The 72,089-nt window shown below is 37.2% G+C and overlaps 5 protein-coding genes across 5 annotated transcripts in view; 3 read left to right on the top strand and 2 right to left on the bottom strand.

Annotated features, from left to right (window-relative positions):
• The window catches only part of LOC115967487 (nicastrin-like), an 8,550-nt gene extending 2,832 nt beyond the window's left edge, over window positions 1-5,718 (top strand). Inside the window, exons 4-7 of the mRNA XM_031086595.1 lie at window positions 1,311-1,451; window positions 2,466-2,550; window positions 2,670-3,108; window positions 5,233-5,718. Coding sequence (XP_030942455.1) covers window positions 1,311-1,451; window positions 2,466-2,550; window positions 2,670-3,108; window positions 5,233-5,497 — 930 coding nt within the window. The 3' untranslated portion in view covers window positions 5,498-5,718. The remainder of the gene's footprint in view (window positions 1-1,310; window positions 1,452-2,465; window positions 2,551-2,669; window positions 3,109-5,232) is intronic.
• A 5,990-nt stretch (window positions 5,719-11,708) lies between these two features.
• Window positions 11,709-15,914, top strand: LOC115975990 (CDT1-like protein a, chloroplastic). The gene is made up of 7 exons (XM_031097052.1): window positions 11,709-12,167; window positions 12,258-12,377; window positions 12,891-13,125; window positions 13,846-14,739; window positions 15,085-15,286; window positions 15,364-15,454; window positions 15,610-15,914. Exons 1-7 carry the CDS (start codon window positions 11,872-11,874, stop codon window positions 15,665-15,667), a joined length of 1,896 nt encoding a protein of 631 aa, XP_030952912.1. The 5' UTR covers window positions 11,709-11,871; the 3' UTR covers window positions 15,668-15,914.
• Window positions 15,915-18,370: 2,456 nt separating this feature from the next.
• Window positions 18,371-19,394, bottom strand: LOC115967481 (aspartic proteinase CDR1-like). The gene is made up of 2 exons (XM_031086583.1): window positions 19,165-19,394; window positions 18,371-19,061 (listed from the first exon to the last, which is right to left on the bottom strand). The coding sequence occupies exons 1-2, from the start codon at window positions 19,392-19,394 to the stop codon at window positions 18,371-18,373; spliced, it is 921 nt and encodes a 306-aa protein (XP_030942443.1).
• Window positions 19,395-34,797: 15,403 nt separating this feature from the next.
• Window positions 34,798-42,378, top strand: LOC115975989 (NADH dehydrogenase [ubiquinone] iron-sulfur protein 1, mitochondrial). Its single transcript, XM_031097051.1, has 5 exons — window positions 34,798-35,379; window positions 36,004-36,250; window positions 39,091-39,385; window positions 40,500-40,874; window positions 41,199-42,378. Exons 1-5 carry the CDS (start codon window positions 34,959-34,961, stop codon window positions 42,096-42,098), a joined length of 2,238 nt encoding a protein of 745 aa, XP_030952911.1. The 5' UTR covers window positions 34,798-34,958; the 3' UTR covers window positions 42,099-42,378.
• Window positions 42,379-45,964: 3,586 nt separating this feature from the next.
• Window positions 45,965-47,203, bottom strand: LOC115967470. The gene is made up of 2 exons (XM_031086571.1): window positions 46,681-47,203; window positions 45,965-46,461 (listed from the first exon to the last, which is right to left on the bottom strand). Exons 1-2 carry the CDS (start codon window positions 47,201-47,203, stop codon window positions 45,965-45,967), a joined length of 1,020 nt encoding a protein of 339 aa, XP_030942431.1.
• Window positions 47,204-72,089: the final 24,886 nt, after the last annotated feature.

Genomic DNA, 72,089 nt, shown 5'->3' with positions numbered 1-72,089 from the left:
ATAGTTCATTTGGATACTAGAAGTTCTTATTATGTACATTCACAAATATCAATGCCAACATATCATGCACAGTTGGTCATTTTTATATGGAAGTATGTTGAATAGGTGTAGTTTACGGTAGAGGTAATGGGGGTTGTGGCAGTGGTGGGTATAGTGTTGACTTTTAATTATTCGTCCCAAGGTTAGGTTAGCAGTCGGTTTGCCAGGCATTTTTATGGGGAAGTGGTGATGTTGTGGCAGTGGTGCAGTTGCAGTTCAGTTGGGATGTCAGGACTAAGGTGAAGGTTGTGCACAATAATGTTTTCTAGTTATTTGAGATTACTAATCAGGTCTGTTGATGTCCGCCAATAATGTATCTGTCAATTTACTAATATTGCAGAAGGATGGGAAAATTGTTAATTTTGGTAAAATTGGTAAGAGTACTCTTTGTTAATACATGCTCTAGCCCCAATGCTTTTTTATGGTACAAATGGTAGCATGTGTGTGGGGTTTTTGATATCCATTATGGTAGAATGACATTGGCAAAAACCTTGAAACTAGTCATTGGAGTAACAATTAAGGTTAGGTTTGAAGGTGAATATCAGGTTTGAGATGAATTTGAAACACCACTATTTGGGATGCTAGTCTGCTTTACTAAAAAAAAAAAGTGATGCATATGGCGTGAGAGGAACACCCATATGTTTGTAAAGGTGGAGCTTCCTTCATAGTTGAACTTCTTGTTTCTGTGGTCTTGCTTTGGTTGGATATTGTCTTTGAAATGCTTTTTTTTGGGGGGGGGGGTTCTTGGATGTTGAGAGGAACTCCCACGTGATTGTAAAAGTGGAGCTTCCTTCATGGTTGAACTTCTTGTTTCTGTGGTCATGCTTTGGTTGGATATTGTCTTTGAAATGCTTATTTTGGAGGGTTCTTAGATGTTCTAGATATATGCAAAACTTTCAATAAACAATTCTGATATTTGTAGAAAAAATAATTTCACTCGTTAAACTGGGCATTGGTTTGGAAGCCCACATCTGGGACCATCTTATTGTTTTGCACTTTCATTTTGATGCTCCTAATTTTTCTTGAGAATTTTCATAAATATTTCTATATTTAGGATAACTGAGTCCAAATTACTTGATGGCTCCCTTTGAAATATGGGGGAATAAGGATTTTTCACATTCAGGGGCCTTTAAAATACAATGAAGTTTAGCAACCAAGCAGCAACCAAGCTACAGGGATTCCTTTGCCTGCTCTCCCGCATATTGTACATATTATACATGCAAGTTACATTATTTCTTTGATTCCAAGATCAGCCTTGGTGATTCTTGTAGGCTTCATCTGCCACAAATGAGACATTGGATGCCCTAGAGCAAGCGCAAGATTCACTGAAATCTGAACACATAATCTGCTCAGTAGCAAATGCTTCAAATCCCGGAATACCTCCATCGTCATTGATGACATTCCTGCAAAAGGTTTTGGACAGTACACTTGAAATCCTTGTTTTTCTTTTTCCATCCACAGCTTTACTGTTTTTCTTTTTCTCTCTCTCTCTCTTTTTGGGTTGTGGGGGTGGGGATACAAGCACATATATGGTACAGAGTCTCTGTTTTGATTTTTTTGGAAACAAAGACCTCACATTATATCAACAAAGAATTTATTTTCAGCGTTGCCATCTGGTTCCTTGATTTTGTCGTTAATGGTTTGTTTAATTAATTTCTATGTTGATGATGATAAGGGTGATGGTGACATTAATAGAAGCGACAATGAAACTTGATCATAGTCACCATTATATCATATTTTATGGGGAAAAAAGGCATGTGAGTTTTGTACAATATTTTGGTTGGACTGTTCTTCCAAAATAATGCATATAATAAATGCTTCAAATACAATGCATCATTCAGTTCATGCACAACACCCCTTAGATTTTAATATGTGGATCAGGTTTTGAAATTGTCTTCATCTGCAGAGAAACTTCTTGTTTTATAAATGGAGATGTAGAATGTCACACATCTCTAAGGGAATTTTCATTTTCTTGAATACAACAAACTCTTTTAACTTAGGAGACTTCAAAAATTAAGGAATTCGATTGGTAGTTTCACCTAAATCAAATTTTCTTTATAATTTATCTTTCTTTTAATGGTTCTGTTCAGAGGTCTCTCCAAAATTTTTCTTCTTTTTGTAAATGGGAAAAAAAAAATTCTGGACACAAATTAGGAAGAGTGAAGAATTTATATATAGTAATGAACTAATGATGAGAAAGAGAAAGATCAGTGTATCTGAGGGTTTTTATTTATTTATTTATAAGAAAAGAAATCTTTCTACATGTCTCTTGTGCACTTCCCTTGTACTAGGGCTGCGTTCTCTTTTCTTTTCTTTTTTTTAATAGAATTTTATTACTTATGAAAAAAGTTGTAACAAATAGTTAGTTTCATGTAACTCTAATGGTTTGGCTGCTTCCTCCACCCCCTTGCCCTTTTCATTAACAGAATTCTCATACTTCCGGGGTTGTTTTGGAAGATTTTAATAGTGTCTTCAGCAACAAGTTCTACCATAGCCACCTTGATGATACATGTAAGTTGGTTTTTTTTTTTTTTCTTCCCTTGAATGCTTCTGTATTCCATGATTAATTAATCTGTGTTACACTGCTATACCAGATCTCTAGTTATTTCTCGTTTGTGTTTTTGGTGCAGTGAATATAAACTCTTCAGCAGTAGTGGCTGCAGCTTCCCTTGTTGCCCGTACCCTTTACATACTAGCAAGTGACAATAATACTTTAAGCAGTTCAGCTTTAACTGCTATCAATGTAAATGTCTCACTCGTTGAAGAACTTATGGGTTGCCTATTGGGCTGTGATCCGGGTCTTTCTTGCAATCTGGTGAAGAACTATATATCACCCACTAATACCTGTCCAAGCCATTATGTTGGTGTTATCCCTGATGAGCCTTCCTCCACACCTTATCTTGGATATGTAGATGATGTCTCCAGATTCTTGTGGAATTTTTTGGCTGACAGAACATCTATTCCCAGGGAGAATTCTAGCTCTACTTGTTCAAAAGGTTGCAACAATGGTGAGGTTTGTGTGAGAGCTGAAACAGAAGGAAAGGGAGTGTGTGTTATCTCCACAACCAGGTATCTCACTTGCATGTAAATATTAATTTATAATGGATGTTGCAGAGCCTGCATAAGTATGATTGATTAAAATTTAGGTCCATTCTAATAACCTACCAAGGCTCATGACCCTATAGGGATGAGATTCATGCATAAATAATGGGAGCATCGAGTGGTTAGTGTAAATACTCAAACAAAGTGACCCAAAGTCAAGACAAGGAAATGACCCTTATATGGGTAGCTGGGTAAGGTAACCCTTCTTCACCAAAATGGTGCTACTGGCATTCGGTAATGCTTGGTAGACAAGAATGTTAATTAACAAGCTTAATATTAATTAGAGATGTGAACTAGTTCGTTTAGCTCATTAACAAGGTTGATATTAAGACATGTACACACACAAGATCATCGTTAATGGAATAAACTATTATGGATATTGCCTATAAATTCCTCACTTAGTTTTGGTATATAGTGGTTAGTCTATAAACAATAGAAGAAGACATCTTCTAAATTTTGTTCAAATTGGTGGCTAATATTTATTTCTTTACTTGAATTTTGAAAGGTTGATATGGTTAAGAATTGATTTACTTGTCAGAAAAAAGGTAAAAATTGAGCATCTCTCTTTCTTATAGAAAAAAAAGGTGCTCAATTCATATTTTTCACTTTGTATCTTTTGTATAATAATCCTTTATCTATTGAATATCCTGTTGTTACCAAATAACCTTATATAGTTTTTTTTATTTATAAAATAATAATAATTTACCATGAATTTTGAGAGGAGTTTGTGGTGTGCCTTTGTGTTACAAGTTAAAACCCCATCCCCTCTCCCCTATGTGTGTGTGAGTTTGTTACTTAAAAAAAAAAAAAAAATAAATGTTCTTTTTAACTTTTTTGAGTTCTCATTCTCAGTAGTAGTGTCCTACCTTCTTTTTCTGGTTTGTTTGGTCAAACTTTGGCTTTAAAGAGGCCTTCTGATTTTTCAAAGTTGACATTTAGGCATGCTATGACAGTGGTCTTTGACCTTTTCAGTTATTATGGTGATGCTTTTTTATGTTTAAGTGGTTATCATGCCTGATTTTTAAAAAAATTTGGGTTCGTCAAGTAGCTCATTAGCTCATCAAACCCTATGTTGAACCATGTTCAAGTTTTAAATCTTGAGATGAATTTGAAATGAGCTCATCTATTTTTTAACAAGCCAAGCTTGAACATGACAAATCTTGGATTGGCCCAGCTCATTGGCAGTAGCCTTATTAGAGCATTCACATCATTTCGTGCAAATATTTCTGTTTATTTTAGCATAAGAACCTACTGTTTCTTTTTTACATAACCACTTTTCAAAAACATTTACATCAAAATCATCTATTTTACACTACATTTCATTAAAATATTATTTTATTCTCTCTCTCTCTCTCTCTCTCTCTCTCTCTCTCTCTCTCTCTCTCTCTCTATATATATATATATATATATATATGAGTAAAGAAAGTATCAAAAAATAGATTTGATGTGAACAGTAACCGTGTATATTTACACGGTTATTGTAACAACAATCTAAATTTACAGAACTCTAGCTTAATTGATGTGGGTGATTTTTGGCGTTGGATTTGCAAAATTTACCCCTTATCCTATTATACATTGACTGATGTGAGTGCCCTTACATTCTTCTCTTTAGCTGATCTGTTTATGTTGAAACAGAAAACCTGATGGTACCTTAAATCAAGACTGTGCTGGACATAACTTTAGTGCAATATGTCAATTCATAGCTGTCTCTATGCCTCCGATTATATTTTCAATCTTATCTAGTGAATTTGGATGATCAATGATAATTGTTACTTTAATTACCTTAAGATGCAAATCATCTGTAGATTTAGCTAATTGGGTCTCCTAGATCAAACTGAAATTTTGTCATCTCTTGATGACATCATAAACACATTCTGCCTGCCTAAAATGCTCTCTGGGCTTTATTGTCCTCATAGCCAGTGTAGTGGGCAGCATGCCTTGATTGAAGCTTTCTGTTTTGTCAATGGCTCAACTTGATGATTTGATAAATGATGTACAGTATAGATCCATGTTTAACACAATTATGTGTTGCTAAAGACTCTGGAAGAATTATTTTCTTCAAGTTTTAAGGCATATGGTCTATCGTTACAGGTATGTTCCAGCATATTCAACAAGGTTAAAGTTTGATTCTGAAGCTTGGATTGTCTTGCCCCCAAATTCCTCTGACCCAATGGGAATGGTGGACCCTGTTTGGACGGAGAGCAACTGGAATGCAATTGGGCTCCGGGTCTACACAGTCCAGAATGGTGCTTATGACAATCTTGTTTTGCTTGGTGGTATGGCCATCACAGTCTTGGCATACCTTGCAATAGTAATTACGCGAGCATTCATTACAAAATCCTTGAAGCGAGACTGACAAGGTTTAAATCAACATAAATTTTGAAGCGTACATGTGTGGAAATGTGATGGTAAAATACAGGATTTGATCCATTGATTAACTTGTTATAGTGTTTAGATAGTTGAGGGGATGTTGCATTATTTGAGCTTCATCCTTGTGCCATATGAACTTCACTGAAATTAGATCAAACCTTGTATTGTTATCTTACTAGTGTTAGAAATGTAAATGGGGTTGCCTAATTGGAAATGGAGCACATTTATCCACTCGGAACAGGTGATAAACTTATGCAGCTTTAAACGTAGCAAATTATCTAGACTGGTTCTTATTTCCTTCATGCCAGTTAGTCTGTATGTCTGTTTGGGATTTGTGCCCATATTACTTGGATTAGAAAAAATCTATAGTGCATAGGCGCCCTTGGCACAATTGGCTAGGGCATCCCGGATGGCAAGGTTCTTTGCAAAGGGTTTTGATTACTAAAAAAAATGTGAGAAGTATGTTATTTTATGCTTGCTCTCCACGACACAACACCAGATGATTAAACTCATGAATGCGTGATGCTCATGGGGTCTACACTAGTCCATTGTGACACTTATGATACCATATAGGCAAATTAAGAAATTTCAAACAGCCCATCAGATTCTTCTCTCACTAAGCAACCCAAAGACACCTATATTAAAAAGCCATATTATCATAAATAAAAGACAAAATACAGTAGGTTAAAGGAAAATTCAAACTACACAAATTTAGGACATATTTTTAGTTAAATTGTAACTAAACTCACATTCCACACCTTGTGTGGCACCCCAAATCCCCTTGGTTTTTAGTTTGAAAAAAGCAACTTTAACTCACTTGGTGGAACCCACTAGTTAGAGCGGCTACTATCCATTCTCGTAAAAACCCATGTAAAACAAATTGTTGTGTCTTTCTCCCCATTAAAACCAAACCCCACAAGAACCGAAGAAGGTGAGACCTAGTAAACAATCTGTTGTATGTCTTTCTCCCAGTGAAAATGGCCAAATACCAACTTTTCATAAAATTTGTAGCAAAAAAACACTGTTTCGGAACTAAATGGGGATTTACCACTTTTTCTAGTACTCGAGCTCACTAAACTCGAGTTTCCTATTTTCTATTCCACCTTGGCATGTCTGACATGGCATCTAGGTATTTAAAAATTCTACTTGGTACTCGAGTTTCATAGGCTCGAGTACTGTATGTGTGGTACCTGAGTCCACTAAACTCGGGTATTAATCTGTATTGGACCCAATTTTTGAGTGCAAAATGCCCTTTGATACTTGAGTCCATGAAACTCGAGTACTGTGGTTAGCAATACCTGAGTCCATTAAACTCGGGTATCAATCTGTATTGACCCCAGGAATTATGCCCATTGATACTCGAATCCATGAAACTTGAGTACTGTGTTAGCAGTACTCGAGTGCATTAAACTCGAGTATCAATCTGTATGTGCCCTAATTTTTGGAGTGTAAAAATCATGCACTTAAAATCTTTACGTCCATTTGCATGAAGTTGCTTATTGCTGTACTCTTAAAATCTTTATGTCCATTTGATTTTTTAGTGAAATTTTTTTTTTTTTTGTTTGATAAGTTGATTTTGGTGAATGAAGCCAAAACTTCATACAAATGGGTTGAATCTGCTTGATGGACAAGAGTCACAAGACACTGCCAAAACCCATGAAACAATGCACAAGGTTTCCTCCATAACTAAAGATGGCTTATATTGAAACAATCAAAGCGTCCACCATTTTAACAATTGCAGATTTGCAACAAACAATTTCAAAGTTGGTACAACTAACTTCAAATTAATACTAAAAGATATAAAAGTCATTTGTAGCAAAATTCTTTAATCCATCGATTGAACTTGGCATGATACAATTATTTGTGAACAACATTATCAATTTGCAGTCAATCCTTACAATCTAGTAGTCAACAATGTGGAAAATAACTCATCATTGAGCATTAAAAACTAAAAGAAGTAAAGGAAACGAAGCAAATATATTTTCTTTTTCTATTACGTTAATTAAATTTTATTGACGTTTTAAATAAAAATATAATTTCATCTCAATAAATTTCGGGATTTGATCATTTTATTTACTTTTGGGAGGAACGAACAAACATAGGGAAAATGCGAAATAGAATGGGGATTCCATTCCTTCTCACAAAACTCTCAAATGAAATATTCTTTATAAATCCATTTTATTCCATTCCTCCCTACCAAACAAGTTGTAAACATTTCAGGCACGTATCAATCATGGCATTTCAAATTTTATTTATTTATTTATTATTATTTTTTTTATATAAAGGCTGATTTTACATTTTAAACACAGGCTATGCTTCATTCTCCATACAATGATAATGTCGCCAAGCGAAGCGATTGACATTAGCACAAAGAATGTGAATATCTTATGTGAATCAAAGAATGTGATTCTCATTCAAACTTGGATGTGGTGGGGTTGAGTGAAATAGGCATTGTTGTTAGTGATGGCCTTAGGACAAGGTACAACGCCGGACCTAAAAATGGTACCGCTGATAAGGGAAGAAGCCAAGAACCTTTATCAAACCTGTGATTAGCATATGAATGTTATGCTACATAAACTCTTCCAAAAGAGGATTTCAAAGCTTGAAATGAGAAAGAAGCACTAAAGAGTTTCCAAAAGCTCACCATTTCCTGGCAGTCATATCGTTGTAGACCCAAAATGGAGCAAATGCAGATAGTAGAGTGAAGGTCATCTCACTGTGTAGTGTGATGGTCATCTTGTAGCATGATGGTCATCTCACCGTGAGGCAAGTGGAATGAGTGTGTCTCCGGCCGCAATCTCTCCACCAACGCCGTGATTAATGCATGGTCAAGGTCCATATGTGGGACCCGAAGTAGCCCATCTAACCCTGCATCTGTGATATAAGCGGCAATCCGTGGATCTAACTCATCTAACCCACCTTCAACCAGACATTTCTCTCGGTGACGACAAGTTAGTACACCTGACACTTCCTGCAAATAGAGCTTAGTATTAATAATAATCAGAGTAGCACGTAATAATTACGCTTCAAACTTAAATGCCAAAAATCTTTCTACTACATATATTGACTACGATTTTGGACAAGTGCATACCTCGCCTTCCAAAGGAGCATCCCAAAGCAAACTTGAACGATGCACAGCCGGCCTCGCCAAGACAGTCTGTATAGAAGGTCCCGCTCGATGTGGGTCCATATCTGGCATTTGGTGACAACAGCAATAAGGGGAAAATTCACTTCAAATACATAAACTTTCTTCTTCTGCTTCTTCTTATTTATTTATTTTTAATTATAAAAATATTTGACTGAAAATGGCAATAATATATATCTAATGCAGCGATCACTGATTTCATAAAAAAAATGAATTAAACTTTAGAATGTTAAGTAGATTACAGCATATTCAGCTAATAGAAACAAAATACATCAGCATACAAGATAAAACATTTTCACCCAAATAAATAAATGAGAAAGCCACAAGTTTCAGATGGAAGAAATTTCTAAAATGAAAGTCTCTCTACATTATTAAAATAAACCCTCACTTTAATAGTCCAAGCATCCTACTCATTATTCAACAACATCAATCCCCAAAAAAATTTAGGCTTGGCTATGGATCCTCTATATATTATAAGCAATCTACTCAGTCTCACAAATCAAATATGGCCTCAATGAGAACACTAACTGTGTCCTACAATGACTGATTGCTCTAATAATACATGAAAATGTTCATTAAAAAAAAAAAAAAATTACACCACAAATACCCACAAATACCCAATATTCAAACAAATATTGAGATAAGGAGACATACCTTGTGATTCCAAATTGAAGATGCAAGCCGAGAGTGAGAGTAGAGAGTGTGAGCAAGAGGGAGAGTACAGAGCGAGACCGAGAGCGAGAGGGAGAAGGAGATTGAGAATGAGAGTGAGAGCGAGACTAAGAGGGAGATTTAGAGCGAGACTAAGAGCGAGACTAAGAGGGTAACAGGGGCCATACTCGGGTTTAATGGATGTGGGTAGTAGGCTAGAACAGTACTCGAGTCCAAGAAACTTGAGTACCAAGTGGAATTTTTAAATATCCAAGTGCCATGTCAGATGTGCCATGGTGGAACAGAAAATAGGGAACTTGAGTTTAGTGAGCTCGAGTACTAGAAAAAGTGGTAAATCTCCATTTAGTTCTAAAGCAGTGTTTTTTTACTACAAATTTTATGAAAGGGTGGTATTTGGCCATTTTCACCTCTTTCTCCTTATAGAAACCAAACCCCACAAGAACCGAAGAAGTTAAGACCTAGTAAAACCCACATGACGCTCACGTGAGTCTTCTACACCAAACCCACATATCAATTACCGTTTCTTTCTTCCCAGAAAACGACCATTTCTCTCTCCCTATAGTGTGGATTTTCTCAAATCAGTACTCTTTCTCTCTCATTTAAGGGTTTGGTGGGTTTCTTGCTTTTGGGTTATGTGTGTGTTGGGAGAAGATTGCATTGTTGTGGTCTTGTATTTGGAGAAAAGATTTGTGGATTTTGGGAGGATAAAATGGTTGTGGTTTCGATTAGAGTGTATGTGTTTGTAGATTTCTTTTTCTTGCATTTGGTAGTTCTATGCTTACTTAGCTATCAGCACACACACCATCTGAAAACTAAGAAATGAAAGTAAGATCGACAAACTTGAGTTGAGATTAACGTGAATTTGTTGGACCAAGAAAGATGATAGACCTAAAGGCTGGGAGGAATGACAAACCGATAGAGATGAAGAATGAGGCAAGTGTGTGTGTGTGTGTGTTATTGCTTCTAGACTAGTGTGTTAGTAAATGAGTTTCTAGTGAAGGACTAAAGAGTTGTCGGATCTCATTATTGCTTTTTTGACTTGAGTGAGAGAAGTCTTCTTTGTGAGCCCTATTAGTAGGGCTGTAAACGAGCCAAGTTTTGTTGAGTAGTGCATGTTCAAGCTTGGCTCGGTAGGAAAAATTAAAAGCTTGAGCTTGGCTTGAGGTTGTGACAAGCCTAAAAATAGTGTTTGAGCTTGAGCTCGTGGGAAAGCCAAAAATCTTAAGCTTGGCTTGGCTTGGCTTGATTAATTAGTCAAGCCAAACTCAAGCTTAATATCAAGCTCAAACTCGAGCTCAGGACAAATTTTTGAGCTTGAGATCTAAAAAAATTATATTATTAAATGTTTAAATCTCTAAAATTAAGAAAAAAGAAAAAGAAAATAGTATACTCATTGAGCAAGACTTAGGTACTGTACTTAGGTGCTGTTCTTTAGGTTCCCTTTTTAAGATTCTGCCATGTGGATTTTTTCTCATGAGAAGGAACTCAAGGAAGTGTATTTTTTAATTAAGTAGTCACATAACAGAATTTTTAGAGGGGAACCTAAGGAACAATACCTAAGGTACTATACCTAAGTTTTATCCATACTCATTTTATCATGTATCTAGTCTTACTTATAATTAGCCATTATTCAAATTAATAATTTACATAATTAAATTCATTCATTCATCATTCCTTGTCTACAACTTCAGCAATTTTTCAAAATACAATTTTTACATTCACGTTAGATGGTGAAGGACTAGAAAAATAGCTGTTTGTAACTATTATGAATAAGAAAATACAAACGTGTTTATAACTTTACTTTAGATGATTGATAGTGAAGAATCATATGTAGCCTACTTAATTAATTAATTATTTTTAAATGTAACTATAGTTTAAAGTGGTTCTTGATCAGTTTAAAGGGAAGGAAAAAATTAAGGTAATATAGGTAATGGTCTCATGTTGGTCATGTCATTATTAAAATATGTGTAATGAGTATATTTAGCTAACACATATAAACTTATAAATGAGTCTATACTTGAATTGTTGTGTATCAAGCCTAATAGCTCATAAGTTTGTTCGTGAACAAAATTTTTTGCTTGGGCTCGGCTTGTTTATTAAAAGAGCCTAAAACTAAGGTTTAAACTTGGTTTATTTATAATCAAACAAACATGAACAAGCTTTTTATCAAGTCGAGCCCGATTTGTTCATGATCGGCTTGGTTCATTTTCAGCCCTACCCATTAGGTGTGTTTTATTACAATTTTGCCACTTAACTCATCAACTTAAAACCAAAGAGGTTTCCATTCATTTCCCTGGCAGCGGACAAGACTACTCAAGTTCAACTGCCTGACTCACTAGACCTACTTCCCAAACAGACCCGAAAGAAATTGCGGGAAGCAACGGGTCATTTAGGCGGGAATCCAACCAAGCACGCCTTGCTCCAGCACAGCTTTCCCTCCAAAGAAAAACCCTACAATACATATACTCTCTCTCTCTCTGTCTCTCCTTCAATCCACACCACATTTCCTCTCTCACAAATCGCTCTGTTTCGCTGTGATACCAATGGAGCTTTCATCTTCATCAAAATCTAAATCCAAGAAACCCCATTCAAAACACTTCAACGCACCCGACCAGCTGAGCTCCAAAACTCCAGAAAAACAGCCCACACAGCTCCCCCGCAACCGCTTGCGCAACCGCGGCGTCGCCCTCTCCGTCAACGAAGTCAGAAAAGTCGCCGAAACTCTCCGCCCCAACTCCTCCGCCAGAAGGCAGATCCAATCCTGGCCAACTTCCCCAGAAATCCCCGAGCCCCATAAGTCCAAGAAACCGCTTCCCCAGCCCACTAAGCTACCCGAAAAGTATGAACTTTTTTTGTTTATACGGTGATTTGATTAGTTTATTTGTTTTAGCTTTTAATTAATGTTTCTGGGTATTTGTTCTATGTGCAGGTATGAGATTCTTGCTCAGTTTTTTGATAGCTTGGATAGTTCTATAAGGTTGTTGCGGTTGAAGGGTTCCTCATCCTCTTTTACCAATATTTGCCCCAAAATTGAGTGTTTAACTGATAGGTAAATTTTTAATTAATTTTTTTTTTTTTTTTTTGGGTTTTGTTTGGTTTCTAAGAAAGTAAAATTTTGGTTGGGAAATGATTGCATTCTGTGTCTTATAGCGATGATGATTGGTATGAAGTTATGAAATTTTTTGGTTTTGGTGGTGAATTTGGAGCCTTGTTATTAATTTTGATGGATAAGATGTTTCAAATTTGTTTTCCCTCTTTTTGGTTGCTTAGAAAATAGAACCTTAAACGTCTGTTTGGATTTGGGAAAAGCGTGTTTTTAAAATGTAATTCCAGCACTTGAAAACAAAATAGAAACCCATTGCCAAAAAAGTTTTAAGAGGGAAAATGTATTCTTAAAACATAGATTTTTCAGTTTTTTTAGATCAGTTTTAAAAAATTACTACCACACTGCATATTTGATATTTCTTAAGCAACTCACCTGATACATTTACTACACTTACCTATATGAGATTAATGAATCTTATGATTGCTTTGTATGTTTTTAAAAAAAATATGTTTTTAGGAGGTTTACACACAGGCACTTGGCTCAATTGAAGTTTATTTTGCGCGATGCAATTGAGATAAAGAGGGTACTTGTGTTCGATGAGCGGACGAGCTGTATGAAGCCGGATCTCCATGTTTCCATCAACGTTGATGCAGTGGAAAATGATAGGAAGTTGAAATCTGAAAGCGGGAATATGCATTTGAGGAAGGTGTTACGATCGCGGCTTGCGGATTTTTCAAAATCCTTTCCTGAGGTACTCGTGTTCTGTACTTTCTGTATATTACATGGGATATATCCTTAAATTTTTGTTAGTTCTGTATTCATGATCACATCTAGAACAACATTAGTTGCCAATCATTTACATTTTTTATACGTATATATAGGTTACTTTGATTCTCTGGTTATAATGCCTTCCTGGCCAATTGAAAAGGGGAGTGTGCTTTGGAATATTATGCACAAAAACTGTTGGGCATATATTCTCTCTTTTCTTAGGACATTCTTGCAGTGAGATGCCTCTGTTTCAACTGTTCCCTCCATTCCTATCTATATATAGTTGTTTTACACTTTATGTATAAACTTTATTACAAGATTCCATCTGCCACTTGTGGCCACCTAATGAGACTGGGTTAAGATAATACCATAATCTAATATAATTTTGATTAGGGTCATATTCTATGGTTTCCATTATAGAAGTGTTCCTTTTTCATACAATTGAAAATCAACTTTATGCTCTAGCTGCTTTTGACGTCTCTTTCACTACAAATGTTAACCATAAAGGTGGCTGTCAGCGATTCACTACCGCTTAAAATTGTAACTAACAATATTGATTTGAGATGAAAAAAATTGTAATTAACAATATGGATTTGATATGAAAAATTATTGTCAGTTTACTCATATATATTCGATATGAAGATTTCTGGTAGTTTTAAGCAATTCTCTAGACTGCACCTTAAGATTTTTCTTCTGCATGCAGGTGGATGAAATTCCAGAGGAACTGTTGCCTGAACCATTCAATCGTAAAGAGCTAGACGTCCATTCGAACATGAAAACACCCACCTCATCATTTCCTATTAAGACATCAACTGTTGCACTAACAGCTCTGCAATCAGCAGTATCAGAAACCTGCATTCGGGATGATGAAATTGCAGAAGGAACAGAACAAGATCTGAATTCAAACATAAACAATTCTCCCAACATGTCATTTTCCCTCGGGACATCAATCGAAGCACATAGAAAACAGCAACCAGTGGTAGCATCACATCTCTCTCGATCTTTCCACAAGCACTTTTCACAGAAAGTCATTAGCCATGAAGTACAGAACTATCCTCTAAACTTATCAAAGACGGATCTCCAATCTTCAGTTCTTCCAGTTCCAGAGTCACCATTTAACAAAAGTTCCTCCAAAGAGAAAAGTAGTTCTGCTGCTGGTACTCCATCCCCATCAAAACTGTTGTTTGAATCAACCAGCAATGAAAAATGTCTAGCAGTTCATGCTTCCCCTGCTCATTTGCCACAATCTTGCCCACCAGCAACCCCAAGCAAAGAGATAGATGCCATGAAAAATGAGAGTGGTTCTCCTGCAGAAATTGCTAATATCCATTCAACTCCTGCAAAACATGTTCTCACTCCAGCTGGGCTGATGAATGTCACGCCAACATTGTATCCACCAAAGAGATGTTATATGAGCCCAGAGGATGATTCCACTAGCTCACCAAACAAGTTAATAAGGCGTCCACCCCTTTTAAGATCGTTAAAATTTGACACTCCCATAAAGAATGGAAACATTGGTGATGAAATGGATGACACTGGAGGTGTTTCAGTTGATAATGATGTTTTTGATATTCTTCCTGAGAATATTTTGCAATCGGTAAGCCCCATTGTGAATTCCTTATGCTTTCATCCTTACCAAGCATGTTTCTATGTTCTATGTTCTATTTAAAACAATATGCAAGCTATCATTTTTTTTTTCTTCTAGTGTTATTTGACTGCAATAACCAACATATAAATTTCATTTTGCTTCAAACGGAAATTAAATCAAGGATAGGATATCAGTTTATAGTCATTATGTTTGTATTTATCCTAGCCTTATTAGTTTACAACATGAACATACCTAAATATTTGTTTGGAGGTGAACATATTGAACCTGGACAGAGACATAAAAGTTTGTTCTGATTGCATCATTAAAATTTATAACTATGTTTTCTTGCTGCAGATAATGGAGAAAGAGAGGAAGGCAGTAGAAGAGAGAAATCCAGTGATCTCACGGGCAAAACGGAGGCGACAAATGATTGCTAGCCTGCCTAAGCTCTTCAACATGATTCACTTCTTATTTCAGTCTATTAAGCGGTCTGTTATCACAAAAGAGGAGCTTATACACAAGATAATTGCAAGCCATTGTGATATTGTTGACAGAAGTAAGCATTTGTACCACACGGATATAATTCCCTTTTCTCTGGGAGCTTTTGGTGATCCTCTTCATTTGTGTTTGCAGGAGAAGTTGAAGAGCAGCTAAACCTCTTAATAGAATTAGTTCCGGAATGGATTTCAGAAAAGTTGGCATCTGGAGGGGATTTGCTCTTCTGGTGAGCCTTGTTAATATGTGATATGATTGTGGATGGATCCATTTTAATTGTTGTAGAGAACAAATGGATATTTGTCTTTAGAAGATCATAAATTATTCTTCAAGCAACAAAACTTATTCAAATTGTTTGATGTCATTATCTGTTCTTTTTTGCAGTATAAATAAAACGTCAAGTCCTGAGTCATTACGCGCACGGCTTGAAGAAGCAAAGTGAGGAGAAGCATGAAATAGATTTTTGGAAATTACTGTAAGAAGCATGTGGAGGAATGGTTTAAAATTGTCTTTGTAAATGTTAATTCTTTGTTGTTAGCTGATGATCGTAGAGTAGATTTTGGAAGTAGACTCAGGAGCTTAAGATGAAGTCTCTGTGAAATATGTTAATTACATGGCAAGATTATTGGAAAGCGTGCTTTTTGTATGATCAACTTATTGTCTTAAAGTTAATATATAAAAGTTCCTATTTAAGCAGCATCAACAAGCATTCTAAAAGTCCATGGGAAGTTTTCCCTTGCGTCAATGTCTTAGTATTTTGTGTTTTTATTGATTGGGACCAGTGTACGCTAGATGATCCCCTAAAACCTGAGTAAATGCTTATAAGCTGACAAATGTTGTGTATGGCTATGTGAATTGTGATGTGTCTAGGTATGTTAGGAGACTAGCATTATATATGAAAGGGGCACTATACACTGCTCTCCCACTGAAGTCCCCGCACAATTTGAGCACCAGCTTTTTTTTTTTTTTTGGTTAAACGGTTGGATAGATAAATAAAATAAGCAGTCACAACAATTACAATCTGCCCACTGCAGCTAAAGTATTGGCAATAAGCCTATGATAATACAGCCCATTTTTATCTACTTCAATCGGTACATTCAGATCAGCAGAGGGGGAAAAATCAAAAACAACAAAATTTTCTGTCATGGAGCAGCTCCTTTTAGCCAAAAATTGATTCGCCTCTCCAAACACATGCCCCACCTGGACCTGCACAAGCCTTGCTATGAGAGACCTGCAGTCATTCAACAAAGGAGAGTAGATTCGGTTAGGATTTTCAATACCATTGAGCATCTTTACAATCACCTTAGCATCAAGTTCCACATCTAAATGAGTTATGCCCAATTGAATGGCCAAGATCAGCCCATCTCGCAATGCCCACCACTCAGCCAACACACTAGTGGCATATCCAATTGCTCTTGAGTACCCCTTAACCCAATCTCCATGACAGTCTCTAATTACTCCTCCACCACCCGTCTTGCTAGGATTTCCAATAAAGTACCATCAGTATTTAATTTGAGCACCAGCTTTGGAATGGCTATTGTAGTACCATCAATTTATGTCTCAGCAAAGGTTGATTTTTTTTTTACTCATTTGGTACACTTTTTCATAACATTAAAACTTCATTGAATGAGAATAATCAACTACAAACTTTCTCCCTCCATCTGATCCATCAAATTGGCAATTTCTCACAAACTCCATTTTCTTTTTCTAATTTTTATTTCATGTGGTAGTGGACGTGTAATTTGATTTGAAGTGGCATAAAAATAATTTTTATATTTGATAGTCAGCCAAATAAGCATTTTCCATCGACCATTTAATTAATGACAAATACCATTTTGATTCAATAACAAAAAGTTAGAAACTAAATTGACACATTTGAAAGGTCGAGTACCAAATCGACACACAATGTAAAAGATTAAAAACCAAATATGTAATTTACTCAAGTTTCAAATCATCTCAACATTACTTTTAAAAGAGTCACTAGTGAACAAGCACAAGCAGAACTACTAATTATTTGTCTATTTTGTATCATTTCGGTAAGAAGCATTCACCTTTATGGAATTCATATATACATACGTTATAGAAAACACCCGCTCATTACTCACATTCACCTAGCATTTATTAAGAGAAAATGGAGTATCATCTCATCATTTAGCAAATAGAAGAGTTAAAATAGAGAGATTTAAGAGGGCCTTACAGAGAGAATAATAGAAAGAGAGGTCGTGCCTCCACATGTGCACACATACATCGAGAGAGAGAGAGAGAGAGAGCTTGTTGCTCTACTCAGATCTGGTGACTGGAGCCTAGAACGATATTGTGCAACTTACCTCTAATAGGTCTCACTGCCTAAGTTGGTTATTCAGTCCTCCTCGTAGGCCGCAAGTGTCTCTACTCAATCTCTTGGTTAGTTTTTTTTTTTTTTTTTGGGGGGGGGGGGGTGTGTGGGGATGAATGTATAACGGAATGGTTTTGGAAATCTGCTAGAAATGTGATTAGATTGTAATGAAAATAAAGATTTCTTTTTTTTTTTTTTGGTTAAAAAAAGAAGAAGATAATTAAGCTATATTTATAAAGTATGAATAGGTATATATCTTTCATTGATCGTATATGTTACATGAAAGTGCCAAACACTACAGTTTAGTGCAATCCGTCGGCTTGAAGGAGACCATCCTTGTTTCCAAGTCAAACCCAATCAACAAGTTTGCTTGAACATAGTTGCCATATAATCCTTGGTCACCCAAATCTGCCAGTGCAGTATTAGTAATTACAAAGCAGTAAATATGTTATGACCCATGGACACGTGGAGTTGGAAGGAGTTGCTGAGTCAGACAGTGGCTAAGTTATTTGGATCAAGATATTGCCTCACATAGTAGCTATCATTAATTTAGTTGTGTTAGGATAATGTGTATTTGAATTTGATTGATAATTGAATTAAGTTGTTGTTAGGATGGAGTCTATCTTGTGATAGAACTCTAGCTGATAAGATTAGGAGTTATCTTGTTAATTTGAATTCCAGTTCAGTGTATTTAAGCATCAAGATGAATAAAATGAGGCAAGCAGAATTTAACCCAAATATTCTTTTCTCCCTTTATCTCTAGGAGGGCAGTCGCCTCGAATACGACTAATTCATCTAATCAACTGCAGTTCATTGCAAAATATCATATGCATGAACCGGTTGATTGAAAGTTAGTATAGGCTTTAACTCCACATCTGCACCTTCAAAATGGACAGTCAATTTTGGTCCAATGTCATTAGTAATTTTGGTTCTATAGCAAAGCCGTGTCCCTGTTAGAGTTTCATTTTTAATGGGATCAATTGAAATCTGCTTCTTCACTTCCACCTCTAAGCAATTATAAAAATCCGGTGGCAAAGTCAATGGTGGTGATCCTGAATCGATACAAACGTTGCCCTTAGAAACCTTACCTGAAGAGTTAAGGGGCACATATGTGTCTCCAACACTAATTCCTTCGAGTGTCACGTAATATTGATCTCCCATAGCTACAAATGGTGTTGAAACCATACCATCACCCACAACTTCACTGCCATTGCCAAAACTTATCTTGCCTGTAATACTAGGATCAGTATATTCAGTACCATACGGCAACAAGCAATAACAAAACCTCTTGCTACCAATTTGTGAAGGAAAGGACAAAGGCCCTAATCCTAACGCAATGAGTCTCGTTGTGTGGTCATTGTAATTGATGGTATTGTTGTGTGCACATGCAAAAGCAATATCAAAGGAAACTGCTTGCCCAGAGGTAGAAGTGATGGTGACTTTTTCTTTGGCCAAAACACCTTTGGATAAACCACTTGCATATCCACTGACGTAATTGCAACTATTTTGAGGAGAACAATGGACTTGGTCCCATACTTGACATTTTTTTGAATGACAAGAAATTTCACTGTATGTGCTGGACTTTTTAGTTTTTAGGATCGAACTTGGGATGAATCTGATTAAAGCAGACATCACAAGGTACACATTGTGTCCACACAAGGTCACTAGCTATATCGATAATGCCTACTGGTGGAGTGCCAATTGAGACCTTCATGAGATGTTGACCGTAGTATGGTATTAATTGTGCTTGGGGGACATTATGAGCAGTAACCAAAAGGCCTATAAGATAATATGAGAGAAGGAAGCATTGATGAAATTTGACACCGCTTGCCATTGAATTTAGAGAAATGAAATTGTACTGGTTATACTAAATACTTTTATATTCTCGATTAAACCGAACTTTCCATGTTTGGCCTAACGATTACTTGATTGCACCATTAATTTGACCTAATAGAAGGGGAAGGAAAAAAAAAAAAAAAAGAAAAAAAAAAAAAAAAAAAGAAAATTCTCCATCCGTGAATGGCATCGAATGTACTATTAAAAACTGGAAATTTTAGTAAGCACCAAAATTTGCTTCTTTTAACAATATTTAAAACAGAGATTGTAATGAATGCAATAATGCCAATATATCATAACAAATCTCTCATTCATGCCTGAAAATTTCAGTTGAAATTTCTCCCCAATTCTGAAAACCAAACCCTATAACTATTCTCCCCAACTCTGAAAATCAAAAACTCAAAACACATCTCTTCTCTACTTTTTTCCTTCCCCCATATCGCAAAATCTCCTCTCCCCATCCTCCCACTTTGAGACCAGACAAGCTTATATGGTTACCGAACCTCAATGGAAAATTCTCCGTTAAATCTGCCTACCATCTTGCAACCCATCTCATTGATACGCCAACCACAAATTGATGTTAGCTGGAAAAAGCTTTGGGAGCTCAAATACCCTAAAAGGATTAAGAGAATTACCTCCTTAGCTGCTTCGCTTATACCGAAGAGGTATAACTCTGTAAATTTCTACCTCTGTGCGTGAGTTAGAGTTTTGTTTGGTTTGGGTTTTTGAATTTTTTCACCATATTTGTTGAGGTTAGAACTCCGATTTGCTCTTCAATTGAAAATCTATTTGCCCAGTTATTACTTCCTATATACCGTTCTCTCTCTCCCCACTTCAATTGTTCATGGATTTTTTTTTTTTGGTTGTGGGTGATTTGCTTTGGTGTTTTGGGTTGCTGTGGCTAAATGGTTGGCCTTTGGTTTGCTTGCATTAAAAGGGTTTTTTTTTTTCTTTTAGGTTCTGGTGATTTAAGGTGGAAAATTTACTTTTCCATCTCGGTTTTGAACCAAAATTGGGGTTTGAATAGTTTCGGTTGTTGTCTTTGACTCAATTAAAGAAGTAGCTACTGTTGTATGGGAAGTTAGGTATTTAGGTTCCTTTCTACTTTGAAGGCCTTGATTTTGGGATTTTGAATTTGATCTTATTATTGATGATAAATTGATAATGTGTGGTCTGTGATAAAAATACACACACACACACACATTAGTACCTGATGAATGTCAACTTTGGTGTCAGTTTGCATCTTGGTTCTTTTACAAAAAGGCCATCAATTTTGATTTGTTTACTTTTGTTTACTTCCTACTGCTTAGAATGGTCCTCAGCCACATAGTAAGGTTGTTTTTGCTCACTTGGTAGGGACTTAAACCTATTTGCTGCTTTACGTATAGAAGGTGTTTGAGAAAAAGCCAAGCCCAAAGTAGTAGTAGAAGTAGGCGAATTGTTAGTACATCTACTGAAGTACCAATTCCTCCCTTTTATCCAGAACACTACATACAATCCTTCTCTCATGCTTCCCTTTTGTCTTCATTGAATATCAAGTATGCATATGTGATAAAAACTTTTACATCCCTACAGGCTTCCTCATTATGTGATTTAAAAAAAGAAAAAGAAAAAAATTACATAAATGTCTGCTTCAGTACTAATAACTAGTAACTTATGGAAAATGACATAACTTATGGGAGCATCCAATGCAATTATTTTTCTAACTTTTGAGCAGGTAAGATATTAGAGTTATGTTCATGCAAAAAATCAACAAACAAATTGATATGGTTAGGTCAATTGACAATAGAGGAATTTCTTTCTCAACATGACATTCTTCCTAGACTTAAAGTTATATAATTAATTGAAAACCCTTTTGTACATGGTCAAGTTAGCAAGTTTCCCAATTCAAAGAGATACAAACATGCCAAAATGCTCAAGTTTTTTAATGTCAGAGCTCAAGCTCTAGGTATGTAGTTTTACTATGTTTTCATCACCATAGAGTAGCCAAGGTGTGGCAATCCATGTCATTATGTGATGAGGGAGACACAAGAAAATTATTATTTAGTATTATTTATGTTTGCAAGTCAATTGTGTTTTTTTGTTTTAGGTTTTATTAGTTTATTGGGCTATTAGTATTTTAATTTGGGAAGCAAAGTTATTTTTGTAATAAGGCAATTAGGGTTTCCTAGCCAATTAGAACTAGGGTTTAGCAATCCTTTATAAGCAACCTATTGTACTCCTTGAGGAGATAGATGATATTTTGGTGAATGAAAAAAAATGGCCATTTAGTCCATCTTTGGTCTGGTGCTGACTCCAAGCAAGGTCTAGGTGCTGACTCCTAGGTCATATATTTTATTTTTCCATTATTTCAGTTTTGTTCTAGTTGTCCTACTTCAGTTTTGGTATCAGAGCAAACATCGATCTGTTGAAGCATCACCGCAGGAAAGAGCCAGAAAATATCACCCAAAAGAGAAAAAAAAAATCCCTCACCATTGTGTTTTTCTCCACCAGAGGGTTGTCTCTGTCATTTTTTCTACTTGGTGCAAGAAAGTTGTCATACAGTTGTTTTTCCCATTTATAAAAAAAATTAAAAATAAAATTAAAAAGACCTAGATTTTGAAGCCAACCATAAATCTCTAGTCCAAAACCCACAATCAATTCTCCAAGTCCCTTGCAACTACAAAGAGAGAAGAGAGATACGAGCCCATCGCTGTTGTCACACCACACCACCACCAACAAACACCCACAGTCAGATTTGGTTGAATCCTTTCACAACAGTTGCTACGCATGCCACCACCACCACCGCCGTGAGCCGCCACTTCGACTGATCCTTACCATCACCTTTGTTCCACACCGCCATGATTTCAGTTTTGCCCATTGTCACGCCACCATAATCTCATCAGTCTCCATCGATCCGATCTCATGAGGTAACCCACTAGCTTGGTCTAAACACATTCTCAAAAAAAAAAAAAAAAAAAAAAAAAAAACCATCAAGCTTGCCCGACCCACCTTTTATAACCCAGACCATTTCCAAATTGAAACCCATTAAACTACCTAGTCAAAACAACAAACTCCTTGTACACAGTCACTCAAGCCCTTGCCCGACCCATTTGTTAACAAGCCCAAAGCCCACATTTTACAACACTAGTTTTCATTAAAAAAAAAAAAAAAAAAAAGACCCAGCCCACGAAATCCAAACCTGTCAACCAGCCTAGTCCCAGCAACTATTTGAGAGAATAGTCTTAGAAGCCTATTCCAACAATCTGTTCAAAGAACATCACAGCAACCCAGATTCTTGTTCCAACTCCTAACTATTTGTTGAAGCACTATTTTAGAGAATCATGGTAATATTAGAAACACCTTATTTTAATGGTTGTGAAACTTATCCACGAGATTTTTTCAACTGGATGAATGGGATGGAGCAATTCTTTGAGCAAGCAAATTTCACAAATAACAAAAAGGTTAGGTATGCCAAGTTGAAGTTAAGAGGTAAAGCACAAAGGTTTTGGGAGAATCTTGAATATTTCCGCTATATGAATTATGAACCTGTCATTAGTGTGTGGGAAGATATGAAAGAAAAGCTTTGTGACGAGTATTTGTCACCATACTATTGAGCTAAGTATCTACCCCAATCTCAGTGTGGTACTTTTCAAGTTGAAGCAAATATGATGAATCCTCATCCTCATCCTCATCCCATTTTATGTTCTCAACGCACTTTTGAACAATCTATCAAGGAATTATCTACCAATGAATTAAAGGAATTATCTGTAAAGCTCATGAAAGATGTTCAAGACAGGATTGCTCAGATGAAACAAAAGAAGACTCAAACCAATTCAATTAGGAAACCAAGGATACTTGATCACAGTGAACTTATTGCTGCCCTAATAGAAGATAATATTGATGATGATATCTTGGTCGTGGAGAATCCTCTAGCACCACCAAAGCCTAATGTTGACACAGACGTACATGCATCGACAAGTGTTGCTTTAACATGCGTGCAAGGAAATGAATCTATTGAAGGGCAGTAAGGTGAAGAGATGGTGTCTAAAGAGAGTATTATGTTAGAGGGGCACATGATGTGATATTGGAAGCTAATGAATCTACTTTTAATCAGCCTTCCATGGGGCATGAAGACAAACAGTTTGCTAAAGTGGAGAAAGTGGATAACATAGTGCTTCCAATGGTTCAAGATAAGATTATGTTGATTCCACACATTGATTTTGTTATTCCAAAAGAGTTTGACATGGTGGAATTCAAGATTTTTCTTTTCTCTATGCTCCCTAAGGTGATTCCAGACTTGAAGCAAGTATTACTTGTCAGCATCCTAATCCTTCAACGCTTTCGAACTCGAGGTCGAGTTTTCTCCAACTAGAGGAGAATGACGAGGGAGACATAAGAAAATTATTATTTAGTATTATTTATGTTTGCAAGTCAATTGTATTTTTATGTTTTAGGTTTTATTAGTTTATTAGGCTATTAGTATTTTAATTTGGGAAGCAAGTATATTTTTGTAATAAGGCAATTAGGGTTTCCTAGCCAATTAGAACTAGGGTTTAGCAATCCTTTATAAGCAACCTATTGTACTTCTTGAGGAGATAATTGATATTTTGATGAATGAAAAAAATGGCCGTTTGGTCCTTCTTTGGTCTGGTACTGACTCCAGGTCTAAAAGTTCAATTAGTGTATAAAACACCTTGAACGTTTAGACCCCCAATTTACAAATTATCAATTCAAGTTTATAATCAAACAATTAATGTGCGGAATATGAACATAAGCATATAATAGAATTGATAAACAATCTTAAACCAAATAAAATCACATTCACAGCAGAAATTAAATGGTAAAGATTAAGGGAAGAGAGATGCAAATACAAGGACAACACATGATGTATTATCGAAGAGGAAATTGAAGCCCTCGGCGTAAAACCTCTCCGCCGCTCTCCAAGCGGTAAATAATCCACTAAAGAATGTAGTTGGGATATATGAACAGTAGAAGACCCTCCAAGTCTAATTTACCTAGTGTACCTAAGCCCTCCAAGCTCCTACTCCAACGAGGTTACGCCGAACCTATTTCTTCTTTAACTTACTGGATTCCGCTATAAATCATAGCATCAACCAATATGAAATTGGTCCCTTCTTAACTACTTCCCAAAGCACCAAATGACCTTCTCACAGATGTGGGTATGGTGAAAAAATGTTTCAGTAATGAACCTCTCAAGGATGTAACAATGGAGAGGGTGAGAGTAGAGGAATTTGAAGAGTCTCTATGTGAAGATTGTGGATGAGTCAATCTTGTTTATCTCTAGAGTTTCTCTCCCAAAATTCTCTCTGGAAGCTATCTACATTTTGTGGGTATAAAGGGTATATATACTAGGGTGAGAGAGGAATAAGAAAAGTCAGTTATTTCAAAACAGAGCTGGCTAGTGGCTTGGCCTCGCAACTTGATTGAGCCGTGAGTTCCAGCCGCAAGGTAACTGAACGGCTAGTCTGTACTTTTTGTCCTGTAGTGCTCTAGCTGGCATGATGCTTCAACTTCTGGCATGCTTGGAACGTGTGCAACTTCTGGCGGCTTGCAAGCCGCGAGCCACCCACGAGATCCAGTCGCGAGTCTCTACTTCTTTGCACAATCTTGAGCATTTTTTCACACTTTCTCACACACTACCCTTACATGATTCCCACCTAAATACAGGGTTACTAATTGCTAAAATACAAGCAAATTTGGCACGAAATAAAACCAACAAGATGGTTGATAAAATTCAACCTTACAAGGTTTACCCTAGGTGCTGACTCCTAGTGGTTTCCCTGCTTGGTGCTGACTCCAAGCAAGGCCTAGGTGCTGACTCCTAGGTCATATCTTTTATTTTTCCATTATTTCAGTTTTGTTCTGGTTGTCCTGCGTCATTATGTGTTATGTGGAACATGTGTTGTGAAGGAAATAAGAGAAGTGGCATCCCTTTGTTGTCTTTTATTGAGTTTTTCCAACTCTATTTCCCTTTGAATTAGACCAAAAAAAAAAAAAAAAACTCTATTTCACTTTGATTTGTATTCTTTGAAATGGGAGTGTATACATCTTTTAGTTTTTCCTCTCTTTTCATTTTCTAATAAAATTATTTACTTAAAAAAAACACTAACTTATAATTTGATACAAAAAATTATTTGCTAAGATGTAGAAGAATGGTAATGATTTGAAATACTTTAGGGGGAGTCTCAAACTTGACCATAGGGTAGGGTGTTTCTAAATAATGTCAATGGAAGAACCATTGAACTTGCTATTTAAGTGAGTCTCTATTTTAATTTGTTTTAATAGTTGGGAGTTACATTCAGTTTCAATTTATTATTTGATTGAAAAGGCAAAAATTGTATTACTATCAAAGAGAAAGTATGAAAAGTATAACATGGGAAATATCCAACGCAGTGGCTTAGGTTCCAGGAAAAAAAAAAAATATAGGGAAATAGATAGTATGAGCATTAGAGATTCAACCACTAAGCCCCAAAAGCCCACAGTGTTAAATTAAAATACCCACAAAAAGCCTCTGGTAGTCGTCTAAGAGTGTTGATTGTTTATTAATGGACTGCCTACAATGTGTTTGATTATAGTTGTCAACAACTCTCACACTACTCTATTTCAAAACAAATCCTCTTGAAGCAACCAAAGTGTAGAAGATGGGACTTCTATTGCAAGGAATTGGTGGACAAAGGTACTGCTATTGATAATGCTTCTTTCTACATTTAGATTGATGTTCCATTCCTCGATATATTTGTCTCTTTCAATATATGTTGTCAATGTTGATCTCAAGGTTAGCATCTGTGGTTTTTGGAATAAAATAACTCTAAAAAACCTTTATCTTGTATATGTAATTGTAGGCCATCTTGACATTGGTATAATACTTAGATTAAAGGAATTTTTAATGTCTATATTACTATATATGCATTGTTGTTGTTGTGCAGCCCTATCATGGTTTATGAGAGAAATAATGATTGGTTGGCACCCAGTAAAGGCTGATGGGGATCATTTGTTTTTATGTACCTTGGTAAAATTATTGATTAAGCTAATTAGACACTCCCACCCCCCCCCCCCCAAAAATTAACACCTAAAGAAGAGGAATCATTACTTTTTCATAGAAACCTTTTGAACTAGCTCTCAATCAGCTTGATTTTCTTTGTAGGTAGAACAAAAATGCAGGTCCAATAAACATGAATAGCAAAAAGAAATACAACATTTACGAGAAGTTTGGATTAGTTGAAGTCTCCCATCAAATGACAAAATATTTGTTGTCCATGAATTGATTCTTACCAAAAACTTATCGATTATAGGGCTGCATTCTTATCGCCTATAGATTCAAACAATTTGATAAACTGGATTTGGTTTGTTATCTATTTATGCTTTTAATAATATTTGATTTATGAAAATTGTGGCTATTTAAGAATTGTAATTTGCTTTTTATAATTTAACAAAAAAGCCCAATTTGAAAATTTTAATGCTTCTGTTCTCATGCTGATTTTGATTGTTTGAGATAATTGTAGTGATTGTAAACACCTTCAGGTAAGTAATTATTTGATGAGTTTATCATCAGATCTTTAGTAAACCCCAAGGGATACAACAGTCTGTTGGGAACCCTCTTGAAGTGAGGTTACAAGTTTGAATCTTCCCTTTCCCTTGGGTCTAAACCTTACTAATAATTTAAAAAAGAAAAAAAAATTGTAACTAAAAAACCCAGTGGAACCTCATTATGTTTGAAGAATTTGCCTTTTCTATGTAATCTTTACATCTATGAATTCATACTACAATTATGATTAAGGCTTATTTGAGTTGACTAATGGTTGCTTTGTTATTTTAGGTGTTGAATTTTTTTATGCATGTTGAGGTTGTTTTGTTTTGTTAGACATCTCCAGTCAAGAGGCTTTACGCTTTACTTGAGGACTTGTGTTGTGTTGGTTATCTTTTTTTTTTTTTGTTCTGTGTGTTTGTTTAAATTTCTCAGTGAATAAAATTTGTTCTGCACTATTTTTCCTGCATAAAATCTGTGTTTTACATCTAAAATTTGCAGTTTTTTAAAACCAAAATCTGCATTATACTTCACTGTTTCAAACCTTTTGCACTGTACTATTTCTCTTCTATTAATGTTATTAACGTTTCTTAAATGTTGGTTGGAAATTGGATTCTTATTGTTTTGCAAATAAGGATTTGGCATTTTGTTATCTAGGTTATTTGAAACTGTGGATCTTTATTTGTGTAGGACACTTAATACTACTGCAAGATGAGAACAGTCAAGTATTTACCAGTCTTTTCCTTTATTCAATACTGTTTCTTGCATATTTATTCGTAATATGTTTCTAGAAAGAATTTGAAATTGGAATGTGATTGCATATTTAAGTTTCTTGGTTATCTCAAACTTGGTTTTATGTACAAATTTGATATTTAATTTGTTTATATTGTAACAACAACTTATCAAGTGAACAAGGTGGTGATTCTACAAAGTTTCAAAAAGTTGATGTTGAAAGCAATGTACAGCTGACACCAACATCTGTAATCAAGGAAAACAAAAGGAGTTGTTCAATGACTTCTACGAAGCAACAAGGAAGAAGATACAAAGATTAATTTAAAATTGTTTTTCAATTTATTTGAAACATTTATTAATTAGTTTTAAAAATTTTTGTTTCATACAATTAATGGATAATTGATGAAGGTTTGTTTGTTTGCGCTTTCTTTTTTTTTTTTTTTTTTTTTTTTTTTTTTTTTTTTGAGGATGAACATAACTTATATTATTAAGTAAAACCAGCTATGTTGGCCAATACAACAGGAAATAAAAGTGGTGGAACATCCTCTATCCACAGTGCAAAATCCGAAACACAAATAGCATGACGAGCTAACTTGTGAGCAACAATATTACCTTCTCTCTTTACATGAGAGTAGTGTAATTCATTAAAAAAATTAGCCTTATTTCTAATCTCATCCAATACTAAGCCCACGACTGATAGGAACTATTTATCATCAAGCAAAGCCTTCACTAGCACAAGCAAGTCAGTCTCAAGGATGGCATGTTGGAATCCCAAGTCTGAAGTGAACTGCATTGCTGTTGTGATAGCCATTGCCTCGATTTCCAGAGGGCTATATGCTTGGGGAATTTTTTTAGACAGTGATCCCAATACCATGCCTTTACTATCATGAATGACCACCCTAATCCCTACTTTGTTCTCCTTTGTGAACCTGGCTCTGTTGCAATTAATTTTTACCATCCTGTGAGTTGGTGGTTTCCACTTCTATGCCGAGGAAGGGACAGTCTGAAGAGATGGAGGGTGCGGATTAACTGCTTGGAATTCTTGAAGTTGTTCCTTTGCCAATGGGGTGATTGAGTGCAGACTGCAGTTGGGTTTATTTAGTCGAACCTGGTTTCGTTGTGTCCAAATAGACCATGCTGTGACCGAGAAAAGCTCCAGGTGGTGCTGGAGTTTGATTAGCCATGACAGCAGCTCTTTGAAGGTAATGAAGCTGATTGTATTTCAACAACTCCACAAGGTCAAGTCCTCCCAAACTACATCCAATTCACCACACGACCACAATGCATGGAGGGTTGATTCGCTGGCGCAGGAACAACGATCATAGAGTGGATTCTCAATAATGGTTCGACGCACCAAATTTTCCTTCGTGGGCAGAGAGTTTCGGCAAGCCCTCCATATGAAATTTTTTATTTTGTTTGGTACCTGCAAAGACCAAATACCTCACCATAACTCCCTATCCTCCATCAACCAAGCTGAAACTTCAATAGTTTCTTCCTCCGACTTCAAGAATCAGTACCCCGACTTGCTTGTATATGACTCGGTTTGAGTGAAGGGCCAAAAAAGTTTGTCCTCCACCCCTTGTTGTGGCAGCGGGATGGACTTGATCAGTTTTGCCTCCTCAGGAATGAAAAATACCATCAATGACTGAATGGTTCCAGCGGTGTGTCGCTTCATCTATCAATATTTCAACCTTGCATCTGCCATGGAATCAATGATGGGAGAAGTAACCTTGGTTGGGTGTTTCCATGGCAGCCATGTACTTTGTCAAATGTGCACAGACCTCCCATTTCCCACCCTCCACCTACACCCTCTAAGTAGCACATCTCGCCCATGTAAAATACTCCTCCAAGCATAGGACCCTATGGATAAATTTTTTGCCTCCATTATAGAACAATTTGGGAAGAATCGGGCTTTAAAGAATTTGTAGAAGAGTGAATCTGAATTTTGCAAGAGCCTTCAAGAATGTTTTGCCAACAAAGAGTCATTTAACATTGCTAGGTCCTTAAAACCCATACCCTCCTCCATCTTTGATTTCGTCATTTCCTCCCATTTCAACCAGTGAATTTTTCTTCTATCTCCTCTTTAACCCCACCAAAATTTTCTGACCATTGGCTCAATCTCAGGGTAAAGTCCCAACGGAATTTTAAAGCACCCCATTGCATATGTAGGAATTGCTTGAATGATCGCCTTTATCAAGATCTCCTGCCCCGCTTGGGATAAAAGCTTTCCTTCCCATCCTTGTAATTTCCGCCAAACTTTTTCCTTGATAAAATTGAAACTCTCCTTTTTCCTTCCCACTAGAGATGGCAGTCCAAGGTATTTATCATAATGTACAATCTCTTGTAAGCCCAAAGCCTCCTTGCTCTCAAACTTAGTACCTTCTAGAGTGGATTTACTAAAGAAGATGGTTGTTTTGTTTTCATTCACCTTTTGGCTTGACCCCTCCTCATAAATCTCCAAAATCTCCATAATTTTTTTGCACTCCTCAATGGTTGCCCTGCAAAAAAGAAGACTATCGTCTGCAAATAATAAATGTGTCAGTTGAGGGCCATTCCAACTAATGGATAGCCCTTTTAACTCCCCCACTCTTACAAATTGTTGTATAAGTCTATGTAATCCTTTCGTGTACAACAAAAAGAGAAAGAGAGAAAGTGGATCCCCTACCTGATCCCTCTGGTAGGTTGGATGAGACCTTGGGGTTCACCATTGACTAGTCACTGTTTTTATGCACACCTAATTTTAATTTTAATTTAAGTTTGATTTCTATTTTTCATTATGTAATTTAATTTTGCATATCAAGGATAGGAAGCTTTGAGACTGAAATCTTAATGTACAATTAAAAATGAAGAGACAAAATTATTTACATCTTCATACACAATAGATTTCCCATGCATTGCATGGGTTAGCAACTAGTTTCCTATAATTTGAAAACTCTCAACTCTTGTTCCCATAACTTATAAGTCACTCTCACTTTCTTGAGTGATGAGTTATGAAAGTTGAGAAGAAAAAAAAAAAAATCAAACCAAACTAGAGAAGAATTGTTGGAGTCCACATAAAACAAGAAATAAGTGATGGAAACAGAGTGATATAGGCTAAATCAAACATAACCTAAATTTTTGTGAATAATAAAAGTTGGGTTTAGAAACCGTGGTTGCGCTAAGTAGCTTTACCAAATTATAGAAATTTTTTCAATTTTTTTAAGAAATAGATATAATTTTTTTGGTCTTATCTTCTTCTCCTATAATTTCTAAGTTCATTAGAATCTTAATTTGATTACAATCAAAATTCTAATCCTTTTATTATTAATTTATTTTTTTACTATTTTTTTCATCTTCATAGTCATACACGGTTACTTCTTTTTTTTTTTTTTTTTTTTTTTTGCTTTGGATTAAAAAATTATTAAAAAAAAAAAACCCAACATGCATAGTTAGGAAGAATTAGACATGTGCATGAGTTGGAGAGTTATAACTTATATCTATTTGATTATTAAGATAAACCAATCTTCATTGTGATTTTTTCCTCTTCACACACAATTACTTTTTTTTTTTCTTTTCCTTTTTACGTGAATAGAAGGAGTTACATACACATTGGAATATGCATACACATCCAAGTCTACTTGGTAACCCCATAAAGTCATTTATTTATTTATATAAAAAAACATAAATTCATTATTTGATATTTTGTATTTCTGATAACTCAAGTCTTTTTCCTATAGAGACAGACCAATTAGAGAGAAACATTCATGGTTAGGACTCTCTGAAATTATCAAGTTAGGATTATGGGTACCACTTACGTGAATTGAAAAATTATTATGATTATTTTTAGGGTAAATTTCACAAACCACCCTTGAGGTTTGTGATAATACCAACTAAGTCCAAAACATTTTAAAACCTACCAAAAAAAGCACAACATTCACAGAAATGAAACCCAAAGATTCACACACCTAGAAAGCAGAAACCCACAAAAGAGAGTGTTAGATAAAGTGAAGTAAATATATAAAGAGAGGATGTGGGGGTGGGGGGACTTGTGGTGGCCGGAAATGGCATTTCAGTACGGTGGAGAGATGAGTGGGATTTGATGTGGTACGATGGGATCCACGGGTCTCTCTCTCTAACTGGATGTGTGTGTGTGTGTGTGTTAGATAGAGAAAGAGAGAGAAGTGGAAGTAAGGTGGTTTTGTTTTGGTGGTATATTGTGGGTAGTTGTTGTAATTGAAAAATTGTAAAATTATGGGAAATTGAGAAGAGAGGGGGAGAGGAAAGAGATAGAAGACAGAGGAAGAAGAGAAAATAAAAAAAGTAATGGCTTTTTTTTTTTTTTTTTAAAAGTTCAGGGACAAAGTTGTCTTTTAGGATGAAATTGGTAGGTTTTAAAATGTTTTGGACTTAGTTGGTATTATCACAAACCTCAGGGGTGGTTTTGTGGAATTATTATGATTATTATTATTTTTTGAGATTATCTATTAGATGAAAACTTATGAATCCTAATTGAGTTAGGATTTCTAATATATATAGAAAGTTTTTTTTTTAGTATATTCTTATACATTTCTACCACAGCTTCTTCTTCTTCTTTTTACAGCTTCTACTTTTTTTTTTTTTTTTTGATAGTGTTGATGCTCATTTTGAGGCCCAATAGTAGGAAGAAGCCAAGCAATGTGGGCAGAGAAGAGTTAATGGATTGATAGAAAAACTATTAATCCTGAATGATAGGAATAATGGTTCATAGGCCCATAAAGTACATAAATGGGCCTTAAGGAAAGCAAACAAGCCTAAAAGTACCCAAAGAGAGAAATAGGGCAAAGGAGCCCACAAGCAATGTAATGGGTCAAGAAAAGCCCAAAGTAGCATAAGTCATTGAGAGAAGAATAGGCAGCAAGCTCAAAGAGGTCCAGCAAACACGGGTCAAATGATACCATGGCAAGAATAGCAGAGTGGTATGACAAGAATGGCAACAAAATTGCGGAAGGAGCAAAGAATGGGTTGAAAGGAGGAAAACCCACAATCGAGCAAAGCTCAGCCCTTGAAAGGAACAAGCTAATAAAGAATGAAAAATCAAAAAACAGTTCACGTCATAAGAAGTCAAGGATGAGTGGCAGAATGCATAGATGAGCTTCCAGACCACGGCAGGCGCGTGAGCAGAGGACAAGCTTTTGGCGTACACGGGAAGTGGAGCACGCATAAGGCCCACGCACTACCAGGCTGTACCCAGCCAATATAAGAGTGATGGGCCATTGGTCAGAGGTAAGAGAAGGTATGGTTTGGCGAAAGGGAGAAAAGGAAAGCCTATTATGGGGTTTCTGGTCATATTCTTTTGGGGGTGATGTCTTGCTAGGATGACATACCACCTAAAAGAAGGAAGGATGAGTTAGAATCACTAGGTGCATGCCATAAGGGATAGTAGGAGAGAATGCCACGGTGAGCAAACAAACAAAATAGTCTTCTTTGTTTGGTAATGGGGAGTGGCACAGCTAGCACAGGTAAGTGGTGGTGGTTGGACAGCTGACAAACCAGTGGGTAGTTGGGTGAAACACCCTAAACCAGACAAAAGTGGTTAAAAGCTAAAATGGTAAAATCAGTCACGATAGGTAGTATATAAAGGGCCCTCGCCGTGCACAGTATCATCATAGCAACAATAGCAACCGCTAGGAGATAATCACAGCACCACCATCACCATAACACCACATGAGCAAGCATTAAGAAAGAAAAGAAAAGAGTGGGAAAGAATCAAAGTAACAAAACAGAGAGAAAAGAGAAAAGAAATAAATGGTAGAATGGTAGACATGTACCAATAGGCTAATCTCTTCTCTCCCTCTAAAAGCCTACCTCTGTTGAGGATAAAGAACTCGTTTGGGCACAAGCCATTCAGGCATGTTCTCTCAAAGTGGGTAATTTCTACGACAGGATTATCTTGTGAGGTTATCCACGTTGAGGAAATGGTTCCCTCCTTGGCCTCAACCCCATGATACAATTGAACATGGTAAATTGATCTTTCATTCCTTGATTTTACTTCTTCCTATTGTTTCTTATCTTGTCTTTGCAATATCATCTATAATATGTTCTCTTTCCCTATTTTAACTAAGGATCCCTTGCTTGTTTTGCCTAACAAGAAACGTATTTCTTTTATCATTGTTTTATTGCATTTATCTGCCATAACTTTTTTGTAGCAACTTCGCCTGCCATGGGCATGTGACTAAAAGTTTTGGCAAATGGGGCATAGTTTGTGCGCAAGCCGGACTAGGATGAGTTGCAACTGGACCAGTCCCGATTCTCTTATCCAGAACACTTGAGCTCAGTACAACAGGAGGCAGTCCTGCCCAAAACCGCAAAAGGCCCACCACAGATAGAAAGTAGAAACACTACTTATTATTCTAATAAATTCTCTCCCCCATTATCAATAATTCTCCTTCTCTCATAATTTCTATGTTGATTATAAATCTAACTCTCTTTTTGTTTTGTTTTTTTTTTTCTTATTACTTAGGCAATTTGATGTTTGTGAAATCCATAGTAGAATGCTTTATCAAACCTACCATCCACACTATTGCAAGTATGTATTTCTCTTCTTCATTTTTGTGTGTGTGTATTTTTTTTAAAGGTTTTGCTTATAAGTCATAAAGGCAATTTTAAATCTATGAAATCCATTATATAAACCTCTATAAATATTTACACTTTATCTATTTATTATTTAAGAATTATCAAATTTTGTATTTTCTCCTAAAAGGGTTTCATCTTTTTATTTCAGCATTTTTGTATTTGTGTTATGTTTATATTTGTCTTATTACATTTTTATTTTTATTCAAAGAGTTAAAATCTCCTTTATAAGTTCAAAGTTTTTAACTTAATTTTTTTTTAGATCAGTAATTTAATCATATTATTGAAATAAATTATTTAATTTACATATTCTTTTTTATTAAACGGTGTATCGCACGGGTATAACATTAGAATATATATATATATATATATATGCGGCAAAGTGGCCCTTTGGCATGTGAAAGATTTTAATGTGGGCTAAAAGATCGGGCCCTTATTTGTAAAAAATTGGACTAGGCACACAACACAAGTCAGAAATGGGTCGGTTCGGTTAAAGTTAAACCCAACAAAATAATCAAACAACCCATCAGAAAATCACTTGTGTTTCGGAAAAAGCGTTGGGAAATCCACGCATCCCATCCCATTTCCTCAAGCTCCTTCATCCAAACCAAACCCATAATATAATATATATCAGAAGCAGCAGCCAGCAACAGAAGCTGAAGCTCACTCACAAAGAGACACAGAGATAGTGTGACTCAAAAAACAACAACATTCATGGGGTTGGGTATGCTCGCCTCAAGGGTCATCAGACCCACTGCTTCCAAGCTCTCTCGATCATCGTCCCTTCATTTCATCCGACCCATTGTCTCTACTCCGGAGACCTCGTCCGCCCAATCCCAGCCACAACCCGACCCGACTCCAGATCCCCCTCCTCCGTCGCCCCGACCCCCCGTGGCCGGAGCCCGAGTCCATTTCCCCAACCCGGAAGACGCGATCGAAGTGTTCGTCGATGGGTACTCCGTGAAAGTCCCAAAGGGCATGACGGTCCTTCAAGCCTGCGAAATCGCCGGCGTCGATATCCCTCGATTCTGCTACCACAGTCGCCTCTCCATCGCCGGAAACTGCCGCATGTGCCTCGTCGAGGTCGAGAAAACGCCCAAACCCGTCGCCTCTTGCGCCATGCCCGCTCTTCCCGGTTTGTTTCTCTCTCTCTCTCTCTCTCTCTCTCTCTCTTCTCGCTCTTCATTTTAGCTCATGAAATCTGTAGCTCAAGTAACAGAAAATTCACTTTATATGCTGATTGGGTATGTTGCTAGAATTTGTAACTCTTACATTTCAATTGGGTCTTCATTATATCTTGATTTTTTTGCTCTTATAATTCTATAATCTGTAATGTATTCACTTTTGGTTTTGGGCTTAGTTGAGTTGAGTTGAGTTGACTAGGATGGATATATGGTGGTTTTATGTTTGGTTTTTGGTTCCAGTGTAAAGTCGAATAAAGGTCTTGGGTTTGAATCCCGTGCACAAGGAAAACCCAATTGGTGTCTTGGTCTATCCATATGTTCAAATTTATTGCATCTATATATATAAAAAAAAAGTTTTATGCTTTGTTACTTTTTGTTCATGTCATGGTATGAAGCATTTGCTTTTTATGATCATCTAGACTTTAATTGTACTGTTCATATATTGTAATCTGTAATACTGCTATTTGATTTTGAATGGTTTTGGGTGATTAGGGATGAATAGTGAATAGTTAATTTTATTTGGATGATTTTTTTTAAAAATATTTTTGGCTCATATGAGAGTGCTTGGTTTATAGGGATGAAAATTAAGACGGATACACCGTTGGCAAAGAAGGCTCGGGAAGGAGTGATGGAATTTTTGCTGATGAATCATCCCTTGGATTGTCCTATCTGTGATCAGGGTGGAGAATGTGATCTCCAGGATCAGTCTATGGCTTTCGGATCTGATCGTGGCCGGTTTACTGAAGTGAAGAGAGCAGTGGTAGACAAGAATCTTGGTCCCCTAGTGAAGACTGTGATGACTCGGTGCATTCAATGTACAAGGTCAGAAGCCAGCATTTCATCTCCTATCTCCTATATATATAAATTTTTCTTCCAAATGCAAATGGCCTTTGGCCCAAATGGCATTTCCATTCCCCTTTAGAATGTGTTAGCATATTGTCAACTTCCATCGGGTGTGTGAATTACTGACTTAGGGAAAATAGGAGAACTTGTCTACACGTGCTTGTTGTGTGTTTAGGGTTAGGAGAATTTGTGGGTCTAAGGTTTAAAATTGTGGCACAACAACTTTTGTGGTTTTGTTGGGAATTAATAGGTGGTTTAATGAGTTATATGGCTATGTTGTAGAGAAAGTATATGGGGTTTTAGGTTTTGATAGGTAAAATAAAGGGCTTATTTGAGGTTGTAAGGAAGAAGGAAAAGAGAGAATTTTATGGCTTTTAGGGGCTATATAAATAGTATCCCTGTATAGTACCATAAGAAAGATAAAAGGTGAAAAACACACAAAGGCTAACTTGCCTCAATGCTCAAATCACTAACTAATTTTTTTTATCGACTCCATCCTCCTTTAAGTACATTGAACACAAATATATATAAGGACTCTTTCTTGTATTAGTAGCATTAGGACTCCTAGTTTGAATAGTAAACTAAAACCTAATAAAAGGCTAACTTGGATCTAAAGAAAATAAAATATAAGATACTTAGGACCTTCTGACTGCAAAACTGACCAGAATAATATTGTTTTAAAACCTAAAAAAAGGCTCATACCTAAACTATTAGAAAAACATATGATGTTTACTTGAATTAGACTTTACACGTGGACCCCCCAATATAATTTTTAAATAGGTGAATTTGCAAAGTAATAGAAAATCAATTTTCCATGGCCCCCTCTCCAGAAAAAAAGGAAGGAAAGAAAATGGGGCTGAGGGATGTGGAGATGGAAATTATATCTAGATACTTGTTTTTCTTGGAGCAACATGAGTTGGGTTGTCCTGGTACTGCTAGGGTTGAATGAATAAAAGTTCATGCTTTTTAGCTTACTTCCACAATAATATTTCAGTGGCATTTTGTTTGCTGCTTAGGCAAGGAATGTTTGTAGCTATAGAATGCCTTGCTGATGCGGATTTGAAGAGAAGACACTAGTTTTGCATTAGGGATTGCAACTTCAAGGAAAATTATATTTAAGGTGCCAGTATTGGTCTTTTATAGTAGAACTATATATATATATATATATATTATTTTAAATGCTAAAGCAATGACTTTTTATTATTTTTATTTTATAGTTAGACCTATACGTTTTTAGACCTCTTAAACACAAATAGATTAACCTAGTTATTTAGCTAAGTGATTAATTTAGGTAAATTATATGAATCTAGGTTAACACAGATAAATCATATCATTGAAACAGTGCGGAAAATAAAGAACACAACGATATGATAACCCAGGAAAATCAAACCGGTAAAAAACTTAGGGAGGATTTAACCTAACTATCCTCAAGGTAAAACAGATCCACTATGAAAGAATTGAAGTTTTATAATAGCGACTTAGACCACTAACATCCTATTGCTGAATCGAGTAGAAAACTTACTACCGCGACCACGTGACAGTTTCGAGTCCATGGACTACTTCTTTCTTGGATTCACAACAACCACAAGTATTCCCACTTGTGTTTTCTTTAAGCTCTTTATGCAGCAATTGAAACGATCACCAAGCTCTCGACATCAATCTTGATCTTGATAACCCTAAATATGTATGAAGGCAAACATCTCTAGATCTCACAAGAGATTCACACACACAGTATAAACAACAACGATAAAACATGGTTAGGGTTTTTCCTTTTATACTTAAGGCAAAACATAAAACCCTACACGTCATATGGGCTTGGGCTGAGTTGGAAAATTTTGCAGAAAAACAATTTGCACGAGCTTTGATCAATCGAGTCTAATTTTCGATCGATCGAACCTTGCAGATTTACACAGTAAATCCTATAGTATACTTGATTCCAACTTTATACAAAAACACACTTTGAGCAGCTTAAATCTAGACTAAATGTTTTGATCATAGTTTGCCAACATTATACATTGAAGTTTTAATACATTAGTTTCTAATTCCTTAGAACCTAACAAAACCTATAAGTAATTAGTTCAGCTTTGAATTGGCAACTAGGCATCAATTTGGATTTAGATTGTATAATGTATTGCAGTACTAAGTTATGAAAGTTTTACTCTGCTGTTTATTCTCAAAAAAGTTATGGAAGTTTTATTAATTTCATCTAGTTCGGCTTGAAAACTATTTGTCGCAAGATCATGTTGTTCCATTCCTTAACAATTAAAAGATAGTTTATGCCTTGTTTTAGTCTTTGACATTTCTTGTATTTAGTTTTTTGACCTGCTTAGACCATTTTTCTAGGGTTTCCTGGTAGCAATACTTTTGGGCTTCATTGCAGAGGTTTTTATTATTATTATTATTATTATTATTTTTTTTTTAATTTTTAAAGTTAGTTTTCTGTTAAAGAATTACCTCTAATTCTCGTGATTTGATGCATATCTATTTGTACATCATAGAAGCTTTGTTTTAATCTATCTATTTTGTGAGTCCACTAAGTCGTAGATTAATTAGATTGCTTGTACAGCTTTGCTAACGTGTGATTACTGCTTCAGCCATGGGTTCTGTGAGTCTTAGTAGTACTTCTTGCTTGCTATTGATATTTTTTTGGCTTATGAGACTTGGTAATTGAACATTATCAACATATAAAATATTTGAAGCCAGCATCCAATAAATAAGAAATTCTTGAACTTTTGTTACAGAAACAATGTGTATGTGGCTTAGTTGTAGCTCCATGAGCCTTAACAAGCTTCTGATGTAAACATTTTTGGGTTGAACAGGTGTGTTAGGTTTGCAACGGAGGTTGCTGGGGTTCAGGATCTTGGCATGTTAGGTCGTGGCAGTGGAGAGGAAATTGGAACGTATGTTGAAAAACTAATGACTAGTGAGCTTTCTGGAAATGTGATAGATATCTGTCCTGTGGGAGCCCTTACCTCAAAGCCTTATGCATTTAAAGCTCGAAATTGGGAGTTAAAGGGAACAGAGAGCATTGATGTTACTGATGCAGTTGGATCCAACATTCGAATTGATAGCAGAGGTCCAGAGGTCTTGCGCATCCTTCCGCGGTTAAATGAGGTACTCTAATCTACATTGTAGGTTATGTTTGTTATTTATTTGAGTGTTACTTGATTGTATTTGCAAAAGCATCATAGTCCCTCTTTTATTTTGTAAAACTGTCTTGTGCAGCCGAAGACTTGAGCTTTTCGTTCATCACATATATGACGCCATTTCTGATTTTTGAAATAAGAGGGCCTGACAAGTAGATTTTCCATGTACCAATTAGCTTTTCATTCATCACATGTAATATGATTGTCACTAAATTTGAGTCCCTGATAGAACTTTGGTAAAATGAATTGTCTCGTATGCATTGATTGCCATAGATTTTGTTAACAAATCAATCTAAGTAGTTATATTTTATTTTGATAAGTCTCAGTCAGACTAGTTATGGATGCCATTTTACTCTGGTTGTTACCCCAATTTACTGGTTCTTAAAGGCATAACAGTTAAATGTGTTTGATAAGATACAAAAGTGGAAGATGATTGACATATCTTAGGAAGTCCTTTGATAACATGGATTCCTAAATATATAATTATTTTGGCCATTATATTATCATGTAAGGTATCTATTTTTTGGCTAAGTGTGTAAAGATTAATATTTGACATTTTTTTTAATCAGGACTTAAATTTTTGTTTTATCTTTCAACTATAATATGTTTCTTGCATTGAGTTTATCTGAAAATTGAGGTGTGTGTTTTTTAGCTATTTTTGGGTATAAGTAATAACCTTTTATTGAAATGAGGAGATATGTAATGTAGACAGGATGTGACACACCACCCCTAAAGAATTACAATTAAAAAGAGTCATATCAAAAGATAAAATAAAAAATGAGTAAGTCTACGAAATCCACAATAGAACTCATATTGGTATCTCCAAACATTCTAAGACCATTGAAACAACAATCATCTTTAAAAGTCTGACTGTTCCTTTCCCAAACCAGTTTCTCCATTTAATAAGCAATGCAGCTTCATGCTCAATTTTTCATTTTTATTGGACATTTATGATTCTAGGAACTTACCAGGCTTAATTATTAACTAAATGAAACCCTAATATGCGTGGTCTGGTACCAGACTTGTCTTTTACCTTCTTTTAATGTGCCAGTCTACCTGATCGCTGCTCTGACTTGTTGCAGGATATAAATGAAGAATGGATCTCCGACAAGACTCGTTTTTGTTATGATGGTTTGAAGAGGCAGAGGCTAAATGACCCTATGATTCGTGGTGCTGATGGGCGGTTTAAGACTGTTAGCTGGCGTGATGCTCTTGCCGTGGTTGCTGAGGTAGCACTTCAAGTTAAACCAGAGGAAATTGTTGGTATTGCTGGTCAGCTGTCTGATGCAGAATCCATGATGGCACTGAAAGATTTCTTAAACAGAATGGGGTCAAATAATGTATGGTGCGAGGGAAATGGCCAGAACCCTGATGCTGATCTCCGATCAGGATATATAATGAATAGTGGTATTGCTGGTCTTGAAAAAGCAGACGTTTTCCTTTTGGTCGGTACCCAGGTAAATATCTTACATCTTTAATTCAATTAGTAGGGTGCACATGGTCCAAAGTAATTCTCAATTTACTGACGTTTCTTTCATATATGTACTACTATTACAGCATCTATCTGTGCACCCTCGCCCTCTTTTCCCTTTTTCCATTTTAGTCCATGTTTCTAAAAATTGCCAAACCCTTATTTTTTATTTCTTTAATTGTTCAGTAAAATATGTCCTCTATAGTTGTTTGATGTGTTGGGGTTGTGGATGGGTGGGGGTAACTTGGTAAGTTTCATGTTTTGAGTATTCTGGATGATGGTGTCTAATGCTCTGTAACAAAATTGCCAGCCAAGGGTTGAAGCTGCCATGGTAAATGCGAGGATTAGAAAGACAGTTCGTGCAAACCAAGCTAAGGTTGGTTACATTGGCCCTGCAACTGATTTGAATTATGATCACCAGCATCTTGGTGCAGGCCCTAAAACACTTATTGAACTTGCTGAGGGTCGCCATCCCTTTTGCTCAGCCCTAGCGAATGCCAAGAACCCAGCAATAATAGTTGGTGCAGGGCTTTTTGAGAGGGAGGACAAGGATGCAATTTTCTCTGTTGTTGAAACAATTGCAAAGAATGCGAAAGTTGTCAGACCTGATTGGAATGGTTTCAACGTATTGCTTCTTAAGGCTGCCCAAGCTGCAGCACTTGACCTTGGACTTGTGCCCGAATCTGCAAATAGCATTGAATCTGCCAAGTTCGTGTATCTGATGGGTGCAGATGATGTGAACATGGAAAAGGTTCCATCCGATGCCTTTGTGGTTTATCAAGGGCACCATGGGGACCAGAGTGTGTATCGGGCCAATATCATTCTTCCGGCAGCAGCATTCAGTGAGAAGGAAGGGATCTATGAAAATACAGAAGGGTGCTCACAACAAACATTGCCTGCAGTTCCAACAGTTGGTGATGCCAGGGACGACTGGAAGATTATTCGAGCACTGTCCGAGGTGGCAGGAGTAAGGTTGCCCTATGATTCACTTGGTGCCATTCGAGCCCGGATCAGGACTGTGGCACCAAACCTCTTAAACATGGATGAGAGAGAGCCGGCAACCTTTTCAGCTTCATTGAAGCCTGACTGCAGTCATAAGATGAGTTTGACTGATTTCCGGCCTGCCATTGATAATTTCTATATGACTGATTCCATTACAAGGGCATCAAAGATTATGGCTCAATGCAGTGCAACACTGTTAAAGAAGTGAGCGGTATATGTATGGTGCTTTTCTAATAAAAATGCAGATTCACTTTTTATTTTTTGTATTTCCCTCCTGTGATCATCATTTGGGCCGTGTGAGGCCGAGGCCCTGATTGACCAGAGCTTCCGGAACATTGGAAGTACTTCCAATAAAAGTTTTTTAGGCAATGTTTGTTTCACTGTAATATGTTATTTCAATGTAATAGAATTTTCCCTGTAAAACTGTTCGCATGTAAACTTTGGGATTTTCTAATGCATATTCTGTTATATTGGCTCAACTGTGAAAATATGCTCAAGTTTCCTCCACATTTTTCTCATCCATCTACAGCAGCAGTCTCTCAGAAATAATAAACCCTTTGTTTGGATCATGATTTTACATTATTGTTCTGTTGGGCGTTACATTAGCAAGAAAGTATCTGTTACAGCCGACATACAAGGTAAGCTATCTGGTTTTGTGTAGCAAATCAATACAAAATATGCTACATCTGCAAAATGCAGATACCAACTGTGTCAGCATTGGAGTTGCTTTGGATTTCAAAACCAAATAGTTGGGAGTTGGGACAAAGTTTTCCTCCAAATATAAGAATGTGGGGGTTAGGACATGAAGGAAAAAAATATATGATGTGCTATTACAATACTAGGCCATGGGCACTCCACTGCATAGGATCTTTTCAGCTACACAAAACCGTGACACCATTCAATATTTTGGACGGGTTGAAGACATTTTTGCAGTGTCCAAATGCTTAGCACCTCCACGGTCAGACGATCATATTATTCTTTTTACCCCAGGAAGTGGTCCAAAAGTGATCCAATATGTGAGGAAGTGACTTGGGAAATGGGAAGATTGGGTGTGTATGCAATGACTATTTCCAAATTATTCGCTAGAGAACAAGGACCGATTTTAATGGGGGGGAGGGGGGAGGATTGTGTTGTCCTTGATAAGTGGTGATGTGGTTTTTAGCGTCCTGTTTAAATAATCATGCCTCTTTTTTATTTTTATTTTTATTATTATTTACAAAAAGGGAAGCCCATACAAAATTAGTGGTGCATTGGGAACTCCTTAGGAGTCCCCAATCGCATCAAATCCCATACATAATAGTGATAAACAAAAGATGGACAACTATTAAATTCTTTCATGCTCCTCAATTGCACTCTTCCCCTCTTTGTTAATCTATCTGCACATCCATTAGCATCATGGTATACCAAGGTGGATGAACGGTCTAATCGTGTGCAAGCGGAGTCCTATAATCACAAACCAAAACAAAAATATTTGGTGCCAAAACACCATGGGTTGTTAGCCAATTAATTACAAGCTTTGAATCTACTTCTAATATGACATGTTTATAGCTTAATCTCCATGCGAAGCTTAATCCATATCTAACAGTACATAATTCAGCAATATTATTTGTTGTAATATCAAATATTCGACAAAAACCCTATTACCTAAGGACCATACCAAACTCTAATGACACCCCCTCCTCTAGCTAGCCTTACCTGGATTGCCTAATGTACTCCCATTTGTATTTAAGGTGAGAAAAGGCTTAATCATACTGGTCCTACTCCCATTTTAGGCTCCCGATTATATATTTATATATATTTTTTTGAGAAGGAGATTATATATTTATATGATTATATTTATATATGCACAAATTTTAACGTTAATCTTTTTTTTGATGATTTTTTTTAACGAAATTTTAACATTAATCTTATCCCTAAAGCGGCCACCCATTATGATTTAGGATCGGGAATTGTGTACCCCACAAGCCATGGTCTCTCTTTTTCACAAATTTAACAAAAATATAGAATGCCATTCTATTTTTATCATGAAATTATTGAGACTTTTTTTTTGGTGTGGAGAATGTGAAATTATTGAGACTCGGTTCTTTTACTATCAAAATTCTACATAATCTCCAAGATCTAAACTTTTTTAATAACTCCATGCATAGTCGAATAATTACATAAACAACCCAAACAACTCAACTCTAATAGAATCCAATTAAAAAAAAAACTAAACTGTAATACAAATATAAGTATATAACATCAAATATTAGGATCTCTCGATATACATATTTTATAACTTAACAGAGAAATAAAACAAGCTATAAAATGGAGAGCTTTATTCAAGAGAAGATGATAATGGACCTTCTACTGCTATGGGAAAGTGGTCTTTTACAAACAATATTATAGCAAATTTAATATGAATGAGCTATAACACAAAGGAACTTTTGTTACTGAGTGTCATTCATGTCCATGAAGAGAGTGATGAGAAGTTAGAACCTGTTTTTTTTACAAACCTGGTAGCTCACGGGATCCACACATAGACAACATCATAATATTCCCTGATGTGCTCTTCGTAACAGTGAAGTAAGTAATTTGCCATATGTTGATCCACAACTTTGGCAATTTGGAAGCTTGATTCTAGGCACCATTCAGCTAGTAAATAAATTTCTATATCAGCACGTTTAAGATATTTACGATGCTTAGACATGCACCTGACCAAACTTTTGATGATACACTTCCCAAAATCTTTGCTCTCAGGCCTATATTTTTTACAAAAACCAGATTTAAATTCAAGGCAGATGTATAATGGGCCTTGAACTTTATCGAATTGAGAAGGATTAGGAATGCTGATGGGAAGTGAAGAAGGATAGAGAGAGGAAGCCATACCAGTAGCTTGCACTTCAAATAGTATGGGGATAATTAGCTCCATCAAAACTGTAACTGTTATAATAATTGTGATTCCTAGCCATCGGGTTTCTCTAAATCTAGAATTTTTTATTTTTTATTTTAAAATTTTAAATTTGGGAGTTAAATAGATATCAACTATTTTTGGGGATAAAGATAAACCCATAATTTTACTATTCCAATTAAATGGTTTGACATCATTAAAATTAAGATATACTCCCTAGTTTGCATATTGGATTAACTTTTATTAAAAAAATTAAATGAAGATTTGTTTAAGAATCGTGAATTTGGAAAGAATAAAAAAAAATCATGAATTTGGAAATATTATTAATTTTCAGGGTATGTCTTTTGGCTAGGAAATATTAATCTTTTGGTTCAAGTAACGCCTTTTGGATAGGAATATGAGATCCAAAAGAATTTTTATTGAAATAAAAGAACATGGATGCATGGCAATGGGGATAGGTTATTTGGAATAAGGTAGACCAAATTACCAATTTTTAAAGTTATTTAAAATAAATTAGAATAAAACTTACTACATTTGTGTGCAAGTGAAAAACAGTCAAACATTTCAAAGAAACAGTTATAAGAGCATCCACAACAATGGAGCTAAAAATTTAGCTTTTTAGCTCCACCAAAAGTTATTTTATCTATTTTACCTACATACATGCTGCAGTAGTAGATCTATTTTATTTTTTAACACAATAAAATAATATAAATATCACAATAAAATAATATATCCACTACAATAAACAACAATCACAGTCACCTACAACCGCCACCGCCGCCGACACTGCCGCTGACTTTTACTGCCACCGACTCTTCCTCCGCCGCCACCACATGATAGTAAATAATCGTCTAGTGTTAACAAGTGATTTTTTTAACCCCAAATTATACTCATACATTTTTTTTTTTTTTACTAAAACAATTTCTCAATTATCATGATAGCCTATTATCATCTCAATTGTCCGGAAGCAATCTTGGAACAATGTGAACTATGAAATGAAGGAACTTTATAAGAAAACATATAAAATAGAACACATATTATAGCAAGAACAATGTAGTCCATAGATTTACTCACATACATAACTCAAAGCAAATTACAATAAAACTCACACATCGCACAAGTTCCTATGACTCATGCTTCTTAACATACAAAAAAGAAAGTTCCTACGACTCGCCTTGCAATTGTCATAAATGTTCAATAAGGTCCGACTGGAGTTGAAAATGAATTTCTCGGTCTCTAATGCGTCCATGCCTCTCAATGTATGACAAAAATTCATCACTTTGTTCACGTAACACTTGCAGAGGAGGATTATCCACTCTATCATTTTGTTCATAATCTAAGTCTACCATTTCATTATCATCCCGCTCATCTTCCCGCTCATCTTCAACAATCATGTTATGGAGAATTATGCATGCTTTCATGATCTTTTGGAGTGTTTCAAGATGAAAAAATCGTGTAGGTCCATGGACAATTGCGAAACGTGCTTGAAGCACTCCAAATGCACGCTCAACATCCTTTCTACATGCCTCTTGGACTGCTGCAAATAATTTATACTTCTGTCCTTGTGGAGCTGGGATTGTTTTCACAAATGTTGCCCACTTTGGATATATGCCATCAGCAAGGTAATACCCCATTGTGTAGTCATGACCATTAATTGAGTAATGTACTGTAGGAGCACGTCCTTCAGCAAGTTCATTAAATATATGAGATCGCTCTTACACATTAATGTCATTATTTGACCTAGATAACCCAAAAAATGCATGCCATATCCAAAGATCATATGATGCTACTGCCTCTAAAATAATAGTAGGCTCACGAATATGACCACAATATTGACCTTTCCAAGCAGATGGACAATTTTTCCACTTCCAATGCATGCAATCAATTGAACCTAACATACCTGGAAAACCTTGGCGTTCGCCGTGAGCTAACAGTTTAGCAATATCTTCATTGTTTGGCTTTCTCAAGTATTCCTCAGAGAAAACATCAATTACCGCAGTAACAAATTTTTTCAAACTTTCTAATACAATAGTTTCTCCAATCCGCACATATTCATCTATCAAATTACTCGATACTTCATATGCAAGCATTCTAAGTACAACAGTTATCTTTTGTAATGAAGATAAACTAAGTTTTTTGGCACTATTTCTTTTTTGGACAAAGTAAGAGTCATAAACTTCTACCTTAGATTGAATACGGAGAAAAAGAGAACGCTTTATCCAAAATCTCCTATGAAATAAAGCGGGTGGATATATTGGTGTGGGAGCAAAATAATCAAGAAAAAGCCTCTCATGGCCTACCAAATGATTACGTCGGATAGAACGATGACGTTTAGGTTGTGATGTTTCCATAACAAGTTCTTCAATTATCTCATCTTCATCTGAGTCATCAAGAAGGAACTTGCGAAACAAATAGTGATTCATGGATGCAACCTTCAAGACAATTGGAAATTAATTATTACTATAGATGCAAGATTAAAGTCAAGTGACATAAGCCATAACAAAATGAATATAACCAATTCACGCACAAGTCACAACACAAACACATACATCTAAAAAAAAACAACTTGGAAATACTATGGATGCTCATTGTTCATAGATTTATTCTAAGACTTGTCATCTTAAAACCAAGCATATGATATTAGGAATGTTCAATGAATAGAAATAATTGGATCAAAGACACTCATAATGGCTGTAACACTCATAGTGGATCAAATAATAGTTTCATTGGATCAAAGAATTATATCAATGCCTATCACAAGACCGAATGGAACTTAACAAAAGATAAAAAAGATTGCACTTCAAGTCACAACACAAACACATACACATACATCTAGTTTAAGATTAAAGTCAAGTGACATAAACCATTACAAAATACATAAGTTAATACCAAAATATATAAAGGCCTACATAAGCCACTACAAAATACATAAAAGCCTAAGCTACATCCAAAATACAATCAAACCCATAAATTAGGTGAACTTTGTCTTACCATGATTCCCTCTTGGAGTTGTTCATAAAAAGCTTTTTGTGCTCCGGTCAAGCCACTTGTATCTATCATCATGATTCTCTCCTCCTCTAACCTTTCTGTCATCTCAAATTTTTTCTTCTCAATCATGATTCTTTCCTTCTCAATCTTAAGTTTTTCTTCCCTGCTTTCCTTCTCAATCACAAGTTTTTCCCTCTTAATAAACATTTTTTCCTATTCCAACCGAGTTACATCCTCAATCAATTTCAATTTCTTGGTCAAATATTCCCCTACATATTTTTTGGTGGCTTTGTTCTTTCGGATGGCCTTTTCGGCCTTCCTACCAATAGGTCTCTCAAAATTGGAAGTGTTACCAAGTCTGGACCCACAATCCCCTTTGCCAATAGATATTGACTCCGAAGTTGGAGGCACGGATGATCTCGATCTAGCATTGTTAGGATCGGCAAATTTTGGTTGGTCCTTTAACATGAGCCAACAATGGTCAAGAAGAAAGAGTTTCTTGTGCTTCTCTAAATACAAAGCCTTCGCATTGGGAATCTAAAAAAAATTAAAAGAAATATAACATGATTAATATCTTCAAACTATTGGTGAATGGACATGTTAACACTATTGCAATATAATTTATATCTTATCTTCTTCGGTTATACCACTTTGATGAAGTGCGTTAACTTGAGCCATACACCCAACAAACTTATTTGTCTTTTCACTAATCGCTCTCCAACGACTTAGTAAGGAGATAACAGTACGTGTGGTACTGGATGTATTGTACTGCATGAAGTATTCCCAAACTTTTTGACGATAGGTATTTTGTGTTTGTTCATTACTGTTTATGGCATCAACACTAGTATTGAGCCATGTTGCCACTAGGAGTTTATCTTCCTCTACACTAAAGTTAGAGCCCCGTTTTCCTTTTGTAGAAGAGGCATTTTCAACTTGAGGTGGAGGTGGAGGTGGAGAATTAGAAACTGACACAGAAGTACTTTGAGACGTTCCCAAAAATTGTGAGTCAATTTCTATATTCCCGTTTATGATACCCGTGATATATGTTAGGTCTCTACGTAACTCTGTGTCCCTACGTGACTCCATAAACTTTCCTGCACATAGAAAATTCCCAAACTAACATTTATATCAAGACTTAAAACACTTAGAATTATAACAATAGTACATGATTATGCATAAATACTTAATTTGAGATGTAGCTTAATCTCATTAAAATGACCACATGAAATCCTTTTTGTGTGCTTCTCTTTGTGGTTTTGTGCAACGCAACAAATTATAGAGACAACAAAAAATGTAAACTTCCCTGCACAAATTATAGAGACCACAAGAAATTCTATTACAAGAAAACCACACAACAAATTCTTGTAAACAGAAAATTCCCAATACATTCCAATACAAATACATTCTGTCTATTCAGATGTTATACCCAGCAAAAACAGCAAAAAAATCCCATAGTGCCAAATCAAAAATCACATACCTCACACAATTCAACATCATTGCAAACAATCCTACATAGTGCCAACTGCCAACACACCATATCACATAGCTATATTTTTCACATAACACCAAGTGTATACAAAGGTTTTTTTAATTTTGCCCAAACCTCCATGAAACATACTTAACATAGCGACAACACACCATTTTTCACCACAAAATAATACCATAACATTGCATGATGACACAAACCCAGAAAAATTAAGCCAAAACAACGAACACCCAGATGAAAAAATTCACTAATTCATCAAAAAAAAAAAAAAAAAAAGATGAAAAAATTCACTACAAAATGACAGAGACAACTGACCTGAAGTGGATCGGCTGGGATGGCGTGGGTCTGAGGCGATCGACGACTGGGACGGCTGGTGGGTCGAGCTTCGGTGAGAGTTGAGAGACTGGAGTTGAGAGAGATGGGCGGCTTGGGACGACGTGGGTCTAAGAGCTTGAGCTTGAGAGCTTGAGTTTCAAATGAGATGGTGGGTCGGCCAGCGGCGGTAAACAGAGAGGTGAGAGTTTGAGAGAGTGAGCTTGAGAGATGAGAGCTTGAGTTTCAGGTGAGATGGTGGGGAGGGCCGGCGGTGGTAAACAGAGAGAGCTTGAGAGAAATTTCAGATGCAAGCTTGAGAGTGACACTGAGAGAGAGCACGGTGAGATGTGAATAAAAGAAATGAAAAAAACAAACCAAGTAGTGTTATTTTAATCTGGGGTGAATAAAAAATTATTTTTTTTTTCGATGTCTGCTACAGTGCACATCTATAGATAGATGTGCACTATAGCAATTCAGCTAAAAATTATAGGAATGCCTCCACTACTACATGGCTGTTTTTGGTATTTTGGTGGAGCTAAAATAGCATTATAGTTATTTAGCTCCACTGCTGCAAATGCTCTAACTTATAATAAGCATGCCGTATTGGAATTCATGGAGAGCACATAATCATACTAAGAAAAGGCATTAGATTCCACACACACACACACACACACACAAAAGGCATTGAATGATGAAACTTACATATAACGTGACTCATAAAAAAAATAACTGTATTGCTCCCACACCCCCCCCCCCTCTCCCAAAAAAAAACCAATAATAAAGAAAACTACTATTAAAAAACACAAAAAAGAGTTATAAAGATTATTAGCCTCTGAGCACGCGTGTGAGACTCTTCAATTTTTTTGAGTAAAAGTTAATAATTTGCATCAATTATAATTTAAAAAAAAAATTTATTTTTCAAACAAATAAAAATGATAAACTTTGAAGATAAGCAGTAATTGTAATTTTTTTTTGAACATGAAGAGAAAAAAAATCTAAATTTTAGAAATTCACTTTTTGAATTCAAAATGAAATTTGTTATTTGACATATATGATCCAATTTCTAAATGAAGTTACCCTTTATTAATAAGGGAATTTTTGAACCATATAAAAGTCAAGTTGAAAGAGGGGAATCTTCTTATATATCGTATAGATGAAGAGACATTTTGAAATAAGCAATATTACAAATACAACAATTTTGACAACAAATTTCAAAATTGTTGAGTTAGTATGACATTGATTTTCATATGGAAACACTATTTTATTATCTACTATTAACAAATTTCTACTTCAAACAGTTGTGAAATTTGTTGTGTCTCTAAATTTATTATTTTAAAACAAATTGAATATATCCACATGGTGATATGCAAAAGGAAAACCGAAAATGTCAATAAGAAAGGTGAAAAAAAAAGTTAGTAGTTATTTGCCTCCGCTAATCCCTCTTTTGTCCTTGACTTGTCCCATTAAATATTCCTAATCTTTAGGTAAGTAATGAAGAAATAAGGAAAAAAATTTAGGTCTATCAGGAGGACCACTAAAGTGATCCTCTCAACCAATGAAATGATACCACTTATATAGGTGTGTGAGTCAGCTTCCTAATCAATACAAGAATAAAAAAATCACTAGGTGATGTCACATTTGCATAGATAGTAAAGTTTTATTGTTGGGAGAATCGCTTTAGTAGTCCTCTAATAGACTTAATAATTTCTTAATAAGAGGCATACAAAATTTCTTTTTAAGACCAATTGATACCTAGTGCTAAGCGTAATACACATTTTACTATATTAATTTTACAAATTCATGTGTCACTAATCACAAAAACACAATTCAAATATCCATGAGGTGTGAGAGACCGGGCCCTCGACCCAACTTTTAGAAATTGGTTTGGCATAACCCATGTGAATGGGTGGAGTTGTGTTAGTGCCTCTCAAAAGAAAGTGAAGGTTCTACTGATATTATTATCCCTCTTAGCTCAATGTTTTTATAATAGAGCCGCCACTTATTTAATTAAAATAAATAAATAAAAACTAAAAGAATTGAATAGTATCTCTTTATTGATGAATTAGAATTGAAATTGCACATCTCTTGAAAATAACTAGAAAATACATGGCTTTTGTCCTAGATACAATCTAAGAAAAGTACATAGCTTTAATTCCTAATTACAATCTAAAAATTAAAATTACAAGGAAAAACATTATCTACTAAATGTTAGGCACCCATCCTACATAGTAAAATCAGTCTTCTAGTTTTTAGTGACCAATGATCATATCACATCATTCAAACAGTTTATATCATCTAAGAACATGTGTTTGAAAAGTTGAAACAAGCATTTAAGAGCATGATGAAACCCTATTCTAGGCATACAAAGTGTTAACACCTCATTTTGCAATCTGCATTTAACCTCACATAGATGGTAAAAGGGTAATTTCACCTTGGAAATATGCATCTTAATTCTGGCCATTAGATTCTTAATCTCATTTCACCAAAATGATCTTGATGTTGTAATGATCCAATTGACTGGTTATAAGCCTTAATCTGACCATTAGATTGAAAGTTATCATCAAATCAAGATTAAATGGTCAAGATGCACTATTACAAATTGAGTCCGACTACATATGATTATGAACAATTGATTTCAATTGGTTATAATTATAATTAATTTGAGATTAATGACGTGTCATAATTTGATTGGCTAGGATTACATTTTATGGTAAGGTTGCACCCAACTCTCTTGAGTTCTAATGAAGTAGAATAGTCTTGTCATATCTTGGTCTTCCTGAGACTCAAGATATTGAGTGAGACTCACTCTCCCTCTCCTAACTCTTCTTTTCCTCCACCCTTAGGAACTCTACCAAGAGTCTCCTTCTCCATCGTATGGATTTTGCATGAAGGTATAATCTCTTTCCCTAACTTGTTTTTTTTTGTGTTGCCATGATGAGAATTTAAGATTAAAGTATGATAGTAATTATTTAAATTCCCTTGAATATGTTTAAATGTTCTTAAATGTTATTATGTGTTCTTCACATGTTCTTGGTTGTTCATCACATGTTCATGCATAACACTACCTTTGATCTTAAATCCAAATAAAAAATATGAAAAAGATGTTTGCTTCACGATTCTTTCAAATCCTTGAATCTAGGATATCACCATCCACACACATTCACTATAATTTATTTTTCAATCCAAATGCAATGCTTAATAAATTGAATTAGTATTTATGACATGCACACACATTAAATTCAACATGCGAATTGATTGATAACATATTGGATAATATGATATGAATATTGGCCACCATAATCTAGAAGACTGGTTTCACCGGGCAAGGTGGGTGCCTAACACCTTCCTATTTTGTAACATAACTTCCAAGCTTAGATCAAGGGTTGATAGATCAATGTTTATCCTTGTAGTTTTCAATTTCAAGATTGTAACTAGGAAACAAAACCATGTACTTTATCTTAGATTGTATCTAGGACCAAAGTCATGTAATTTTCCTATGATCAATATAAATTCAATTTCAAATTAATAAAATGAGGAATTTTTCAATTTTGGTTTTTTATTTATTCCAATAATTAAGTAAGTGGCGACTTCATTGTAAAACCCTTAATGTAAAAGGGAAAATATAATCAACTGAACCTCCATTTTGACTCCACCTATTCACGTGGGTTTGGCCCAACATCCAAAAAAAAGGGCCGGGGGCGCAGTCTCTTATGCAAAGATAGGTTGAAAAGATTGAAATTGAAAGACATGGTGAATATGTTTTTAATTGATAAATCATAATATAAGAGCATATGAGTATGTTATTTGAATTAAAATCCTGAAATATGCAAAAGACTAAGAACGACCTAGATCTAACATACTAGCATTCTTAATAGAAAAACTAAGAACATGTGAAGAACTAGAAATAAAAGCGTGCTTAAATCTAAGAACTATGACATATTTAATAGAAAAAAGATTTAGAAACCTTATTTGCATGCACCAACACTTCTAAGCACTCCAAGCAAGAAAACTTCTCTAGAAGGGTATTCATTAATAGGAAATTGATAGCTTGAGACTAAGAGGACCAAAATACCCCTTCTAGTAAGTTGAGACCACGATGACCAAAACACCAAATGAACCTTCTAACTACTAATGAGAGAGAGAGAGAGAGAGAGAGAGAGAGAGAGAGAGAGAGAGAGAGAGAGAGAGAGAGAGAGAGAGAGAGAGAGAGAGAGAGAGAGAGAGAGAGAGTGTGGGGGGGGGGGTTGGGGGTACATTCCCTTATTTCTTTTATAGAATAGAAATAAATAATTGATAATGAACTTTCTATTACTACCTTGGAATATATATTTAATGGCTTTAAAAATTGGTACGGTCAAAAAATTGATTTTGGTTATGGTTTCCAGTTTTGGTCGATTTTGGAGCTTTTTACTGGATTGAATTGGTGCTTGGTTCCAGATTGAATTGGCCAGTCCAATCTGGTTTTTAAAACCATATATATATATATATATATATATATATAGTTTACTACAATATTTTTTAAAGAATGTATTGTTAGAGATATATATTAGACATATTAGCCCAATGTAATAGGCCCAAGCCCATTCCTGCTTGTACTAGTAGTCTAGGGTTTAGTCGCCTATATATACTCATGTTAGGGTTCATTGTAACACAGGAGGTTATTGTACTACACTCTCATACAATAAAGATGTAGCCCTTAAGGGATTTCTCCGTGGATGTAGGCCGTCAAGGCTGAACCACGTAACCCTCGTGTTTTCAGTGTTTCTCTTCTATGCTTCCTCTTCGACATCCACTCTAGCATATATTTAACATGTATCACGAGTCACGTAACAATGTTTTGCTCATAAGTGTGTGTAGTCGTGTCCATGAAAACAAAGATATGCAGTTAGGAACCTCTTACCGAACCTGATAGTTCATCAAATCCAAGTATAGATGACATCTCAAAGGTTCTTGATTCTTTCTTCATAACATTCAAGTAAGCAAGCTGCCATATGGTGGTTATAGCACCTCTCGCTTCTTTGAAGCAAGATTTTAGGCAACCTATAGGAATGTGATAAATTTAACCATCAGCACGGTTTGTAAAGACGCTGTTGACAAAATTCGTAATAGTACACTTCCTATAGTAAATTTAACTATAAATTGTTCTTTTAGGGACACAATAAAATTCCATAATATTTTCACTATAACTACCTAAGTGTCAATCTATTATAGGTCAAAATAAAGTAAAATAAATTATATTGAGTCTTATCACAACTCAAAACAAAGGTATTGATAAAATGTTGTGAGATTATTTTATTAATTAATTAATTTATTTTTTTATATTCTTACAAATTCTCATAACTAAATAGTTGTTCATGTGTGTATTTTTAACCAACTAGTTGTCTTAAGTTTTTAATTTTTTCGTTAAAAAACACTTATCTAAAATGAGATTAGAAACATTCCTCATAAAAACCTATCTCTATTAATTATATTCCTTTGAAAACCAAAACTTTAAATTTCAGTGTTTTCTCACATGCATATTCCCACCAAAGATTAGTTTCAATTGTTTTTATGAATTGCAAGCTAATTAAAATTATTTCTGATATGATTCTAGACAAATTAGATAAATTACAACCATTACAATTTTAAACTAGTTTTAATTTTTTTTACATCAAAACTGATGCTGTTTCGCTGAACACCTACCATTTCGTGAGTACAAACTACAAACTACAAATTGTCAACCGGTTTTGTTATTGGTATCAACTTCATCTCTCTCTCTCTCTTATTATTTATTTATTTTCCTTTTTGTGTTTTACTTGTACTCTTCCTCCTGTGGAGGGCATGAAAATTCTTGATCCCCATTGTGGCGGAAGCATTTCTATTAATAATAATTTAAAAACTGGTTGCTTTTAATAGTAATTGATCTGTTGGAGTGTATGCCTTGTACATGTATACAGTTGCTCTTCCTCGTGCTTTCAATTCCTACAATATATTATAAACAGTACGTAGTTCCTTTGATGTTAAGGCCAAAAACCTCAAATCTTCCAAGCAATTCAAACATACCCAAGATCATGATCCCCAGCAGAGTTGCTTTTTCTCTATCCTTCTTTTTTATCTTTCACGTTTTCGTGGCCATGGCACGAAAGATAGTAATCCCAGTAAATGTGGGTGTCCTTCTTGATAATGATACATGGGTCGGGAAAATGGGGTTGATTTGCATCAACATGGCCCTCTCAGACTTCTATGCCTATAGAAATGTGATAAATTTACCTTTCATATGAAACTTACCTTTCATATGGTGGTTATAGCGCCTCTCGCTTCTTTGAAGCGAGATTTTAGGCAACCTATAGAAATGTGATAAATTTAACTATCAACACGGTTTGTAGAGACGCTCTTGACAAAATTCTTAATAGTACACTTCCTATAATCAGTGCTTTCAAGCTCATTTTCCACTTTACAACCTCCAAGTTCACTTCTAACGCAATTGTTTAACGGGCCATGAACATTATAGAAGTGAAAGGGATGATGAAAGCCGATGGAAAGTGCAGAAGGATGGAGATAAGGGGGCATAAGGTCATTAGCACACACTTCAAACATGATGAACTCCATCGTCACCATCATAAGCGAAAGCTTGAATATGTGTTAAAAATACAAGAGTTGTTTAGACCCCCAAATAAAAGTTACGGCTCGATAGATTTTATACTAACTTAATTCTAAGTACGGAATAGTGTAAATGCGAGCGGATAAACAAACAAGCTACTCTAACACATATTCATATAATAATAGCAGTAAAATGAAATGTAAAAGAGTAGAGAAAAAGAATACAAACACAGATAACACGCTGATGTGTTATCGAAGAGGAAACTGAAGAATTCGGCGAAAAACCTCTCTGTCGCCCTCCAAGCGGTAATCGATTTACTAGATAATTAGTTGGGATACATGGGTTAGCAAGAGACCCTCCAAGCCTAATCTACCCGCTATACCTAAGCTCTCCAAGCTCCTACTCTAACAAGACTTCTTGGAACCGTGTCTTGTCTAGCTCTTTAGATCCCGTTACAAGCTCCATGTTGCATTTGCCATCCTTGGCTTCTTCCAATACTTCCTAGCAGCACCAAACAACCACTTGACACTCTGAAAGGGTGTGTTAAGTGTTTGGGCTATTAACCTCTCAATGGTATGGAAATGGAGAGGTAGGAGTTGAGGAAAATCCACAAGCTATTATGTAGAGGATTGTTGGTATAACAATCTCTAACTCTCAAGGTGTTTGGCTAGGGTTTTCTCTCAGAAGCACTCCTTAGCATTTGTGGGTAATGTGGGTATATATAGTGTGGGTACAAAAAGTGTGTATCAGATAGTACAGTTTGGTAGAACAGAATGTCTCGTGGGTATTTCGCAAGAAGGCCTTACCCACGAGTTACTCGTGAAACATAGTTGTCTCTATCTGTACTGACTCTTCGCATTTCAGTCATGTGCAAGGCACATGCTTCACTTTGCGGGATGTTTAGTTGCGAGCTACCCGCGAGAACTCTTCTGGCTTCAATTGCTTGAGTCTTCACACTCTCTCTCTCTATCACACAACCCTTACAATCAAATCCCACAATAAATACAGGGTACAAAAGATTGAATAAAATTACAATCAAATTTGGCATAGAATAAAAGCCAACTAAAACCATAGTTGTAAATCACAACTTTGCAATAAGATTTCTCAAAGGCTCAAAGGCACTTCTATTTTTTTGAGTAAAATTTAAAAATTTGCTTCTATTATAATTTATAAGTATATATATTTTTATTTTTCAAACAAATACAAGTGATAAACTTTGGAAATAAGCAGTAACTGTAATTTCTTTTTTGAATGTGAAGGGAAAAAAATCCTAAATTTTAGGAATTCTCTTTTTAAATTTAAAAGGAAATTTGTTATTTGACATTTATGACCTTATTTCTAAATGAAGTTACCCTTTATTAATGATGGTATTTTTGAACCACGTAAAAGTCTAGTTGAAAGAGGGAGATCCTCTTATATATATAGTATAGATGAAGAGATATTTTGAAATAAGCAATGTTAAAAGTACAACAATTTTCACAACAAATTTCAAAACTGTTGAGTTAGTATGACATTGATTTTGATATGGAAACACTATTTTATTATCTACTATTAACAAATTTCTACCTCAAACAGTTGTGAAATTTATTATTTTAAAACAAATTGAATAAATCCACATAGTGATATGCAGAAGGAAAACCAAAAATCTCAATAAGAAAGGTGAAAACAAAAGTTAGAAGTTATTTGCCTTTGCTATTCGCTCTTTTGTCCTTGGCTTGTCCCATTAAATATTCCTAATCTTTAGGTATGTAATGGAGAAATAAGGAAAAAAAATTAGGTTTATTGGGAGGACTACTAAAGTGATATTCTCAACCAATGAAATGATACCACTTATGTAGGTGTGTGAGACAGCTTCTTAATCAATACCAAAAAAAAAAAAAAAAAAATTAGTAGGTGATGTCACATTTGCATAGATAGTAAAATTTTATTGGTTGGGAGAATCACTTTAGTAGTCAGCCAATAGACCTAATAATTTCTTAATAAGAGCCAAGCAGTTTTTATTTTTATTTTTTTAAGACCAAGAGATACCTAGTGCTAGGCGTAATACACATTTTACTATATTAATTTTACAAATTCATGTGTCACTAATCACAAAAACACAATTCAAATATTTATTTATGAGGTGGTGTGAGAGATCGCACCCTCGACCCAACTTTTAGAAATTGGTTTGGTATAACCCATGCAGATGGGTGGAGTTGTGTTAGTGTCTCTCAAGAGACAGTGTAGGTTCTACTGATATTGTTATCCCTTTTAGGTCAATTATTTTATAATAGAGTCGCCACTTATTTAATTAAATAAATAAATAAATAACTAAAAGAATTGAAAAGTACATCTCTTTATTGATGAATTAGAATTAAAATTGTACATCTCTTGAAAATAACTAGAAAATACATGGCTTTCATCCTAGATACAATCCAAGAAAAGTACATAGCTTTGATTCCTAATTACAATTTAAAAATTAAAAATTACAAGGAAAAACATAATCTACTAAATGTTAGGCACCCATCTTGCCAAGTAAAACCAGTCTTCTAGACTTTAGTGTCCAATGATCATATCACATCATTCAAACAATTTACATCATTCAAGTACATGTGATTGAAAAGTTGAAACAAGCATTTAAGAGCATGATGAAACCCTATTCTAGGCATGCAAAGATAGGTTGAAAAGATTGAAATTGAAAGGCATGGAGAATATGTTTTTAATGTGATAAATCATAGTATATGAGCATTGGAGTATGTTATTTGAATTGAAAATTCCTAAAATATGCAAAAGGCTAAGAACAACCTAGTCTAACATACTAGCATTCTTAATAGAAAAACGAAGAACATGTGAAGAACTAGAAATAAAAGCACACTCAAATCTAAGAACTATGACATAATTAATAGAAAAAAAGGTTTAGAAACCTTATTTGCATGCACCAACACTTCTAAGCACTCCAAGCAATAAAACTTCTCTAGAAGGGTATTCGTTAATAAGAAGTTGATAGCTTGAGACTAAAAGGACCAAACTACCCCTTCTAGTAAATTGAGACCAAGATGACCAAAACACTAGAGGAAACTTCCAACTACTAATATGAGAGAGAGAGAGAGAGAGAGAGAGAGAGAGAGAGAGAGAGAGAGAGAGAGAGAGAGAAGAGAGAGAGAGAGAGAGAGAGAGAGAGAGAGAGAGAGAGGGGGGTTTAAAATATCTCATTTAAAAGTTTGGTAATGTGTCCTAAAGATAAATTATGGAGGTTTGTGTGTGGGCATGCGTGTGTGTTTGGGGGGGGGGGTACATTCCCCTATTTCTTTTATAGAATAGAAAAAAATAATTTTTTTTTTTTTTTTGATACCACAAAAGGAAATGTAAGGACTCAATTTGTAACGATCCCAAAACCAGTCTTGGGTTCGTACGTTAAAAGGCCCAAATAATATAATTTGTAGTGTGTGGATGTTCAAGAACTAGATTAACCTCCGTAAAAGTAAAAAGATTCAACCTCACGTTTATAGATGGATCAGAGCCGATACAACAAGCGGTTTTTCTTTGAAACAAATACAGTTCTTTTCTTTCCAAGTTTTCTTCTTGAGTCTTCTCTTTGTTTCTCTCTTTGTTCCAGTCCCCTTTTCTGCATGCCTTTCTTTCATGTTATATACCGCCCTCTTTATTCCATCTTCACCATACACGTGTAGGTTGGGTTCAGGGGATCTCTTTCTGTCCCATCTAACACCTTCTGGAACCTCCTTCTAGCAGCTGTAAGGCTGTTTCATCACTGTTCAGGCATCACTTCCACATTAATGCGGCCAGAGAGTTGGTTGAGAGGTAATTAATGCGGAGGCAGCTATTACCATAGATATTTGTTTGCCTTCTCCCTCTCTCTCCTTTGACCCCTTATCCCACCTTTAGTGGTGACGTAGCTCCGAGGTGTGTTTGTAACAAGATGGCGTCCTGATCGTCCTCAGACTTATATTGTCGAGAAGGGTTTTGTCCTCGGACGAATACTGAACTCACCTTTCGTGATATTCACTCTTCCCTTCGTCTGGTTACCCCTTCAATCTGATGTGGGCCTCTTCGGACAAGTTTGCATCCTTGGATGGGCCAAAGGCCCAATTAACTTGACTTTAATAGCTTTAGTGACCAATCGGCCCCCACAATAGCCCCTCAAAATCTTGCTTTTCGACTCCTTGGGAGAAAAGATGGATTTTGACGTCATAAGCCCATATCCACTTATATTTTGGGGCATGCTTTTGACGTTTCAGCATCTCGATCTTGGCAACATTAAATTTTGGCGACGCCCTTGTCTCCCACGTTCGATGGTGAGATGTAAATCGAACGGTAGAGGGCCTATCTCGTTTAGTGAGCGGGAATTTTACCGCTCATAATTTCTACACGATTATAAAGGCATTCTCAAATCAATTCTCTTTCTTACATTTGGTGACCACACAGTTCCAAAGCTCATACATTAAACCTGCCCTTCTCCCTTTTCGTCATTTCCCTGGCGTCTACAAACAATTACATCTTGTCCGAGGTCCCTCTTTCAAACCTGTAAGTCTTCTTAAAATCTTTATCACTTTTCTTTTAAACTCGTTATTTTATTTATTTATTTTTACTAAATCCTTTAGAAAAATAGGAAAAAAGAAGAGTCCATTTCGATGTCTAGTTGAGTCCGAGGAAGGTATCAGAAATGTCCGCTCTAAATATAGAATCCCCTCTACGGTGTGTATGAGGTATGCCGCCCAAGGGGAATGGGCTGATGCTAGACAAACAGGGGAAGTGGTTATCCCCATGATTGCTTTCATAGAAGGTGGGATGACCATCCCCATGGGTAGTATTACTAGGAGTTACCTTAGTTTCTTTAGGTTATCCCCCACCCAGTGCGCCCCAAATATGTTTAGGGTCCTGGGGAGTATAGATGCTCTAAACGAGAGAATGGACCTAAAACTGACCCACCATGATGTGAACTGGGTGTACAATCTTCATCAATTGGTCGGGCAGGAGTATTACCTCAGGTCGAGATATCCCGAGGTAAGGTTGATTCAATGCCTTCCCACTTCGAACAAGAATCTCAAGGAGGATTTTCTTATCTTCTCTAGGGAATGGCACAATGGTCTGCCATGCCCCATGGTGGAAGGAGTACCAGGTGGGAGTGTAATTATAGACTCATAACATTTGGTTTAAGCATACATTTTGTGTTTTTGTTTTGTTTTTTGTTTTGGTGTCCCTATCTCTAACAACGCTTAGATGCAATTCAATGGTTTTGCAGATAGACGTTACACAAAGCCCAACATTAAGTTAGTCAATAAGGCGAGCCTAGACAAGGTATTGAAAGCCGAGATATACGTGAATGAAGCCAACAGCCAACTCCGTGCAGGACATTTAATCCTCGGCTATACCTCTATATCGTCCGCTTTCCAACCACCGAAGTGCGTGATTAGAGCCCGCGACCCTCGGCTTCACCGTATCAGCGTTACCTACAAAAGGTTCGTTGTTCCAGAATGTATTCCACTTCCCCAATACACATCCCGTACCGAGCCTCTTTTTGTGGCCAACGTCTCGGCAAGAGCTTCTTCATCCCAGCCTACCCTTGGAGAAGAGGAAGTAGAAGGGAGAGAGGAAGAAGTTGCAGAAGTCTCTGATCCTTCGGACGACTTTGGGATTTTTTATCAATCCATACACTCCGAAGAAGGTCTTGACGAGATGGGGATACAAAGGAAGCCCCAAAGAAGTTTGTTGGAGTTGATGGAAGGTCAGCCCGGGAAGAGTGCGCCGGCCAAACCAACACAACCCCAAGCTCCACCCCTTTCCACTAGGTCTCCTCCTCCTGCTCCTCGTCAGCCTTCTCGCCAACCTCCTCAGCTAGCCCGTCCTGATGCTACCGAGTTAAAAAGGTGCATGGAATAGAAGGGCAAGGAGGTGGCAGACGTTGGCAAGTCCCGTCCTACTCGCGAGGAGGATGCCCAACGAGTTGCAAAGCAGCAAAAAACCAGGCACCAAGCTCCACGGGGTCAGGAAAGGTCTGATTCCCAACTGTCTGAGCCACAAGTATGGTTGCCAGTGCCTATGCATGGCAGGGAGCCCCTGCGAGAGGATGCGTCTATAAGGGACTTCAACGGTGGCATAGGGTGTCACATAGCCTCGGCCATAGAGGAGGCCTTATTGCTCCCAAAAGATATGGCCGAAATAAAGAATATGAGGAAGAATGAACTCATCCTTGACAATAAAAGATACTTGGGCATGGTAAGAAACTGATTCTTTTATTCCTTACTTTTACGATCATTACTCACCAATATGTACTTTTCGCTGACTATAATAATAACCTCTTTCCTACAGATTATTCAAAATACTTTCAAGCTAGATGAGATGCTTAATATCTGCTCCGATTAGCTAGATGATGAAAGGAGGAGACGGGTAACGGCTGCGCAGACCTTGTCCAAATTTGAGCAGGACTTGGCCGATGTGAAGAAAAAGTTACTTCCTGAGGAGCAAGCTCACAAGATCGCCGAGTCGGCCCTAGAAGGCTATCAAAAGTAGGCCGAAGACCAGGGGAATCGCTTGGGTGAGGCAAATGCCGAACTGAAAAAGGCTCAGGAACAAGTCCTAGTTCTTAAGAAGCACTATAAGGAAACCCAAAAGCTAAGGGAGCGAGCTGAAAAGTCCAGGGAGGAAGCCGAGAAAGCAAAAACCGAAGCCGAACGGGCAATGAATGAAGCTGAGCAGAGAGGCTATGTGGTTGGGATAGCTGAGACTGAGGAGGTTTTGAGAGCCGAGGTTCCGGTGGTGTGCCGTATCTACTGCACAAAAACTTGGGATGAGGCCCTTAATCGTGCTGGGGTGGAGGCTTCATCTGAGTTACGGAAGCCAGAGAACGTATTCTATCCTGAGGCGATCCGTCCCTCAGCTCTTCTGCCTCATCAAGCTGAAGTTCCTTCTTCAATCGTTAATCTCAATGAGGAGGTTTTGCCTTACAGTTTTCCTCCCCCCGGCCAGCCTGAATCAGCTAAAGGGGGTATTACCCCTCCAGGAGCTTCCTCGGACAAGACTGCAACTGCTTCAGAGGCAAAGACGGCTTCCCAAAGTTTTCAATAGGATTTGGCTTCCATGGTCTTGCCAACTGGGGGAGTTACTAAGGATAAAGAGGAAATCACTACCTCGGAGGCAGACAAATTTGCCAGCCAGGCCCCGAAGATCCAATTCAAATTGAAAAAGTAGGAATTGTTTTGTAGTCTAATTAGAAATTTAGTAAGGACTCTTATGTTTACTCTCTTACCGCTCTTGCTGCTTTATGTTATTTTTGTACTTGTTCACTGTGTTACTGTAATTTGGATGGGTTCATTTCAACTATCTTTTGTTTGCATGGGGCAATTCTACTTATAAGCATCGTCAATTGGTAATTAAAAATAGATGATAAGCATTAATACAACGGGGTCTTAGGGAGACGTTTTAGACACGCACGTATTCTTCCCAATCAATTGAAGCTTTTTATAAAAGTTCAAAAACTGAATAAAATCGTGCCTTCAGTACTTCGATTGTACATTAAATGACGTTCATAGATTCCTCTTTAATACTTCAATAGATGTTACAGGGCGTTAATTTCCACTAAGTTTGTGATCCGAGGACCTGCCACAACTTAGTTACTGTTCAACACTTCAATACACATCATAGGGTGTTAAATTCCACTAAATTTGTGGTCTGAGGACCTGACACAACTTAATTTCTGTTTAACACTTTAATACATATCACAGGATGTTAATTTCCACTAAGTTTGTGGTCTGAGGACCTAACACAACTTAGTTTCTGTTTAACACTTCAATACACATCATAAGACGTTAATTTCCATCAAGTTTGTGATCCGAGGACCTGACATAACTTAGTTTCTGTTTAACATTTCAATACACATCACAGGGTGTTAATTTCCACTAAGTTTGTGATCTGAGGACTTGACACGACTTAGTTTCTGTTTAACACTTCAATACACATCAGAGGACGTTAATTTCCACTAAGTTTATGATTCGAGGACCTGACATAACTTAGTTTCTATTTAACATTTCAATACACATCACAGGGTGTTAATTTCCATTAAGTTTGTGGTCTGAGGACCTGACACGACTTAGTTTCTGTTTAACACTTCAATACACATCAGAGGACGTTAATTTCCACTAAGTTTGTGATCCGAGGACCTGACATAACTTAGTTTCTGTTTAACATTTCAATACACATCACAGGGTGTTAATTTCTATTAAGTTTGTGGTCTGAGGACCTGACACGACTTAGTTTCTATTTAACACTACAGTACATATCATAGGATGTAGGAACACAGAATGTATGGTTAACGTAAATTAAAAGAAAAATTCGAATTGAACAACTTTCATTAATAATAATACCTCTTGAGATTATTTACATTCCAAGGATGAAGTACAGCTTTTTCATCTAGGTCCTCTAGATAGTAGGCTCCTATTCCGGCTACAGAAGTGATCCGATAAGGCCCTTCCCAATTAGGCCCTAATTTTCCCCAATTTGGATTCTTGGTGGTTCCCCGAACTTTTCTCAGCACCAGATCTCCTACGGCTAACGGCCTCAGCTTCACATTACTATCATAGCCTTGCTTAAGTTTATGCTGGTAGTAAGCTAGTTGAACCATTGCGCTCTCCCTTCGCTCTTCGATCAGGTCCAAACTTTGCTCCAACATCGCATCGTTATTGTCCGAAGAAAATGTACGGGTCCTTAACGTTGGGAATCCAGTTTCCTGGGGGATGACGGCCTCGGCCCCATAGGTCATAAAGGGAGTTTCCCCCGTTGAACGCCGGGGTGTTGTTCGATGTGTCTAGAGAACATGTGGCAATTCTTCCACCCATTTTCCTTTTGCGTCATCCAGCCTCTTCTTAAGTCCATTGACTATTATTTTGTTAACAACTTCAGCCTGCCCATTCCCTTGAGGATAAGCCGGAGTAGAATATCTGTTTCTTATACCCAAGTCCGAACAGTATTGCCTAAAGGCATTGCTATCAAATTGAAGTCCATTATCCGAGACAAGAGTGCATGGAGTTCTAAATCGCGTGACAATATTCCTCCAAATAAACTTCTTAACATCTACGTCTCTAATGTTCGCCAGGGGCTCAGCTTCGACCCATTTAGTGAAGTAATCTGTGCCGACTAGCAGATACTTTTTGTTTCCTAGGGCTTTAGGAAAAGGGCCGACAATGTTCAGCCCCCATTGAGCAAAAGGCCAAGGGCTGGAGAGAGGGTTAAGAATTTCTCTTGGTTGGTGGATATTTGGAGCGAACTTTTGGCACTGATCACATTTCCTAACATACTCCTACGCTTCCTTCTGCATGTTTGGCCACCAATATCCTTGTGTGATGGCACGGAGTGATAGAGACCTTCCCCCTGTATGACTTCCACAAATGCCTTCATGCAATTCTTCTAGGATTGATTCTGACGTCTCAAGAGGCACACAGAGCAGGTACGGTCCAGAGAAGGACCGTTTGTATAACTTTTTATCCTCAGATAACCAGTACCGAGGAGCTTTCCTACGTATTTTCTCAGCTTCTACTTTCTCTTCGGGCAATATGTCACTTTCTAGGAATTTCAATATGGGATCTATGGGTCCGAGAGTTCTGCAGTCCGGCCCAAACTCTATCTGGGCCTAGGGCCCGTGCCGAGGAGGTATCTTGCCGAAGACGAATGATCAGTGGCCGAGGTAGCAAGGGGAACGGCTGAGAACTTACCCTGTCCTCGGCATTCCAGAGCTTCAACGGGAAGACCAACACCCTGGTATAGGCAATCCCCAAACAGCCCCCTCAAGGGGATGTGAACGGAATGGGGCCCATAGGGAAGCAGGGTGTGAAATCGGACCAAGGAAAATGCGTCCCCCCTTCAGTAAATGCACCTGCCAATACCTAGAGCTGGTTAATGAGAAAAGACGTTTAGACGGTGTAAACTTCGATCCATGCAACTAATAGAAAGTTAGACGGGACGGTTGATGGGATGGATACAGAAATAAGCTCCTGCCTGACCTACAAGTGGAGGGTCATGATCAACCAAGACGGACTATATAATAAAGAGGAAGGTGCACCAATAGAGGAGGTTGGGAAAAATGGCCAAAAACCAGAGCCTCCTAGCCCACCTCCAGGAGAAAGACTCCGGGGGTGAAAGAAAACTTAAACTCGTACGAACACCACGAAAAACCCACCGCCTGTCGATCAAGGCCTAGCCTTCCAAACCCACGCTCTACAAATGATATTGTTTGGGCCTTTTCACGTGCGAACCCGACACTGTTACGGTCTGCCACGAATCGCGTCCTTACAGGATCCATCCAGCTCGGCGCTAGACTGGTTTGATAGACTTGGCAAACGTCCTTTTCTGGTGAGGTGGGGGTACGCAAGTCTTCAACGATGATCAACCAAGGGAAATTCCGTACCGAGGAGGTGGCAAGGGTTGCTAAGGAGTCGGCGTGAGTATTTTCACCTTGGGGAATATGCGATAAGTCGAAAGACTCAAACTTCGTTTGCATACGCATGACCTGGCTCAGATACCCCTGCATCCTTGGATCCCGGGCCTCCAGTTTTCCTCTCACCTGGCCGACTACCAATCTCGAGTCCGAGAATAATTCCACTACCTTTCCGCCCATTTTTTGGACCATACTCATTCCCATCAACAAAGCTTTGTACTCCGCTTCGTTGTTAGTAGCCGAGAACCCTAACCTCAATGACTTCTCGATGATGACCTCTTCGGGGGATATCAATACTAATCCCAATCCTGCTCCCCATTGGTTTGCTGCCACATCCACGTACACCCTCCAAGCGGACCCGCCTTGGGTGGATATTAGGCCAACCGATTTTTCATCCATGTTATCTTGCTTCACATTAACTTCTTCTGGACATTCGGCGAACTCGGCCACCAGATCGGCGAGGACTTGGCCTTTCACAAAGGTGCGGGGCATGTACTTGATATTGAAGGCACCTAGAATCGTGCCCCACTTAGCAATTCTTCCCGTATAATCTGCACTTCTTAGTATGGACTTGAGAGGTAGCTGGGTCAAGATAACTACAGTATGGGCCTGAAAGTAATGCGGAAGTTTGCGTGTTGCATGGACCACCGCCAAGATGGCCTTTTCTAATGACAAGTATCTCACCTCAGCCTCATGGAGGGATTTGCTTACATAGTAAATTGGCCTCTGAACGCCACTGTCCTCTCGTATCAAGACGAAACTAACTGCATAAGGGGCAACCGCCAGATAAGCAAACAATATCTCATCCACCTCAGGACTAGACATGATAGGCGGCCTGGACAGGTATTCTTTCAACTGTTGGAATGCCATAGCACACTCCTCGATCCATTAAAATCCTCGCCACTTATGCAATAGACGGAAGAAAGGACGACACCTCTCAGCTGACTTGGAAATGAACCGGTTCAAAGCGGCAGTCATTCCAGTCAGTTTCTGCACTTCTTTTGGATTCCGAGGTGCTTGTAAATCGTTAATGGCCTTGATCTGATCTGGGTTCACTTCAATTCCTCTATGGGTCACCATATACCCCAAGAACTTCCCAAAACCCTCACCAAAAGAGCACTTTGAAGCATTCAAGCGTAACTTGTGTTTTCTCAGTATCCTAAAGATACTCGTGAGATCTTCCACATGCTCGGACACCACTTTACTCTTCACAACCATGTCATCGATATAAACTTCAATACTTCTACCAAGTTGTGGTTCAAACATTTTCGTCATCATGCGTTGGTAGGTAGATCCGGCGTTTTTCAAACTGAAGGGCATCACCTTGTAATGGTAGTTCCCAACTGGGGTGACAAAAGCAGTCTTTTCTTGATCGTCCGCGGCCAGCGGTATTTGATGATATCCTTGGAAGGCATCCAAGAAACTCATCCTAGGATGACTCACGGTTGCATCCACCAATTGGTCTATCTTCGGCATGGGAAATGGATCTTTGGGGCAAGCCTTATTGAGGTCCGTGAAGTCCACGCACACTCGCCACTTTCCAGTCTTCTTTTTTACCACCACCGTATTGGCCAACCATTGAGGATAAAAAACTTCCTTGATAGCCCCAACCTGTTTGAGCTTGGCCACTTCACTCCTAACAGCCTCGGCGTGCTCCTTCGATGGTCGCCGAGGAGGATGTCTCCTGGGAATAAAAGCGGGATTCACGTTGAGTCGATGACAAATGAAATTCAGGTCCACACTTGGGGCTTCATATGGGTTCCATGCAAACACGTCTACATTTACTCGGAGGAATTCCAGCAACCTCTCCTTCTCTTGCAAAGGCAACTTAGCCCCCACCTGGAAGAATTTTTCCGGATCACTAGTAACAGTTACCCTCTCCAAATCTTCACACTCTACGTCGTCGGCTGGTACATCCAAGCGTAATGCTGGGGGCTTTAATTGCTATAATTCATTACCGGTTGTAGCTGAGGTTTCTGCCTCTAGCCGATGTTGTATAGCCGCTACTAGGCATTGCCGAGCAGTCGCCTGGCTCCCTACTATTTCCAACACTTGGCTTCCGGATGGATACTTCACTTTCTGATGCAAAGTAGACGAGACCGCTTTAAGGGTATGAAGCCAAGGTCTACCCATAATAGCCGTGTATGGAGAGAAAACGTCTACGACAATAAAGTCTACCTCCATCACATCCGTACCTACTTGCACAGGCAGTTTAATCAATCCTTTGGGAGCGGCCATTCTTCCCTTAAAACTCACTAGAGGGGAGTTGTAGGTTGTTAAATCCTCTGACTTCAGACCTAACCCCTTATACAAGTCTGGATACATTATATCCACAGCGCTACCTTGATCTACCATCACCCTTCTGACATCGTACCCACCAATTCTCAGCGTGACCACCAAAGCATCATTATGGGGCTGTATGGTTCCAACCATGTCCTCATCCGAAAAGCCCAGAATCAGGGGGACATCCACCCTGGCTCTCTTCGATGCTTGGGAATGCTCCTCGGCTGGAGGTCGGAACACCGACAGTACCTTGGAGGGGCAAGATCCAGTCCTTCCTGGGGCTGCAAAAATAACGTTAATTGTACCCAGGGGAAGTCTTGAAGAAGCGTCCCCACGCATCTCTGAACCTGCCTGACTTGCCCTACCACTGGAGTGATGCAGGAGTTGCTTTAATTTCCCTTCTCGGACCAACTGTTCCAAGTGGTCCCATAAATTCCTGCAATTTTCCGTCGTGTGCCCGTGATCCTGATGATAGTGGCAATATAAGTTTGGGTTGCGTTTCCTGGGCTCTCCCACCATCTTGTTCGGTCATTTGAAAAAGGGTTCATTCTTTATCTTCTCCAAAACCTGCTGCACTGGCTCTCGAAATATCGCGTTAACCACCTGGGTGTCCACAAAACCTGACTGCCCGACAAAGTCCTTTCGGGGTCGGTTACTGTTGTAACGGTCCGACCTGAAATCCCTCCTCTCTTGAGGGATTACCTTGGCCTTCCCTTTTCCCTGAAGTTGATCCTCTTCTACCCTTCTGTACTTATCTATCCTGTCCATCAACTGGTGTACACTGGTAACAGGTTTACTCGTCAAGGATTTCCTTAAATCGTGATCTGTTGGGAGGCCAACTTTGAAAATGGTTATGGCCACATCATCGTTCTTTCCTTCTATTTCATTAATCACTTCCCAGTACCTATCCAAATAGGTCTTGAGAGTTTTGCCCTCTCGCATAGATATAGTCAGCAAAGATCCCAAAGGCCGAGGAACTCTGCTGCATGTAATAAAGCGAGCACCAAAAGCCCGGGTCAGTTTTTTGAAAGATTCAATAGAATTGTCCCTTAAGCCGTTGAACCATCTCATCGCCACCGGACCCAAACTTGATGGAAAAACCTTGCACATCAACGCCTCGTCCCTAGAGTAGATAGCCATTTTCTGACTATAATAGCTCACATGCTCTACCGGGTCCGACCGGCCATCATATAGGGAGAACGTAGGCTGATGGAATCGCTGAGGAAGAACTGCATCGTCTATATTCCTCGTAAAGGGTGATTTGGAAATTTGGCTCAGGGCTTTGTTCATGGCATCGTTACCCAAGCCCTTGCTAGGTAGACTTCTGTGCCTACGTCGATGGCTGTGCTCTTCCTCATAGGAGAAAGTCTCGCTTGGCGGAGTTCTTGATCTCCGCCTATAACTAGCTCCATCTGACTCCTCGGATGATGGTTCGGAGCAAGGTGGGGAGCGTTCCCGCCGGGCATGACGCAACTCCCTCTTCAAATCGGCAATCTCACGTTGCAGATTCCCGTCATGCTTTGCATGGGAGACGTGACTCTTCCCACGAGAGTGACTTTTAGTGGTATGAGTTGTGCGTACACTCCCCTCACGGCCTTCTCTCCGTTCGGGACTCCTATGGGGATCACCATGCTAGGAGCCCCTTGACTCTGCCTGGTGCGGGTTGGCATCTTCTTGATGTGGTCCCGCCGTGTAATGATGTGGACCTGCTTCCTCCATTATAAACGTTGCACCGGAAGTCTTTTAAGTTAATACAAGCTCTCCTCACAGACGGCGCCAATTGTAAGGAGTCAATTTGTAACGATCCCAAAACCAGTCTTGGGTTCGTACGTTAAAAGGCCCAAACAATATAATTTGTAGAGCGTGGGTGTTCAAGAACTAGATTAACTTCTGTAAAAGTAAAAAGATTCAACCTCACGTTTATAGATGGATCAGAGCCGATACAACAAGTGGTTTTTCTTTGAAACAAATACAGTTCTTTTCTTTCCAAGTTTTCTTCCTGAGTCTTCTCTTTGTTTCTCTCTTTGTTCCAATCCCCTTTTCTGCATGCCTTTCTTTCATGTTATATACCGCCCTCTTTATTCCATCTTCACCACACACGTGTAGGTTGGGTTCAGGGGATCTCTTTCTGTCTCATCTAACACCTTCTGGAACCTCCTTCTAGCAGCTGTAAGGTTACTTCATCACTGTTCAGACATCACTTCCACATTAATGCGGCCAGAGAGTTGGTTGAAAGGAAATTAATGCGGAGGCAGCTGTTACCATAGATATTTGTTTGCCTTCTCTCTCTCACTCTCCTTTGGCCCCTTATCCCACCTTTAGTGGTGACGTAGCTCCGAGGTGTGTTTGTAACAAGATGGCGTCCTGATCGTCCTCGGACTTATATTGCCGAGAAAGGTTTTATCCTCGGACGAATACTGAACTTACCTTTCATGATATTCACTCTTCCCTTCGTTTGGTTACCCCTTCAATCTGATGTGGGCCTCCTCGGGGAAGTTTGCATCCTTGGATAGGTCACAGGCCTAATTAACTTGACTTTAATAACTTTAGTGACCGATCGGCCCCCACAGGAATATACAACGTTATCAGTTTACAAAGGAAGTTGGATCAACCCAACTGTTATGTATTGGCATTCTAACTGCCATAGCTGCAGCATTATAAACAAAATCAAGTACAATCCTAGGAACCTTTAACAGCTTACAAACCAGTCCATCCAGGTACAAAACATCCAGGTCAGTAATGAGAGACCCCTCATACCAAGCTGGTTTCTTGGACTTACTAACAAGTTGAATTAGGTCCTTACTGTTGGCCAAAATAAGGATCCGTTGAAAACCATGATTCCTGACTGTGAAGACAGCTTCCATCAGAGCCTCCTGCATAGCTCTTTTAATTGTACTAGTGTTGCTGCTATGAACACCATAGAATTTGTTAACTCTTTGTTGATCTTTAGCTTCAAAAGCCCAAGCACTCCTATTGACCCTCGGGTTTCTAGTCCCTGCAATTTTAATTAGGAGTTGCCACTGTCCAATGACATTATTGGGTTCATTGCTTGGCCTGCTTCTTCTAATAAGGGGACTAGGTTGGCTGGAGAAGACCTCCTTGTACCTGCAAGACAAAGTTTGGGCTGTTAGGATTACTTCCATGGGGTTGGGCTGTTTACCTTCATGTACCACCGTGTTCCTACGGAGCCAAATGGTCCACAATGTGGTAAAGATGGACTGCAAATATTCAAAA

The sequence above is a fragment of the Quercus lobata genome, chromosome 2 (assembly GCF_001633185.2).
Source record: "Quercus lobata isolate SW786 chromosome 2, ValleyOak3.0 Primary Assembly, whole genome shotgun sequence".
In the NCBI taxonomy this organism is placed as follows: domain Eukaryota; kingdom Viridiplantae; phylum Streptophyta; class Magnoliopsida; order Fagales; family Fagaceae; genus Quercus; species Quercus lobata.
The sequence above is the reverse complement of the archived record's forward strand: the minus strand, read 5'-3'. Positions and strand labels throughout refer to the sequence as shown.

What these genes read in the sequence shown, in the direction of transcription:
- LOC115975989 (XM_031097051.1), top strand. Translation starts at nt 34,959, where the DNA reads ATGGGGTTGGGTATGCTCGCCTCAAGGGTCATCAGACCCACTGCTTCC. An exon ending in CGGTGCATTCAATGTACAAG is followed by an intron (nt 36,251 to 39,090) that starts GTCAGAAGCCAG and finishes TGGGTTGAACAG; the next exon opens with GTGTGTTAGGTTTGCAACGG. An exon ending in TCCTTCCGCGGTTAAATGAG is followed by an intron (nt 39,386 to 40,499) that starts GTACTCTAATCT and finishes GACTTGTTGCAG; the next exon opens with GATATAAATGAAGAATGGAT.
- LOC115967481 (XM_031086583.1), bottom strand. Translation starts at nt 19,394, where the DNA reads ATGGCAAGCGGTGTCAAATTTCATCAATGCTTCCTTCTCTCATATTAT. An exon ending in TTTAATCAGATTCATCCCAA is followed by an intron (nt 19,062 to 19,164) that starts GTTCGATCCTAA and finishes TCCTCAAAATAG; the next exon opens with TTGCAATTACGTCAGTGGAT.
- LOC115967470 (XM_031086571.1), bottom strand. Translation starts at nt 47,203, where the DNA reads ATGAATCACTATTTGTTTCGCAAGTTCCTTCTTGATGACTCAGATGAA. An exon ending in CGAACGCCAAGGTTTTCCAG is followed by an intron (nt 46,462 to 46,680) that starts GTATGTTAGGTT and finishes AACTTGCTGAAG; the next exon opens with GACGTGCTCCTACAGTACAT.
- LOC115975990 (XM_031097052.1), top strand. Translation starts at nt 11,872, where the DNA reads ATGGAGCTTTCATCTTCATCAAAATCTAAATCCAAGAAACCCCATTCA. An exon ending in CCCACTAAGCTACCCGAAAA is followed by an intron (nt 12,168 to 12,257) that starts GTATGAACTTTT and finishes TTCTATGTGCAG; the next exon opens with GTATGAGATTCTTGCTCAGT. An exon ending in TTTCAAAATCCTTTCCTGAG is followed by an intron (nt 13,126 to 13,845) that starts GTACTCGTGTTC and finishes TTCTGCATGCAG; the next exon opens with GTGGATGAAATTCCAGAGGA.